This window comes from Fundulus heteroclitus, unplaced genomic scaffold, assembly GCF_011125445.2.
Source record: "Fundulus heteroclitus isolate FHET01 unplaced genomic scaffold, MU-UCD_Fhet_4.1 scaffold_120, whole genome shotgun sequence".
NCBI lineage: Eukaryota > Metazoa > Chordata > Actinopteri > Cyprinodontiformes > Fundulidae > Fundulus > Fundulus heteroclitus.
In genome coordinates, this window is record NW_023396532.1 from 37,150 (window position 1) to 109,238 (window position 72,089).

General features: G+C 40.6%; 2 protein-coding genes and 1 long non-coding RNA gene across 3 annotated transcripts in view; 2 read left to right on the plus strand and 1 right to left on the minus strand.

Annotated features, from left to right (window-relative positions):
• Window positions 1-23,930: 23,930 nt before the first annotated feature.
• Window positions 23,931-26,039, plus strand: LOC118558283. Its single transcript, XR_004928281.1, has 3 exons — window positions 23,931-24,627; window positions 24,729-24,890; window positions 25,090-26,039. It is a non-coding gene; the product is annotated as an uncharacterized LOC118558283 (long non-coding RNA).
• A 1,521-nt stretch (window positions 26,040-27,560) lies between these two features.
• Window positions 27,561-35,916, minus strand: LOC118556184 (germinal-center associated nuclear protein-like). Its single transcript, XM_036128794.1, has 9 exons — window positions 35,912-35,916; window positions 31,922-32,121; window positions 31,502-31,599; window positions 30,960-31,350; window positions 30,608-30,883; window positions 30,095-30,230; window positions 29,014-29,199; window positions 27,979-28,132; window positions 27,561-27,888 (listed from the first exon to the last, which is right to left on the minus strand). The coding sequence occupies exons 1-9, from the start codon at window positions 35,914-35,916 to the stop codon at window positions 27,721-27,723; spliced, it is 1,614 nt and encodes a 537-aa protein (XP_035984687.1). The 3' UTR covers window positions 27,561-27,720.
• Window positions 35,917-50,388: 14,472 nt separating this feature from the next.
• Window positions 50,389-72,089, plus strand: part of LOC118558287 — a 23,116-nt gene continuing 1,415 nt past the window's right edge. The window contains exons 1-4 of the mRNA XM_036128796.1: window positions 50,389-50,587; window positions 53,150-53,230; window positions 61,992-62,185; window positions 62,259-62,430. Of these exons, the coding sequence (XP_035984689.1) occupies window positions 50,389-50,587; window positions 53,150-53,230; window positions 61,992-62,185; window positions 62,259-62,430 (646 nt within the window). The remainder of the gene's footprint in view (window positions 50,588-53,149; window positions 53,231-61,991; window positions 62,186-62,258; window positions 62,431-72,089) is intronic.

A 72,089-nucleotide genomic window follows, 5' to 3' on the forward strand; every position in this document is an offset into this window, starting at 1 on the left:
GGCCCAAGCAATGTCATCATTTGACCATTGGATATTTTAGGAGACCCGATGATGATCAATCACAGAAAGTTTGGTGCCTCTGTGTGTGTCTGTGTAGGAGATATAACAGGTTTATTTTTTGTGGCGAGTAGGTGAACTTTGACCGCTGCTAACGCCCCTTCAAAATGCTCAAAAACTCACCGTTTTGATAACTTTTAATGCCTTATGATCAGACTGACCGAGTTTCAAGCCGCTCGCTAAAAATCCCTAGGAGGAGTTCGATCAAATACCAATGCTGTAAACGTCAAAAATGGGGTCAAAATACGACCTTCAATCTAAAATGGCCAACTTCCTGTGATACTTGCACTATGACATTAATTGTAAATTCTGAGCGTCTTGTTGAGTTCTACAACTATACCAAATTTCATGTCTCTACGATGAAGTAAGTGAATAGCAAAGGTTCCTTTGAAAATTGCTAGGTGGCGCCGTTGAGGCATTAGGTCACGCCCACCAAAGTTTGTTATGGATTCCTGTTGGGGGCTAGATAAGGATGCATCCAAGTGAGTTTTAAGCAGCTCGGCCCAAAAATGTGGAATTCAGAGCCAAACGTATGGCAGCGGCGTTTGAGGTGACTTCGCCACGCCGCCATGCTCCCCTGCTCCATCAAATCCACTTGGGGCTGGAATCCACAACACAACAACATGTCTTCTGTCTCTGGACACAGTTTCATATTGATTAGTTCAGAGGGGTAACATAGCGACCGTTTACAGCAAAACATGACACTTCCTGTTGTCAGGGGGCGTGGCCTAAGCAATGTCATCATTTGACCATTGGATATTGTAGAAGACCCGATGATGATCGATCACAGAAAGTTTGGTGCCTCTGTGTGTTTCTGTGTAGGAGATAAAACAGTTTTATTTTTTGTGGCGAATAGGTGAACTTTGACCCCTGCTAACGCCCCTTCAAAATGCTCAAAAACTCACCGTTTTGATAACGTTTAATTGGCCATGCCTTATGATCACACTGACCGAGTTTCAAGCCGCTCGCTCGAAATCCCTAGGAGGAGTTAGATCAAATACCAATGCTGTAAACGTCAAAAATGGTGTCAAAATCAGACATTCAGTCTAAAATGGCCAACTTCCTGTGATACTTGTACTATGACATTAATTGTAAATTCTGAGCGTCTTGGTGAGCTCTACAACTGTACCAAATCTCATGTCTCTACGATGAAGTAAGTGAATAGCAAAGGGTCCTTTGAAAATTGCTAGGTGGCGCTGTTGAGGCATTTTTCTTTTGATTTTTGTGACGACCTTAAAATACAAAATTTTTAAACAGTCTTCATGCATCTGCCAAGTTTGGTGAGTTTTTGAATATGATAAAGCCCCCAAAAAGGCCCCTCTTTAGGGTGGAAGATTAATAATAATAATAATAATTAAAACCGCAAGCGGTGATGAGCGGCCCTCGCAGCAAAGCGCCGCTCCGGCCTTGGCCACCGCTGGGATTTGCGCACCGCCGGCCGCCCGCCACCGCAGATGCTGTCACGCATTTTGCCCGCCCGTCCACTGGGCGATTTACACAAACGTGTTCGGCAGCGCTCCCCCACGACTCACAAAAAATCTGGTGCAGATTCACCACAACGGACCGGTATAGCGCCCGCTTCACAGCAGACGCCGCACCAATCCGCCTGTCCATCTCCCGCTCCATCTTCCCCTCATTCGTGAACAAGACCCCAAGATACTTGAACTTCTCCACTAGAAGCTGGCCCTTGGGACTTTCCTTTTTTAAAAAGCTTATAGTTAGAGTGGCTCATGTTACCCTGAGCTACCTCTATAGTTATGCTGCTATAGGTTTAGGCTACTGCAGGACATCAGGGTCTATTGTTCTTCAATTTTGAATGACCCGCTACTACCATCTAATGTATCTTCTGTGCTTTTTTGTCTGTCTTGTTGTGTCTCTGCTCTGTCTTCTGTAACCCCCAGTCTGTCGAGGCAGATGACCGTTCATACTGAGCCCGCTTCTGCTGGAGGTTTTCCTTCCCGTTAATGGGGAGTTTTTTTTCCTGCTGTCGCTTCATGCTTGCTCAGTAGGTAGGATTGCTGCAAAGCCATGGACAATGCAGACGACTCTCCCTGTGGCTCTACGCTTCTTCAAGAGAGAATGCTACTTGTCAAGACTTTGATGCAATGAACTGGTTCCCTTATATAGGAATTTTTTGACCAATGTGTATAATCTGACCCAATCTGTACAATCTGATTGATTTTGACGTTGTAAAGTGCCTTGAGATGACATATTTCATGAATTGTCGCTATATAAATAACATTGAATTGCATCATCTCTTCAGACCAAATAAACTATCACATTTTTTGAGACAGTTATCTCATTTTAAAGATATAATCATCTAACGGTATTACTCTTAGCAAGTTAAAGCTCCATAATAATTTTAGACCAGGTTTTAGTTCCACTCTTTTATTATGCACATCTAGGCTACCTATAAATATAAAGTATGGCATGCCAAAAAACATTTTCAACAAAAGGCAATTTTAGTAATGGCCTTGCGATTTTATATCTAAGCATTAAAAATGATAATATTTCACCAATTTTCACAGCAAGATGGAAATAACGACTATCCAACATTTTAAGATTTTGTAAAAACTTTTTTCCTTTTTTACCTACCTTTTGAAATTAATACTTGTTTCTACTTCTCCAAAATTAAACTTCAAGAAAACTATTGTGCTGTCCTGGGGCCATATGCAGCTAGACAGCTAGGACAAAAGTTCCCCACAAAAGCTTCCTTTTCTTGCATTCTCTGAATAACCTTTGTTCCCAAATCTGGCTTTAAACATTCTTTTTGTAAAAAGACGAATATTTTTCCAAGGCAGAAGCGTGTAGAACAAATTCAACTTCAACATTAGCAGTTTCCCTAGCTTCATCGCTGAAAAGCAGCTTTTAACCGGAGCAAAATACGTCAAAGATCTTTTTTTAAGGTGAGAGCACTCACTATCTCACGTAATTCACATAGAGATCTAACAAAGTTGTGATGTCTCACTCTGATTAAATATGAACCCAAAACTTTTCTAACTGTTTTTGCCTTGGATTTCCTCTGACTAAGAATTATTATCTTATTTATGTAATGTATTCACGAGATGAATTCCTTGCTGTCTTAACAAAAGGCAGAACAACTATAATGTTACTTTCTATAATTATTACAGGCTCTGCTGAGATGTCAAATTCTGGAGAATGCTTAGACACCCTGACACACAAATATGGATTAACTTCATTTCATGTGCACTCGTGAACTTGTTTTAGTTGATTTAGTTTTCTTGATGTACTGTAGAGCGTGATGAGGTCTGTTGTGGTATTGTGTGCACTGGATTGAGGGGACAGTTGGTGTTGTCTGTCAAACCCAATCTTCTTAAGCTGCAAATTCAGTAAAGTTACAAGTTTTCTTGCAACCTCTCATATGGAACTAGTCTAAAAAATAAATAAACTGATAATTAGAAGATCAGTTTGTACATCCACACCAACTCTAGAACCAAAGCCGTATTCAGCTGGAACTTATGCTGACAAAATGTCCCAATTCAGCCAAATAAACTCCAAAAGCTTAGAGGAGATCATTCAGCAGCTAAGTTCCTCCTCATGCTGTCTTGATGCTCTACCCACAGTTTTCCTTAAGAAAGTTTTGCCTGTCATAGCGTCTGATTTGACTCAGATAATAAACACGTCCCTTCTGTCAGGTGTTTCCCCCCAGTCCCTAAAAACAGCAATTATCAAACCACTGTTAAAAAAGAACAATTTAGACAAACTTCTACTCCAGAACTACAGGCCTATCTCAAAGCTCCCCTTTATCAGTAAGATTATTGAAAAAGTTGTGTTTCAACAATTAAACACCTTCTTAACAACGACCAGCCGCTTTGACGTTTTCCAGTCTGGCTTCCGTGCTCACCACAGTACAGAGACCGCCCTTATCAAGGTGTTTAATGACATCCATATAAATACAGACTGCGGAAAAACCACCATGCTGGTTCTGTTGGACCTCAGTGCAGCATTTGATACTGTTGATCACTCCATTCTGTTAGAGCGCCTGGAGAACTGGGTCGGCCTCTCTGGTACAGCTCTCCACTGGTTTAAATCCTACTTAAAGGACAGGGACTTTTTTGTATCAGTAGGTAACTTTACATCGAAGATTACAAAAATCACATGTGGGGTTCCCCAAGGGTCCATCCTGGGTCCCCTGCTATTCAATATCTACATGCTCCTCTAGCTCAGATCATAAGAAACAACAACATCAGCTACCATAACTATGCAGACGACACACAGCTCTACATCACCATGTCACCAGGTGACTATGAACTAGTTCAAGCACTGAGTAAATGCCTAGAAGAAATCAATACGTAGATGTGCCAAAATTTTCTTCAGTTGAATAAAAACAAAACAGAAGTAATAATTTTTGGACCAATAGAGGAGAGATCAAAGGTTAGCACACAGCTTCAGTCGCTTCAGCTAGGAACCACTGATCAGGCCCGAAATCTGGGAGTAGTAATGGTCTCAGACCTGAACCTCCAAAAGCATCTAAAGACAGTTACAAGGTCAGATTTCTATCACCTGAAAAACATTTCCAGGATTAAAGGACTAATGTCTCAGCAGGATCTGGAAAAACTAATCCATGCGTTTATATTTAGTAGAATTGATTACTGCAACGGTGTTTTCACAGGCCTGCCTAAAAAGTGGATCAGAAAGCTGCAGCTGATCCAGAACGCTGCTGTCCGCGTCCTCACTAAGACTAAGAAAGTAGAGCACATCACCCCAGTTCTAAAGTCCTTCCATGGCTCCCTGTATATCAGAGAATAGACTTTAAAAACTTCTGTTCGTCTATAAATCCCTGAATGGCTTAGCACCTAAATACATCAGACTTGTTATCAGTGTATTAACCATCCAGACCATTAAGGTCTTCTGGTTCCAGCCTACTCTGCATACCTAGAACCAGAACTAAACAAGGAGAAGCAGCATTTAGTTCCTATGCTCCACTGATCTGGAACAAACTTGCAGAAAATTGTAAAGGTGCGTAAAGCCTGAGTTCCTTTAAATCAAGATTAAAAACACATTTGTTTAGGATTGCCTTCAACTGTTCTAGTTAACTGAATCACCACTTTTTTGTTCTTTTTTCTATCTACATTTTATTCCTACTTGCTTTTATTCTGTTTTATTTTGTTATATTTTAATCATGGAAAGCACTTTGCATTGTCTTTGTACTGAATTGTGCTATATAAATAAATTTGCCTTGCCTTGCCTTACTGAACAAGACAACTTGGTTTGTGGTTTATTTGTGGTCTCTTGCTGCCACCTGGTGGACAGGTTTGAGCAAATAATGCTGTCAAAAGATTAAAAATATATGGTTTGATGTGACTTCCCCACGCCACCACGCCGCCCTGCTCCATGGAATCCACTTGGGGCTGGAATCCACAGCACACCAATATGTCTTCTGTCTCTTGACACAGTTTCATGTTGATTAGCTCAGAGGGGTAACATAGCGACCGCTTACAACAAAACATGACACTTCCTGTTGTCAGGGGGCGTGGCCTAAGCAATGTCATCATTTGACCATTGGATATTGTAGGAGACCCGATGATGATCAATCACAGAAAGTTTGGTGCCTCTGTGTGTGTCTGTGTAGGAGATATAACACTTTTATGGCGAGTAGGTGAACTTTGACCCCTGCCAACGCCCCTTCACCATGCTCAAAAACTCACCGTTTTGATAACTTTTATTTGGCCATGCCTTATGATCAGACTGACCGAGTTTCAAGTCGCTCACTCAAAATCTCTAGGAGGAGTTCGATCAAATACCAATGCTGTAAACGTCAAAAATCGGGTCAAAATCAGACATTCAATCTAAAATGGCCGACTTCCTGTGATATTTGCACTATGACATTAATTGTAAATTCTGAGCGTCTTGGTGAGCTCTATAACTGTACCAAAATTCATGTCTCTATGATGAAGTAAGTGAATAGCAAAGGGTCCTTTGAAAATTGCTAGGTGGCGCCGTTGAGGCATTTTTCTTTTGATTTTTGTGACGACCTTAAAATACAAAATTTTTAAACAGTCTTCTTGCATCCGCCAAATTTGGTGAGTTTTTGAGTATGATAAAGCCCCCAAAAAGGCCCCTCTTTAGGGGGGCAGAATAAAAATAACTAGAAAAATTTCTGAAGAAATTTAGCAAGGCGCCTGCCACTTGGTGCGTACCGTACCGTCAGAAATAGCAACAGGAAGTAACACTGTGAATTTCAGGTTCCTACGGTCTTCACAGCCCTCGCAGCGGCCGTTGAAAGGTGCCATGTTAAGTCAATGGACCTCCTAGGAGCCTCTTGCTAGCAGCGTTGTCATGGAGACTCACTGACAGCTGCAGCCCTCTCTCTGTCTGTAAAGGTTGAAGAACTCTGGCTAAGCAGCTGTTGGTAGGACCTTCCTAAAGCTATTTCCGGTTAGCAACATGCTAACGGTTATCCGCTAGCATGGCTGTGTTCAGTATCACCGGGTGATGTTACTCTGTTAGTTTGGTTGAAATCCTGTACTGAGAAGTGCCTAAAAAGGGAGAAAATCCTAAAATTCACCAAATCTGTCAAGCAGAAGTTTGTACAGGCTTCCTAGAGCTAATTCCGGTTAGCAACATGCTAACCGTTAGCCGCTAACATGGTTGTGTATGGTATCACTGGGTGAGTGTACTCTGTCAGTTTGGTCCAAATCCTGTACTGGGATGTGCCTCAAATAGGGAGAAAAAACGTCATTTATAACGTTGCCATGGTAACTCAAAATGGCGGGTGGTACAAAAAATACTTCATGGGATCAGCACACATGTTTTGATATTCACACTGTGAGGATTATAATACAAAACTCCAAGTTTTCCATACCGGGAATCGATCCCACAACCTCTTGCATGCAAAGCCTGCACTTTCCATCTGTGCTACACTGTAGCGCCATATATGGGCATGCATTATTGGAAACATAAGTGGTTTGATCCAAAATGGCACAGAAAACTGACACATGGCTGAAAGTCACATGGAAATTTTAAAATGTTAAGAGGAAGTGACTGTGCGAATTTCAGATTTCTACATTAATCACAGCCACTGCAGTGAGCGATGAAAGTTGCCATTGTATCTCAATGGAGCGTCTAGCTCTGGCCCTCAGAGTTCCGTCGTCATGGAAACTCACTCACACACCTGCAGCGGCCGAAGTGCAGACACTTTGGTCACAATAAGTCCCATTGGATTATAATGGAGAACTTTGCCTCGAACAACACACGATTTCTCCGGAATTTGTCTACATAGTGTGAAAATTGAGCGAGTAAGGTCAAGTTGTTCGGAGTTTTGAAATCTTTAAAAAAGCTAGAGTGGGCCACTCTAGCGGTTGGAGAATTCCGTCATTGACTTTCATTGTAAACGATGATTTCGCTGATTTTTGGACATGAGCTTTGAGGAGTAACTGTGAAGAGACGATAAAAGATATCCACATCCCGTTTTCACTTCTGAGTAGGTCACAGATATATCTACAAACTGGAAGTTAAACGGTGTTCGTAGGTGAAAGCATGACGACACAGTACAGCGTTGAAAATGGTCATTTGGAGGCTTTTTTGAGGCTTTCTTTCTACCCGACTTCATTGATTATCATGGGTTTTTTGGGGGTTGGTTTTTCGCTAATTTTGTTGCCATGGTAACTCGAAATCCCAATAAAAGTAGTAGCACACATCTCGAGATCGAGCCACAGGTTTTAATGCCTATATTGTGGGGGTGCACGCTACTTTTTGGCTGAAAGTCAAAAAGTATTTCCGTTAGCAACATGCTAACGGTTAGCCGCTAGCATGGCTGTGTTCAGTATCACCGGGTGATGTTACTCTGTTAGTTTGGTTGAAATCCTATACTGAGAAGTGCCTAAAAAGGGAGAAAATGCTAAAATTCACCAAATCTGTCAAGCAGAAGTTTGTACAGGCTTCCTAGAGCTACTTCCGGTTAGCAACATGCTTACCGTTAGCCGCTAACATGGTTGTGTTTGGTATCACTGGGTGAGTGTACTCTGTTAGTTTGGTCCAAATCCTGTACTGGGATGAGCCTCAAATAGGGAGAAAATACATCATTTATAATGTTGCCATGGTAACTCAAAATGGCGGCTTGTACAAAAAAATACTTAATGGGATCAGCACACATGTTTTAATATACACTGTGGGGATTATAACACAAAAATCTTAGTCAACCACGCCGGGTTTCGAACCCACGACCTCTTGCATGCAAAGCCTGCACTTTCCCTCTGAGCTACACTGTATACTGCATTGGATGTTTGACACCTCATAGCTTGGAGATGCTTGATGCGACGTAACCCAAATTTCTTGTGTAGCTTTCTCTCTAAAGTAAGAACAGACTCTGTGAAGCAGAAGTTGGTGATACCTTCCTAGAGCTACTTCCGGTTAGCAACATGCTAACCGTTAGCCGCTAACAAGGTTGTGTTCAGTATCACCGGGTGATTGTACTCTGTCAGTTTGGTCCAAATCCTGTACTGGGAAGTGCCTCAAATAGGGGTGCCAATACTTAATGTCACCAAACGTGACCAAAGTTCATTGGTCAGATTGGCCTCCTTTAGCAACTCAGCCTCACCACATCTGGGCCCAGAACTCAACATTTGACCAAAATTGTGTGTAGTGCCATTTCCCACATGTGGGTGGTGCTGTATTGGCCAATTGGGTCGTGTCTGGTTATCATGCCAGGTCCTGTTGGAAGCAAAGGTCCAATAGGAAAGCATGTGATATCCAAAATGGTACAGAAAATTGACACATGACTGAAAGTCACATGAAAATTTTAAAATGTTAAGAGGAAGTGACTGTGCGAATTTCAGATTTCTACATTAATCACAGCCGCTGCAGTGAGCGATGAAAGTTGCCATTGTATCTCAATGGAGCTTTTTCCTCTGGCCCTCAGAGTTCCGTCGTCATGGAAACTCACTCACACACCTGCAGCGGCCGAAGTGCAGACACTTTGGTCACAATAAGTCCCATTGGATTATAATGGAGAACTTTGCCTCGAACAACGCACGATTTCTCCGGAACCGTAAATGGTAGAGACGTAATTTTTTCTGTGTTTATTTCGTAACGGATAGGGGAAGAAGACTTGCTATCGGTTTTTGCTGGAAAAAGTTTAATAAAGGCGTAAAAAATTATGATCTAAATGGGATTTTTATGGATTTTCAGAAATCCTCTTAAAACGGTTCCGAACAAATCGCTGTAACTAAAAAAGTATAAGAGATATCAAAATAATTCTTTCACTATGAGTATCAGCAGGCTTTTGATGACCATGTAGCTCATTTTCATATTTTTTAAAAAATCGGTGTAGACACAGCGACGATGTAAAAAAGTGGTTGATGTGGTAAAATGCAGCTCCAAAGCGTTTTTAGGATTTTGCACATTCGCTACTCCAGAACAAATTGTTCCTGCGGGAAAACCGTAACAGTTATCCACAAAATTCCTTTTTTGTGAGTGCCAGAAGGGTTGGGACATTCATGTGTGAAAGTCTCATGTCTGTACATAAAACGGTTTAGGAGTAGCGACGATGCGAAAACATGTGATGTTTTGGATTTTTAGACGTCATTTTTCAAAACCGCTCCATAGGAAATGAATGGGGGAGGTTTCGGGTTTGTGTCGGTCTGAGGTGATTTGCGAAAAATCTATAAAGGCCACACCAATGAGGGTTACATTTCCCGAATCCTGACAAAAATACCTACGTTTTGATGTATAATTTGTCTATGTAGAGTGAAAATTGAGCGAGTAAGGTCAAGTTGTTCGGAGTTTTGAAATCTTTAAAAAAGCTAGAGTGGCCCACTCTAGCGGTTGGAGAATTCCGTCATTGACTTTCATTGTAAACGATGATTTCACTGATTTTCGGACATGAGCTTTGAGGAGTATTTGTGAGGAGACGATAACAGATATCCACATCCCGTTTTCACTTCTGAGTAGTTCACAGAAATATCTACAAACTGGAAGTTAAATGGTGTTCGTAGGTGGAAGCATGACGATACAGTACAGCGTTGAAAATGGTCATTTGGAGGCTTTTTTGAGGCTTTCTTTCGAGCCGACTCCATTCATTCCTATGGGTTTTTTGGGGGTGGTTTTTCGCTAATTTTGTTGCCATGGTAACTCGAAATCCCAATAAATGTAGTAGCACACATCTCGTAATCGAGCCGCAGGTTTTGATACCTATATTGTGGGGGTCCACGCTACGGTTCGGGCCGCATTAATCGTGACGGAAGAAGAAGTAAAGAATAACTAGAAAAATTTCTGAAGAAATTTAGCAAGGCGCCTGCCACTTGGTGCGTACCGTACCGTCAGAAATAGCAACAGGAAGTAACACTGCGAATTTCAGGTTCCTACGGTCTTCACAGCCCTCGCAGTGGCTGTTGAAAGGTGCCATGTTAAGTCAATGGACCTCCTAGGAGCCTCTTGCTAGCAGCGTTGTCATGGAGACTCACTGACAGCTACAGCCCTCTCTGTCTGTAAAGGTTGAAGAACTCTGGCTAAGCAGCTGTTGGTAGGACCTTCCTAAAGCTATTTCCGGTTAGCAACATGCTAACGGTTAGCCGCTAGCATGGCTGTGTTCAGTATCACCGGGTGATGTTACTCTGTTAGTTTGGTTGAAATCCTGTACTGAGAAGTGCCTAAAAAGGGAGAAAATCCTAAAATTCACCAAATCTGTCAAGCAGAAGTTTGTACAGGCTTCCTAGAGCTAATTCCGGTTAGCAACATGCTAACCGTTAGCCGCTAACATGGTTGTGTATGGTATCACTGGGTGAGTGTACTCTGTCAGTTTGGTCCAAATCCTGTACTGGGATGTGCCTCAAATAGGGAGAAAAAACGTCATTTATAACGTTGCCATGGTAACTCAAAATGGCAGGTGGTACAAAAAATACTTCATGGGATCAGCACACATGTTTTGATATTCACACTGTGAGGATTATAATACAAAACTCCAAGTTTTCCATACCGGGAATCGATCCCACGACCTCTTGCATGGAAAGCCTGCACTTTCCATCTGTGCTACACTGTAGCGCCATATATGGGCATGCATTATTGGAAACATAAGTGGTTTGATCCAAAATGGCACCGAAAACTGACATATGGCTGAAAGTCACATGGAAATTTTAAAATGTTAAGAGGAAGTGACTGTGCGAATTTCAGATTTCTACATTAATCACAGCCACTGCAGTGAGCGATGAAAGTTGCCATTGTGTCTCAATGGAGCGTCTAGCTCTGGCCCTCAGAGTTCCGTCGTCATGGAAACTCACTCACACACCTGCAGCGGCCGAAGTGCAGACACTTTGGTCACAATAAGTCCCATTGGATTATAATGGAGAACTTTGCCTCGAACAACGCACGATTTCTCCGGAACCGTAAATGGTAGAGACGTAATTTTTTCTGTGTTTATTTCGTAAAGGATAAGGGAAGAAGACTTGCTATCGGTTTTTGCTGGAAAAAGTTTAATAAAGGCGTAAAAAATTATGATCTAAAGGACATTTTTATGAAATTTCAGAAATCCTCTGAAAATGATCCCGAACAAATCGCTCTGGCTAAAAAAGTATAAGAGATATCAAAATAATTCTTTCACTGTGAGTATCAGCAGGCTTTTGATGACCATGTAGCTCATTTTCATATTTTTACAAAAATCGGTGTAGGCACAGCGACGATGTAAAGAAGTGGATGATGTGGGAAAATGCAGCTCCAAAGCGATTTCAGGATTTTGCACATTCGCTACTCCCGAACAAATTGTTCCTGTGGAAAAACCGTAACAGTTATCCACAAAATTCATTTTTCTTGAGTGCCAGAAGGGTTGGGACATTCATGTGTGAAAGTCTCATGTCTGTACATAAAACGGTTTAGGAGTAGCGACGATGCGAAAACATGTGATGTTTTGGATTTTTAGACGTCATTTTTCAAAACCGTTCCATAGGAAATGAATGGGGGAGGTTTCGGGTTTGTGTCGCTCTGAGGTGATTTGCGAAAAATCTATAAATGCCACACCAATGAGGGTTACATTTCCCGAATCCTGACAAAAATACCTACGTTTTGATGTATAATTTGTCTACGTAGAGTGAAAATTGAGCGAGAAAGGTCAAGTTGTTCGGAGTTTTGAAATCTTTAAAAAAGCTAGAGTGGGCCACTCTAGCGGTTGGAGAATTCCGTCATTGACTTTCATTGTAAACGATGATTTCGCTGATTTTCGGACATGAGCTTTGAGGAGTAACTGTGAAGAGACGATAAAAGATATCCACATCCCGTTTTCACTTCTGAGTAGGTCACAGATATATCTACAAACTGGAAGTTAAACGGTGTTCATAGGTGAAAGCATGGCGACACAGTACAGCTTTGAAAATGGTCCTTTTGAGGGTTTTTTGAGGCTTTCTTTCTCCCCGACTCCATTCATTCCTATGGGGTTGTTTTGGGGTGGTTTTTCGCTTATTTTGTTGCCATGGTAACTCGAAATCCCAATAAAAGTAGTAGCACACATCTCGTAATCGAGCCACAGGTTTTGATGCCTATATTGTGGGGGTGCACACTATGTTTTGGGCCGCATTAATCGTGAAGGAAGAAAAATAAAGAATATTAATATTAATAAAGAGACGCCTTTAGAGGTGAATAGTAATAGGCCCTGCCCATGCATTTGCATTGGGAGGCAGTGCTGTGCTTCGCACAGCACTGCCTCCTCATTGCACATGCAAGGCAGGCGCCTAACTAGAAAAATTTCTGAAGAAATTTAGCAAGGCGCCTGCCACTTGGTGCGTACCGTACCGTCAGAAATAGCAACAGGAAGCAACACTGCGAATTTCAGCTTCCTAAGGTCTTCACAGCCCCCGCAGCGGCCGTTGAAAGGTGCCATGTTAAGTCAATGGACCTCCTAGGAGCCTCTTGCTAGCAGCGTTGTCATGGAGACTCACTGACAGCTGCAGCCCTTTCTCTGTCTATAAAGGCAGAAGAACCCTGGAAAAGCAGAAGTTGATAGGACCTTCCTATAGCTACTTCTGGTTAGCAACATGCTAACAGTTAGCCTCTAGCATGGTTGTGTTCAGTATCACTGGGTGATGTTACTCTGTTAGTTTGGTTGAAATCCTGTACTGAGAAGTTCCTGAAAACGGAGAAAATCCTAAAATTCACCAAATCTGTCAAGCAGGAGTTTGTACAGGCTTCCTAGAGCTACTTCCGGTTAGCAACATGCTAACAGTTAGCCGCTAACATGGTTGTGTTTAGTATCACTGGGTGAGTGTACTCTGTTAGTTTGGTCCAAATTCTGTACTGGGATGAGCCTCAAATAGGGAGAAAATACGTCGTTTGTAACGTTGCCATGGTAACTCAAAATGGAAGGTGGTACAAAAAAATACTTCATGGGATCAGCACACATGTTTTAATATACACACTGTGGGGATTATAATACAAAACTGTAAGTCTCCCACACCGGGAATCGATCCCACGACCTCTTGCATGCTAAGCCTGCACTCTCCCTTTGAACTATACTGTAGCGCCATATATGGGCACGCATTATTGGGAGCATAAGGGGTTTAATCCCCCATTGAAAAGCATTGGATGTTTGACACCTCATAGCTGGGATATGCTTTATGCGACGTAGCCCAAATTTGTTGTGGAGCTTTCTCTCTAAAGTACGAACAGAGTCTGTGAAGCAAAAGTTGGTGAGACGTTCCTAGAGCTACTTCCGGTTAGCAACATGCTAACTGTTAGCCGCTAACAACATTGTGTTCAGTATCACCAGGTGATTGTACTCTCAGTTTTGTCCAAATCCTGTACTGGGAAGTGCCTCAAATAGGGGTGCCAATACTTAATGTCACCAAACGTGACAAAAGTTCATGGGACAGATTGGCCTCCTTTAGAAACTCAGCCTCACCACATCTGGGCCCAGAACTCAACATTTGACCAAAATGGTGTGTAGTGCCATTTCCCACATGTGGGTGGTGCTGTATTGGCCAATTGGGTCATGTCTGGGCATCATGCCAGGTCCTGTTAGAAGCAAAGGCCCAATAGGAAAGCATGTGAAATCCAAAATGGCACAGAAAACTGACACATGACTGAAAGTCACATGAAAATTTTAAAATGTTAAGAGGAAGTGACTGTGCGAATTTCAGATTTCTACATTAATCACAGCCACTGCAGTGAGCGATGAAAGTTGCCATTGTATCTCAATGGAACGTCTCCCACTGGCCCTCAGAGTTCCGTCGTCATGGAAACTCACTGACACAGCTGCAGCGGGCCAGTCTAAAAGAAGTGCAGACACTTTTTGTCCAAGTCAGCCTATTGGATTATAATGGAGAACTTTGCCTCGAACAATGCACGATTTCTCCGGAACCGTAAATGGTAGATACGTAATTTTTTCTGTGTTTATTTCGTAACGGATAGGGGAAGAAGACTTGTTATCGGTTTTTGCTGGAAAAAGTTTAATAAAGGCGTAAAAAATTATGATCTAAAGGACATTTTTATGAAATTTCAGAAATCCTCTGAAAATGGTCCCGAACAAATCGCTCTGGCTAAAAAAGTATAAGAGATATCAAAATAATTCTTTCACTGTGAGTATCAGCAGGCTTTTGATGACCATGTAGCTCATTTTCATATTTTTACAAAAATCGGTGTAGGCACAGCGACGATGTAAAAAAGTGGATGATGTGGGAAAATGCAGCTCCAAAGCGATTTCAGGATTTTGCACATTCGCTACTCCCGAACAAATTGTTCCTGTGGAAAAACAGTAACAGATATCCACAAAATTCATTTTTCTTGAGTGCCAGAAGGGTTGGGACATTCATGTGTGAAAGTCTCATGCCTGTAAATAAAACGGTTTAGGAGTAGTGACGATGCGAAAACATGTGATGTTTTGGATTTCCAGACGTCATTTTTCAAAACCGCTCCATAGGAAATGAATGGGGGAGGTTTCGGGTTTGTGTCGCTCTGAGGTGATTTGCGAAAAATCTATAAATGCCACACCAATGAGGGTTACATTTCCCGAAGCCTGACAAAAATACCTACGTTTTGATGTATAATTTGTCTACGTAGAGTGAAAATTGAGCGAGTAAGGTCAAGTTGTTCGGAGTTTTGAAATCTTTAAAAAAGCTAGAGTGGGCCACTCTAGCGGTTGGAGAATTCCGTCATTGACTTTCATTGTAAACGATGATTTGGCAGATTTTTGGACATGAGCTTTGAGGAGTAACTGTGAGGAGACGATAAAAGATATCCACATCCCGTTTTCACTTCTGAGTAGTTCACAGATATATCTACAAACTGGAAGTTAAACGGTGTTCATAGGTGAAAGCATGGCGACACAGTACAGCGTTGAAAATGGTCATTTTGAGGCTTTTTTGAGGCTTTCTTTCTACCCGGCTCCATTCATTCCTATGGGTTTTTTGGGGGTGGTTTTTCGCTAATTTTGTTGCCATGGTAACTCGAAACCCCAATAAAAGTAGTAGCACACATCTCGTAATCGAGCCACAAGTTTTGATACCTATATCGTGGGGGTGCTCGCTACGGTTCGGGCCGCATTTATCGTGATGTAAGAAAAATAAAGAATAAGAAATAAGCCGTTTAGAGGTGAATAGTAATAGGTGCCTCCATGCATTTGCATTGGAGGCAGTGCTGTGCTTCGCACAGCACTGCCTCCTCATTGCAAATGCTATGGCAGGCGCCTAATAAATAGTCCGTTTAGAGGTGAATAGTAATAGGTGCCTCCATGCATTTGCATGGGAGGCAGTGCTGTGCTTCGCACAGCACTGCCTCCTCATTGCAAATGCTATGGCAGGCGCCTAATAATAATAAGAAGAAGAAGAAGAAACAACACAGAAACAATAGGCCTTCGCAGCGCTTCGCTGCTCGGGCCTAATTAACACTACAGATACAATAGGCCTTCGCAGCGCTTCGCTGCTCGGGCCTAATAATAATAATAAGAAACAACACAGAAACAATAGGCCTTCGCAGCGCTTCGCTGCTCGGGCCTAATAAATACAAATCATCACTTAATTCATTACTAAAATAATACAAAGGTATCCAAACCAATCTGTGTGTGTAAAAAGTAAATTTCCTCCTAAATCTAATAATAATCTCGACTCAAAAACCTTTTTTAGTTTCTGAAAATAAATCTTTAAATCTCTGAGGAGGAATTTTGTTCCACTCTTGTTTGCAGAATATTTTTAATTCAGCCACATTGAAGGATTTTCCAGCAGGAGTCGATGTCTGAGGTTATTTCACAGCATCTTAGACTCATTTCAGTCCAGACTTTGACTAGGCCACTCTTTTATTAAACATCAGAGTCAGACTTGCTGCTTTGCTTCAGTTTCTTTTGATCCATCAAAGACTTTCCCAGAAATCTTGGGGATCAATCAGACTTTTTGTGGGACGGGTCTTTGTGTTCTTTTGGACCAGCAGTGGTTCTGGCCTTAAACTTTCCTATGGAGGCCATTTTAGCTCAGTCATTAGTATTTATCTTTAATTAAAGTTGTTTATATGTGTTTAACGTCTTCAGTTTATATATATTGATGTTCTGGTTCTGGCCACGGGGCGTTTGGGGTATAAATACGTGGGCTTAGGGAAGACCAGGATGCTGGTGGTGGTTCTGTGGTTTTCTACCAGTCTGTCAGTCAGTCAGGCGTCTGTCCAGCAGTCCTGCAGGAGTCCTAGCAGGAGAGGCAGCAGGAGGCCTGGGACATGGACCTTGATGTTTGTCTGCCAACTGGGAATCAAACCGACACACAGAGCTGCATTTGGATTTGGACTTCTGAGTCAACCAGAACCCCCATAATGCATCAGGAGATGATCTGAGTTACATTTGCCTTCAGGATTGGAGGCCGATCAGCTGGAAAGTTTGCCTCGCCCTCATTGTGTCTCACAGACGTAACGATTTCTCAGGCAAAGCAGGGAGAGACCAGGAGAAATGAGAACTGGACCGAGGCTTTATTAGGAACCACAGACCACTAAATAACTTGCTGTCTCCATGTTCAGAGCAGCCATTGCTCTGCTGTAGTTTACTCCCAGGCTCCCCCTGGTGGTGATAATGAACATAACCACGTTGCATCACAGCATCATGTTTTAGTAGATATAACAGAGATCTGAACACTACAGTTTCCTCCCTGTAGACTGAACATTAACTCTGTTTTAACATGAGTTCTTGAAGCTGTTCTCCATTTCTTTAAGTCCAAACATTGAGCAGCTCTAATATTTATCTTCAGATGCTCCACGCCTTTTGAACTCTGAACAGTTCCTGCATCAGTCCTGACTTTGCTGCCTTTCCTCAACAGCAACACTTTCTGTGTCCGTTACATCACTGAGTGGATCAGATGAGCAATCCCAGTTTAATGCAGCATTTGATGCAACATCTTCTGGAATCCCACACTTCCTTTCTGCCTCCAACGTTTCATTCACACGTCTCTTAACACATGTTCCATTTACCATCAGCATGTAAGTTACAGGAGCCAAAACATCAGGAACTGCTGCATCAAGCATTTCTCTCCCTGCTGTAGTTTCTCAGCAGGACTGACTGACCCACAGAGAAGCTCCTGAGTTTCCTTTGGTCCTTTGAGCTCTTTGGATGCTGTGCTGGTTGGGAAACCTGAGAGAGCTCTGGTTTAAGCAGAGAAAACCTGGTCATGGTGCCGTCACCACAGACAGGTGGATCACAGAATAGGATCCTGATCCACTTCCAGCAGAGGGTTGATTGACTCTTTATAATCCCCACAGATCCTGACTGATCCACTTCAGGAATGTTCAGTGTGGGTGTCGCCCGTTCACTGTGATCAACAGGAGTTATAACTCCATCTGCTTCCATCTGGATTAACTGAGTTTCAGCAGCTTCCTGAAGGGCATAAGGGACAGAAGCGGGTTTATAAACTAGGTAATGGTCCCTGGTATCACTTGTAGTTCTGCTTTAAAACCAGTGACCTTGCCTAGAGCTCACATACCTCTGAGTATCTGTTCCATAACTCCTCTAAACTCTCAGTAGTTCCTCCGTTTACAGGAGACCAATCCAGCTTCAGCTGTTTTATCCAGTCCCTTCCCAGGAAGGCTGGACCATTTCCTTCTACTAGCAGCAGGTTCAGTGTGAGATTAGTGCCTCTGCAGCTCAGTCACAGTAAGTTTACCTTTCAGCCTCAGTGACTGTTGGCTCTAAGGTTTTAGTTCACATTTTTAGATTTTAAATTTACTCTTGTACGGTCTCTCAGATTTCACAGAGACAGCAGCTCCTGCTTCCATCTTCAGCTGCTTCCCATTAACCCTTACATTCACATAACAAGGTTTATCAGTTTCTGCTCCACATTCAGGACAAATGTTTGCTTTTCCAGTTTTTCCAGAGAACAGTTCAACACTAAAGTTAATGTTTGGTTCTGATTCAAAAAGTCTGGAACAGAGTTTTTCTTTGCAGAACTTCCCTTCTTTCATCTTGACACGTAGAGTTGTCAGCTTCTCTGGAGGATGGTGGATGTCCTGAACATGTTCATGTGTCCTTGTGTCCATCCCCTGTGATCCATCGTTGTCCTCTTTCTGGACTGGAACCGCTTCTGATGAGGCCTCTAGATGTCTGGTCCAGTCTGCTGGCTTGTCTTGTTGCCTCTCTGGTCGGGAACAACAAGCTTTTCCAACGTGTCCTTTCTTCTGACACCCTCTGCATTCTGCTTCCCTGAATCAACATTTATCTGCTGCGTCACTTTTCAGTAAATCTGTAACAAACCTTCCTGGTTGCTTCTCTCTTTGTAGTCTCTGATCTGGAAATGGAAGGTGCTCTGACAGATCTGTGACCATTGCTCTGCATTTTGCTTTGTTCCTTCATGGACCAATCCCTGATCATAGACTGACCTGGCAACCCAGATTGATAATGTGTAGCTCTCCATGTTCTGCACATTAATCTGGACCTGCTGGTTCTGATCCATCAGATCCATTCAGGGAAAGGAGGGACATTCAGCAGAAGGTCCTGAGCTGATTGGTCAAAGCGACACCTAGTGCCCTCCTACCAAAGGTTGGTTTTAGCCGTGATTAGCACTAAAACTCAATTAATGTGCCGACATGTTTGTCCTGAAGCTAAATAAAATGTTAATGTTCCTTAAACCACCTTTGATCAACATCTGTCCAGCTAAAACAAAAGCCAGCAACTCAAAGCGCTGACATCCCATAAAGTGTCTGAGCCCAAATAAATGTTCAGTAAAGTCTAAACTCAGTACGCAGCTGCAGCCAGAAATAGAAATGATCATCTAACAGCTTTATTGACATTAAAAGCATACTATGCAACATTTTTCAGTTAATTAATGTGTTCCATACCGTTTTGGATGATTAAATGAGTCATTTCAGGTCAAACTAAGGTTTTCTGGCCCCCTGGTGGTCTGTAGGGGAAATACCGCACTTGCAATGGGGTACCGCGAGCGAGCTATTTTTAGAAACGTAACGTCACGATGACGTCACATCACGTGGTACGCAGTGGGGCAAACTCCGGAAACCCGCCGCTGTTTTGCTGTAAAAGAGACGTGCGTTAGCCTAGGTTTTACTCGTTAAAACGACTGCTTTTTCCAAATCTAAGACCATGGTTTATAAACATTGTTGCTGTGGAACGTGCAACAGCGACTCGAGGTACGCTGATCGTCCGCATATGAAGGATGTTTTCTTCATTACTTTCCCGAAATTCAAGAGTGCCAAGGAGAAATGTGTGCGGACGGCCTACATATGTAGCAAGCATTTTGTCGGAGGAAAGGGCACAACCGAAGAACATCCTGACCCAATTCCAGCGACATCAAGTCAAGGTAAGAGTATTTTGGTGGCCGACATGTTAATAATGAAGCGCCTGCTACCATGATAGCATACAGGCTATCATGGTAGCAGGCGCTAACATGATACCCTGCTACCAGGATAGCCTACTCAAAAACATTTCAAATGAGACAAACATTAAACATATACCGATTCCTGGACGGTGACTGCAAACAAAAAAAAAAACGGCCGAAGCCGCCATGATCGGTGCGCAGGAAAAAAAAAAACAAAGCTTACCGTTCATCAACTCGCCCCGTTTTCCAGTCTTTTTAAGCCCTCGACACTCAAGCCATCGTTTGAGCTGAAGGTTGGTGTGTTCTTCACAGTGCGACCAGTAAACCGTGCGCCTGGGACACCGTCTTGGGAAAGTTTAATGGCTGCAAAGTCGGTCATATCGCTGGTTCTGTTGCGGTACTCCGTGCGTTCTGTAACTGTCTGCCCTACCTAAGCGGCAAAAGGAGCGTTGCTCTTGAGACGGTGACGTCACGTGCGCGGTACCCCATTGCAGGAGCCCTCGGCCCGAACCAACAGGCTCAGAAGTCTCAAGTTCATCGCGAGAGTCGGTCTTGCTTTACGGCGAGAACTGCTACATGCCCCCAGTGAAAGACATGCTCGTTGCTAGATTTGTGCAGTTATCATGGCGGAACCAGCGAGAAAACAGCGAAAGCCCATGTCGGAGCAGGCAAGAAAGAGGAAAAGAGCTCTGGACAGAGAGAAGGGTCGTACACGGATGAACATCGGGCAAGCATTTTCCAAATGGCGAGAACTAAAAGAAAAAGAAGGCTACAAGGCTGACGCAGACCTCGCGTTTCTGCTGATGCAATTGTAAGTAACATTGGAATGGTTTCCCTCACGCTACCGCCTCGCCAACATTCCAAAAAAAACCCCAAAAAAACTAACTCCATATCCCCCGCTCTGCCGGTCGCACAAAGCTTGTCTCTCTCCCCCACCCCCCCCCCCCCCCCCTCCATCGCGCACAGCTTTTCTCCCCCCCCCCCTCGTCCGGGAAGCAAATTCCTAGGTGAAACAGTGCATTGGAATGGTTTTTCTCTCTCTCTCTCTGTGCATGTTCATACTTTCACTGTTAGTAGACATGGTGATTCGTTGAGTTCGCCTGTCTGCTAAGCTCAAAACAACCGCGCCTGGCTTGACGGAGAAGCCAGAACAGCTGAGCATCTTTACGACAGTGCACTTTTACTTTCGCCCTCTGGGGGGAGCCTCGCTGGATATCAACCCCGGTTGCATAGTATACCTTTAAGCAGAAGCTAAATGACGTCATTGCCATGTTGGTTCAGCAACATCAGAGCTCTGTGTTTCCTCCAGAAAACATCCTGTTGTTGATGGAGACCCTCTTCACTACAAATCATTAATCAGAGCCTCTGAGAACCTGGAGGATAAAACATCCAACTGGACTGTTTGCACTTTCTAGAACAATCCACCAGGGGGCAGTCTAGAGACCTTGTAGCTGCCAGCATTCACCATCAGAGCTGAGTTTTCTCAGAGCTAAAAGTTTTCTGTCTGAACATTTTGGAAACTAATACAGAATTACACATGAATATATGGATAAAATTAACAACTGGACAGTCATTAAAAATTAGGAAAAATCACTGCAAACATTTTCCCTGTTTTTATAGTGATGCTTAAATCTGACAGAACATAATGACACATATGGAAGAACTGAATTTACCATCAAATATGAGGAACTTCATCCTAAAGCTGCCAAATAAAATGAGAAATGGAGAAATGTGTCCTGAGACCTGCAGGAGAAAAGAGGTCAGAGAGTTATTCACTGATCTTGTTGCTTTCATTGATAAACAAGTTAAAGTTGCATCTGATCCATTTATTATTATCCTGGACCAACAACAGACCAACTCTAAAAACACCAACAGCAGCTTTACAAAGCAGAAGAAGACAGGAAGCAGTTTTATTATAAATGTTACTGCAGTGAAGAATGAATGAATACCTGGAAATAAGAGAAAGTCCTACAAACCCACAGCTGCTTCTACTGACTCCTAAATAATATTAAAGTAATATTTTAAGTTAAATGAGAATCCACACAGAGAAATAGTGAACTTTATTAAGGTAAATTAATGTATTTTCGTTGTTTAAAACTGGGACACATGAGCAGAGACTGCAGAGGTCTTCAGGACGGTTCTGGACGTCACTGAGGACATCTCAGTGTCCACATTGACCAGGAAGCTGCAGGATGGTCCTCCAAACTTCCACAGCATCCTCTGAGTGCTACCTCCACAATGACTCCAAGCTGTAGCCATATCAGGATGATGATGATGAAGATCACTCAGTCCTTTCTATCATTGCTGTCCAGGTCAGGAGTCCAGAAACTAAGACAACTGTGCAGATTTCTGCATTTCTGGACCCGGGCAGCAGAAACACATTTTACACAGAAAGTTTGACCAGAAAACTGCTGTTGAAAGACAAAATAACAAGAATTCAGTTGTGAACAACGGGACATGAAGACATCATGAGAACAAACATCATCTCTTGTCTACAAGTAGCAGCACTTGATAAAAATGGTTTCATTGAACCTCCAGACGTTACGACACAATAAATAATTCCTGTTTCAAGGTGGAACGCTCCACAACTGGAGGATGGAGACAAGTGGCCGTACCTGCAGCTCCACAACATGGATGCTGATGGAGGTTTGCTGATTGGCAGAGAAGCTCCTAAAGTAAAGGAGCCGTGGAGCTGATGAAGAGTCAGGACGAAGGCCCAGATGCAGTCTGGACCAGAGCTGGACGGGTCATCAATGGTCCACTTCAGAGTGAGAGGAACCAGACAGGCTGCCCTGCTGCCACTGCTACCAGGATTTCTGCTGAACATCTGGAAACAACGTTGATTGAACAATACCATCATGACTTCAACGAAAAAACATCACCAGAGCAGATTGAAACGTCCAGAGAAGAAATCAAGTTTCTGAATATTATGAACAATCCAGAACAATGAACTGATGGACATTATTGGACTGACTTCCCCTTTAAAGCTGAAAACTGCATCTAACCAGTGAACCTCTGGACTGCAGAGCAACGTCTTCAAGGCTGGAAGAGAAAGTTTTAGAAGAAGAGCTTCAAGAAGGATTACATCTCATTAATGGAGGACCTGATCTGTGATGGATCTGCTGAAACTGTTCCTGATGATCCCTGAATGGACGGTGGAGGAAAAGTCTGGTATCTACCCCACCATGGTGTTTATCACCCAGAAAAGACAAACTGGTTGTTTCTGATTGAGCTGCAACATTTAAAGGGATTTCTCTGAACCAGCAGCTGTTAAAGGACCGGACCATCTCAGCTGTGGGACTTCTTCTAGCTTTAGACAAGAGTCCATTGCAGTTCTGGTAGATGTTTCACCAGGTCCATGTTCCAGAGAAACAGAGAAACTTCCTTCACTTCCTCTGGTGGCCTAATGGCGACACTTCACTGATTCCCAAAGAATATCTGATAAAGTCCATCTGTCTGGAGCCGTGTCCTCTCTGAGCTCTGCAGATTATGCAGGAAGAAAACCAGCAGGAGACAAATCCCAGCAGTTTCCAGCTGAAGTGGTCGATACGATCCAGCAGGATTTTTATCTGGATGATGGTTTAAAACCTCTGAGGAAGAGGAAGCAGTAACATTTATTCAGGATTTTAAAGCTCTCTGCAGTAAAGGAGGATTCAGGCTCTCCAGGCGGCTCAGTAACAGCCGTGCAGCGCTGCAAACATCTCAGACAACAGAGCAAAGGAAACGTTGGAGATGGATGGAGATGAGCTTCCAGTGCAGCGGCTCTTGGACTGCAGTGATTCCCTCAAAGTGATGCATTCAGATCCAGAAGCTCACTTCCAGAGCGCTCCATAGAAGAAGGGGAATCCTGTCAGCAGTGAGCTCACTGATCTCCTGGGATTTCTGCTCCCTTCATCATCGCTGCCAACCTGTCTTGTTGTCTTGTCCCTGTTGTTCTAGCACAGCTCCTCCACTTCTCTGATGCCAGCCAGGTGGGACAAGCTACAGTTTCCTGTTTAAATCACAAACTGAGCATCATGATGGCCTCACCTTCCTCCTGGGAAAGACCAGAGTTTCTCCAAGCAGACGACCATCCCTGGTCTGGAGCTCACTGCAGCTGTCCTCTCTGTTCTCATGGACTAACTGCTTCACGGAGAGTTACATCTGAACCCTGAGACCTCTGTTTTCTGGACTGACAGCACCTCCGTCCTGAAATACATCTGCAGTGAAGCAAAGAGGTTCATAGCTTTGCTGCTAGCAGAGCGTCCATCATCAGAGAAGCTGCACCAGCGAACCAGAGGAGATATGTGAGCTCTGAAGACCATCCAGCAGATGAGGCATCAGGAGGGATGAGAGCGGAGGACTTCTTGGAGCTCAGCAGATGGATTAATGGTCCTGAGTTCCTGTTTGAGTCTGAGAGATTTATATCTATCCATCAATTATCTATACCCACTCATCCTTGCAGGGCCGTAGGTCTCATTCTTCTACATTTCAGCAAACATTTCAGTTTTGTTTCTTCATCAACTCCAATCTCTCCCTGAGTCTCATGACTTCAGAGAAATTAAATGTTTCTGTTTAAATGACATTTTTTAAATGGAGCCTCATCTCAGGCCTCAGGGCTTTATTATCAGACGTAGCATCACCTCCTCTAACACTGAATCATGACACCTTCAGCATCTTTTCCTCCAATATCTGTCAAAGACACGTCACTCAGACAGAAAAACTCTCCCTGTCCATTTTTACTGCATTAGTTCACCTTCTAAGGTTGGTCTGATGGAGCTGCTTTGACTCAGAGTCACTGATCTGGAAACTTCTCCAGAGTTTTCCAGCATCACAGACTCTGGTGACAGAGATGGTGAGAAATAAACCGACCTAAAAACCTCCAGCTGAGCCTGAAGCTGAAAACACTGAACATGTTTCATCCTGCAGCTCAGTGAGGTCTCTGTGTTTGAACAGATCCAGCAGGAGGTCCAGAACCAGGAGAAACCAGAGTTCTGCTGGAGAACCAGAACCAAGATCAGGTGGCAGTTCACTTTAAGAAGGAACCAGAAGGAACCAAAGTTCTGCTGGAGACCAGAAACCCAGACAGGAAACGGTACCTTGTTGTCGACTGTGGAGGTAAATGTTAAACATGGTTATTTAAATGTTTATTGACAGACGAGCTTTAAAATCTTTGTTCACACTAAGAATCCAGATAAATGAGGATTGATGTAAACTTTTAGATTAATGTTTGCTGGATGTGAGTTTGAATGTGAAATAAGTTGTTTTCTGAGATTTCTCCTTTATTCTGTTTTATTATTTTCCTGTTTGTCAAAAGATCGACATGTTCGCTTCATTAGTTATGAAGTCCTGGAAGCAGGAGCCTTGAAGAAGCTGGACAAAGACTTTAGACGTTATCTGGCAGAGGAAAATTTAAAGGAGTTCCTCGGAGAAATTTTCTCTGATGAAGTCTGGAGAGAATATGAACAAAACTTCCCCAGTGAGGTTCGGAAAATGATGTTTGAATTTGCTCGTCTCAAACATTTAGATGAAGATGTTCAGATCAGCTGCCCAGATAAGCTGAGAGAAGAAGCTCAGAGAGAGAAAGACATTGAAACGTTCTTTGCTTCAGTGGAAGGAGCTTCCTGGGAGGACGGAGTCATCAAAATCTCCAGAGACAAACTGAGGTCTTTCTTTGATGACAGTCTGCAGGGAATCACTGAGAGTCTCAAAGAAATGTTAAATAAAAACTCCAACATTGGGTTTATTGTGTTAGTGGGGGGCCTTGCTGAGAGCCAGATGCTCCGTCAGTTCATCACTGATCAGTTTGGACATCAGTATAAAGTCCTGTGTCCTCTTAGACCCCAGGAAGCGGTCCTGAAAGGAGCCGTAGAGTTGGGGAGAAACCCAGAGTTGGTCCGGTTTGATTGAATTGTTTTTACTGAGAATCATTTTCTGTTTTTGTTACTGTGATTTATTTCCATGAACAGTTTTCAGGAAAGGAAATGTTGTTAAAATGTGTCAACATGTAGTTTTAATCCCTGATTTTTGGTTCTACAGAAGAAAACATTTATCTTTATGGAGGACATCGCTGATGGAAGAATGATGTACTGTGGTCTATAATTCAGAGCTGATTCTGTGGTAAATCAGTGGATTCTAGTAGAAATACCTGATGATGAGAATAAATAACTTTATTAACAGAGATGCTGGTCCAGTTATTAAAAATATAAACCCAGTTCCACTGAAGTTGAACGTTGTTTAAAATGTAAATAGAAATAAAATATGATTTGCAAATCCTGTTCAGCTCATGTTGAATATGCTACAAAAAGAAGATATTTGATGTTCAAACTGATAAATTATTGTTTTGTTTTTTTAGCTAATATTTTTCCTCTGAGCCCTGCAACACGTTCCTAAAAGCTGAACAGGTTCTGTTTACCACGGTGTTGCTTCACTTTTCCTTTTAACAGCCAATAAGCTTCTGGGAGCTGAGGACACTGATTGTTGAAGCTTTTAGGAGGAAATCTTTCCCATTCCTGCTTGATGGACAACTTCAGTGTCTCAACAGTCGGGGGTCTCTGTTGTTGTATTTTGTGCTTCATGATGAGCCACACATTGTCAACAGGAGACGGGTCTGGACTGCAGAACCGTCTAGAACCTGGACTCTTTCTCTACGAAGCCACGCTGTTGTAACAGGAGCAGACTGTGGATCAACGTTGTCTGGCTGAAATAAGCAGGACGTCCCTGAAAAAGACGTTGCTTGGATGGCAGCAGATGTTGCTCCAGAACCTGGATGTAGCGTTCAGCAGTAATGGAGCCTTCACAGATGTGCCAGAGCAGCAATTAAACAGTCGTGCATAAAGCTGCACGGTGGATGCATTGGTGCTGTTGGAAGACCGTGAAGATGGAGAATTAGAGGAAACGAGGTTTCAGGGATCAGATATTTCCTGGATGATGATGATGATGATGATGATGGCTAAGATGATGCATCCAGTCAGTCTGGATTTTATTCATCTTATTAACTTCTACAGATGTTCAGTTCTGCTGAATCCAGTCCAGATCTACCAGAATCTGTTCCTGTTTGATGAGCTGATGAAAGTTTTAAATGGTCATAATTTGGTAGATTTTAAGCGTATATACGTATAAAAAAAAACATATCTATGGAATAAAATAATTATAACACTTTTTCTTTCAAAAACTAATTGAGTTTCCATAAGATCATGAAAACATTTTTATTCTCATGAGTAAAATAATTTTTCAGCCCAACTATGTTGTTCTTCAAACCACAAAAGTAGAAAAGTTCTGTTCAGTTTTTATTTATTCTTATTCAGACTGATAATCTCATGGAGGCTTTTAGACTCATTGACCAGTTTGGTTCTTTATTTTGAGGTTGGAGGAACTTCTGCTGCACGAGTTCCTTCAGTTTTCTCTAATCAGGAGAAGAAGACACTGTTTTAAGGAGCTTAAGTCTCTGATGGAGTTTTCTAACTTACAGTTTCCACTGAAACCTCATTAGAGAAGAAGTTTTAAAGATATAATCAGGGAGACAGGAGACAAAGAAAGTAAAATCCTGACATTCCTTCAGTCATTGATGCTGTGTAGCTCAAGAACTGGACCCTCCAGAACCACACTGATGATCTCTGCTTCTGTTCCTGTGACAGCAGTTTAACCCCCTTAGATAAAACGAGTCACATGACCTCTTTATGGATCCAATAAACAGACAAACTGAAGTTTAACATGAAAATATCAATTTAATATCTGAGCCCAATGGAAAATAAAAGGACTTCAACACATTGATTTAACATCTGAGTCCAATAAAAGAAACAAACCCGACTGTAACGACTCTAAAAAGGAACAAACCCAAACAAAACATTTAAGCCCACATTCCTAAAAATGCTGATTTTATTTCAGCTGATGATAAAAACTAAAGCCATGATGGAGCCCAGAAGCAAGCGGTCCATCTAGAACCTCTTCAGTCGTCCACGATGCTCAGCAGCCCGCTCAGCTTCAGCCTGCAGGCCAGCTCCTCCTCTCTGCTCGCCAGGATCTGACGCTCCAGGTCCTGCAGCCTCCGAGCCAGCGGTACCGGAGGCGCTTTGGACCAGGAAGGCCCGTCCACACTCTGATCCAGCTCAGGCCTCTGGGAGGACAAGAAGACCAGAACTAACAGAATAAGCCCAGAAGAAGAATAAATGAAGGTAAGAAAGGACTGGTAAGGAGGAGAGGAGACCTGCGTGGCTGCAGCAGCGTCTTCGGTCCGGCCTGAAGGAGCAACCTTCATGGTGGTCGGTGAGGACAGCAGGGTGGAGGACGGCATGAAGAGCGGAGTGGACAGATGGTCCAACGGGTCGCTGTCCAGCCAGCGCCTCAGCTGCTCCAAGCTCCTGCACAGACGGAGCGTTAACGTGGTACCAGAACCTTGGAGAACCGTTCTGGAAACTTTATCACAGCTGCAGGACAGAAACTCAAACCTCTAAACGGGTTTTTATCTCAGATTCCTGCCTGTCCCCTTCACCTGATCCAGATGCAGCTCTGAGAAGTCAGAAGCATCTTGGTTCTGATTTAGGATACAAGTCCACTTCTTTGAGAACCCGATCAAATAAAAGCCCCAGGAGGAGGTTTATGAGACCCAACGGACCTCTGTACTGAACAGCTTCGACTTCCAGCTGCAGGAGAAACCAGAGCGTCTTCAGATCCATCAGACCCACAGGTCATCTGGTGGTTCTGATCCGGCTCAGACCCACAGGTCATCTGGTGGTTCTGATCCGGCTCAGACCCACAGGTCATCTTGTGGGGGTGCTGTGGGAGTCTGGGGCGTTTCTACAGGTTATATTTGTACGATGACTGTAAAACGAAGGTCTTTCTGTGAACTCCTGACTGAGATCTTTCATCTCTGGAGGATTTTCTCCTCATTTCCATTAAAACAGAAAAACATCAGAAGTGAAACCTGCAGAAAGATCTGAGGTCCGTTTGCAGAGGAACCGACACTCACTGCAAAAAGGAACTAAAAGTCAGTAAAATGTTATTGAAATGAGTTTATTTGTCCTTGATTTCAGCAGCTAAATAAGATTATCTGCCAATGGAAACTGCACCTTAAATAAGACGATGGAGATGAGTTGTTCCTCTTTTAAGAGCAAAAATCTTATTCCACTGGCAGATCATTTAAACTTGCTGCTCAAATCAAGGACAAATTCCCTCATTTCCAGAAAACTTTCCTTTTAGTTGCTTTTCTGCAGTGCAGTCAGCAGATTTTACTGATCTCTGCCTCTTGCTCTCAGCCTGTTCTTCCTCCAAGCTCTGCAGGACCTTGTGGGCCAGCAGCTCCTCTGCTGAGGGGCTGTGAGTGACGTCCAGACGGGGCCTCGGGGCCCCGGGGGCCTCCACCGAGCTCTGGAACAACCTCTGTCTGGGAGACGGAGCAGGAGGCGGCGCGCAGGGAGCCTGAGTCGCTCTGAGGGGAAACAGGGAGGAAAATAAAGAGTCTGGGTTCTTAAATCAAGTCAATATTTACACTTTAAATGCAGAAGAAGAGAATAATTAAAGTCTGGAGGAAAGTCATTTCTCTGTTTCATCATCAGCAGGAGGTCCAGACTTTATGAAGCACTCGAGAACCCAGAACATTTATTTTATTGTTCCTACCTGATCAGCTACAAAATAAACTTGTAATATTTTCATTAAAAATAAAATATTTCAGATTTCTGCAGGAAAGAGATGCAGAAATCATCCAAACCTGAAACAAGTTTATGATTATTCTTTTGGGCTCAATAGAAACTGACAGAAATAAATATATTTACCCATTCTGAGCAGTGAGAACCAGATTTGGGTCACACTTTCTGTAAAAATGCATATTTAACAAACTTTAATAAATGAATTAAAATCAGATTAAATTAAGGAGAAAGCAGAACTCCAGGGTATCAGAGGATAAATTCTTTGTGTTGCAGCAACATTTACTGTTTTAAGAATTTGTCGGTGATCATTTTGCCTTAATTAAAACTAAAAAGTTTCCGGGGCCGCACTCTGGACCCCTGATCCTCAGCAGCAGATATTCTTTTATCTCCCAGCAGCAGCTTTGTGAAGGTTGTGGAGAACCAGCAGCTCTGGAGGCTTTGTTCCAGAAAGCGTGTTGCTGTGGAGCAGCAGAGGTCAGGACGACTGACGGACGGATCCTAACGCTCCTCTCTGCTTTATCTCCTCTTCTAAAGTCAACAAGGTGGAAAACTAGCGTCTGTGAGGCTGTTTGGAGCAAAGAATGAGTCCTTCAGCCTCGCTTTGATCTCTTTTACAAACCCTGAAGCTGCTGGAAACATCTCTGGTATCAAAGAGGAGGATCTGAGCAGCTTCCTCACCCGTCCCTCTCCTGCTGCTGCTGCTTCTCTCTGTGGGTTTTTTCCACGGCCTGCGTCCACTCTTCAGGAGGTCTGAAACCCTCCAGAGAAGCTGTGGGGAAGTAAACCAGGATCTCGCCGTCCTCGGTCACTGCGTCTTTAAAAAGGAGGAAAACAGAGTTTATTTTAGGACACCTGAAGACCTGAAGGGACATTCACAAAATACATCCTGATTAAAGCTCCTGATTTCTTTCTGTTCAGCTCAGCAGCTGGAAGGAGAGATGCAGAGAGGAAAAACCGAGGCATGGATGGTCAGATGCACGGCCGGCTGGACATATGTGGGTAAACGGGGTCAAAGGTCAAAGATAAGAAGCATAAAAATATATTCCTATAAAAATGGTCGACTCTGAAAGACCTTCAGGAGGTCTGAGGGGAGACTGATCCTCTTTAACAGACCTCAGGAAGGTTTGGCTGTCTAGAAGAAAAGCTTCAGGAGGTGAGAGGAGGTTCTGGACCGCAGGTTTGGGTTTTTACCTCCACAGGCAGGAGGTCCGGGCGGCTGCCAGTCTTTCAGTTTGTGGTCCTTGAAGATCAGCACAACATCCTCCCAGGGAATCTGAACCCCCGGCTCTTCCAGGTCAGTGTTTCCGTCAGCTGGGCTGGATCGGGGGGGTCGGGGGTGTTGAGCCTGAAGTCGGACCCTTTCCAGAAGGTTCTCCAGCCGGGACATGAGGAGCGGCTGACTGTGACGTGAAGCTGGGATCTTAGCAGCGTAACCAAAGATGGAGGAGCAGAGATCCGGCCAGCAGTCTGAGAGCAAAGAGCAGCTAAATAAGCGCAGTCTTGATGTGACTCGCTGCATTTCTCCTCCTGGTTGGTCTCCTACCTGCAGCAGGTGTCTCCTCCCACTCTGGCAGCAGCAGACTGAGGATAACGCCACGCAGCCAGGAGAGATGCTGCGCAGAGTTCCAGCCCAGATGAGGGACCAACGCTCGGGTCTCCGGCTGACTGAACTCGGCGGGGGGCCACGACAGGCCGCAGAGGTCCTGGGAGGAGACTCTGTGGGCAACGTGAGCCAAGACGGCGTTATAGAGCCGGACGACAGGCGCCGCTTCCTGCCAGGGAAGCCGTGCGGCCGCCCGGTTCTGGAGGTTGGAGAAAACTCTGGGCCAGAACTCCTGGCTCAGACTGGCCTCCATGAGCTGCACCAGGGTTTGACAGGAGAGAGGGAGGGGGGGTGGAGAGCGGGCCAGCAGCCAGCGGACGGCCTGGATCAGCTGCAGATGGAGAGGAGAGGAAATGTTGTGAGGAAACATGTGAGGACTGATCAAACCGCCTCATGGTGGAAAACGTCTGTTTGCTGCAGCCAAAAACTGAAAGCCAACGATTCAGACACGTTCCAGCAGCTTTGGGTTTTATTCGTCTTACCTGCTTGGATCCCTGCAGGTCACTGGTTGAGTCTGGGATGAAGACCAGCATGTACTCTGAGATCAGCTCTTCCTCCATCAGAGTGTGCAGCATCAGGGCTGATAGACAAGAGAACATCAGAAAAAACTGAAACAACGTTCCACCGACTGAAAACGCCTTCATACGGTTCTGGTTCTGATCAACTTCCTCTAGTTTATGAGTGAGAAGAAAACTGAGACTATGTAAGAGACTCTTGGTAACAAAGATGGATGGATGCATGCATGAATGAGTGGATGCATGAAGGAGGGACAGATGGATGGAAGCATATAATCATCAGTCAATGTGTGGACAGACACTAGAATTCATGGCAGGAAGGATGGACGCATGGAGCCATGGCTGCACGTCTGGATGGAAACATGGAGGACGGCTGTCATCAGTCACCTTCCTCCAGCAGCACCGTGGTGCAAAGGCACCAAGACGACCAGAGGCAGCGGCTGTTCCAGCTGTTGATCTGCTGCAGCTGTTTGAGCTGAAGCAGAGCAGAGAGCAGAGGGATGTCCTGCTCCTCCTGCAGAGCTCCATGACGGAGAGGACAGGGAGCAGCATGATGATGGCCCTGGTGCTGCTGAGCTGGCAGCACTCTGTACAGACAGTAATAAATAAACATTTAAAAATAAAATTATATTAACAATATGAAAAGGAATAAGAGCAAAAGTCTCAACATGTGTTAAAAGCCAAGAAATAAAAATGTGTCTTAAGGTGTGTTTTAAAAGTGGACAATAAAGGGGAACTTCTAATATAGAACAGCAGAATGTTCCATAACTCAGGAGCAGCAACACTAAAAGCTCCGTCTCGTCTGAGCTTAAGTTTAGATCTCAGTTCCTCCAGGAGCAGCTGGTCAGCTGACCTGAGGCAACGAGCAGGAGAGGATGGGTGAAACAACTCAGAGAGGTAAGATGGGGAAAGACCACGTAAACTTTTAAAAACAAATAAAATAAAATAAAATGAACTTTAAAATTCACAGAGAGCCAGTGGAGGGAAGCCAGGATAGAGGTGATGTTCTCCTTCCTCCTAACTCCAGTTAAAAGACCAGCAGCAGCGTTCTGGACCAACTGGAGATGCTTAAGGGACGACTGGCTGAGTGTAGAGAGCATTACAGTAATAGAGTTGTAATAAAGGCATGAATTACTGCTTAGAAATGTTGTTTTAAGAAAATCAGCTTTATCTTTAAAAGCTGCCTAAGGTGATGAAAACTGGACTTATCCACTGATCCAACCTGTGATCTAGTTTAAGATCACTGTCTGTTTTAAAACCCAAGTTAGAAACAGTCTGCCTGTAGTGAGGCTCCAAGGGGCCCAAATCAAGAGGAGATGGTTCACAGGAGCTGCTGGGACAAAACACCATCACCTCTGTTTACTTGTCATTTAAAGTTAAAAAGTTTAAAACCATCCACACTTTAATTGACTTTCAGAAAGTAGTTTGAGCTTATCAATAAAAATTTTCAGTATGATAAGAAAGAGTTTTTCTAAAATCTTGGGAAATTGTGAAAATAGAGAAACAAGCTTATAAATAGTGAATCGGTGTCTATTTCTAGTTTAGTATAATGATGAATTTTCAGTTTTTATTGGAAAGAGACGTTACAGATGTGAGTCAGTGGTTTAGCAATTGCGTCAATAAATCTTTTGACTGTTTTCATATCAATGGCATGACAGTCAATGGATGTTTTATTTTTACATTTGTTAACAACTATGATCTCTCTCCCTTCCACTACTGTGAGCAACACTGAATTTGGATTTTTTTTATTTTATTATTGCAGTCCATCATTGCAGCTCTCCGTTATGCCAGGATGAGGGATTTTTTTTCTGCCAGTTTTGGGCACGAAATACATATTTAATGTATAAACCATACTGACATGTCTTGAATAATTACGTTGTTGCCAATAAAATATTTTGAAAAAAATTGTTGTATTTACTCACTTATAAATAAACAACAATGCATTCATACTCAAATAAAGCTGTTTTTGAGTCTTTTTCGTGCATTTTGCATAATTTACAGACTTTTTGAAGAAATTTAAAAAATGTATTTATTTATTTAAGAATTTTTATTCTAAACTTAAGCTTAAACCACTTTTAAACCAGAGAGTTGTCTTTATTCTTGTGAATAGAAATTAAGTTTAAAAAAAAAAAAGTTTTACTATTTGGCCTTAAGAGATCAGGTGTCCGGTCAAAAAGCCAAATATTTAAAAATGTGTATCAGTGAAGGATCATGTATCCAGAATAAAATATATGCATCAGTTTATTACATTAACATATTTTATGTAGATTTTATATTTATGCCAATAAGCAAATTTGGCTTAAATAAGACATCCTGTGATGTGTTTGCAGTGGTTTGAGTTTAAATCAATGAAACAAAACTAAACAAGAAACATATCAGTAGTTTTAAAATAGTGCAGATTAAATAGTTTCATGTAATGAAATTTTGTTTTTCTCTCTGTTTGGAAGAGAAAGTGGTACAACATTGATGGTATTCTGTTTTATTGTTTTCCTTCAAGATGAAGGCCTCCTTCACTTTGATTAACATCCGTCCAGAAAGATGATTCCCAAGAGCTAAAAACAGGATCAGCTGTTTTATGATTTTTGGTTCCAGTTTTAACCACTAGAGGGGAGTGTTGGAAAAGGAATGGGCTGTTCAGACAGATTGTCAAGATGACTGACAGATATGTACAGTACATGTAACCCCTGCTGCATTTACTGATGTATGTTGATGAAAATCATTATTATTTTTTTGAGGACTTGTTTTATTATCAGTCACCGTTACATCAACCCTGCAGCTTTTCTACAGTAAAAGGCTTAAAAAATCAGGAAATAGACCACATTTGTTAAGTTAATTGTTTATTAATCAGAGCTGAGCAGAAAGTCTCTGTAAAATGCCTCTAATTGATTATTAATAATTACCAGAACTTCTCTGTGGTGATGGACAGAGCCTGTGCTTTCTACAGACATGTATCATGTAAAAAGTAGTTAATTCTCATTATCTAAAGTTCTAAAGTCCTTACACTGGCTCCCTGTATCTCAGAGAATAGACTTTAAAATACTTCTGTTAGTCTATAAATCTCTGAATGGCTTAGCACCTAAATACATCACAGACTTGTTATCAGGGTATCAACCCTCCAGACCACTCAAGTCTTCTGGCTCCAGCCTACTCTGCATACCTAGAACCAGAACCAGACATGGAGAAGCAGCATTTAATGCTCCCCTTTTCTGGAACAACATTCCAGGAAACTGTAAAAGTGTTGAAAGTCTGAGTTCCTTTAAATTGAGATTAAAAACACATTTGTTTAGGATTGCTTTTGACTGTTCAAGTTAAACTGTTTTACTGAAACATCTTAAGTGCAACTTTGTAGTCCAACTGTTTTTAATGTTTGCTTTTAGTTTCTGTTCTCCCATGTTCTATTTTGTTTCTACATTTTATTCCTACTTGCTTTTATTCTGTTTTATTTTCCTATATCATTTTCATGTAAAGCACTTTGCATTGTCTCTCAAAATGTGCTATATAAATACATTTGCATTGCCTTATCAAAGGAGTTTTATTATTTCCTATTAATTCTATTAAGAGAATCTTATTTTAAACATGCTTTTCTTTTCGATCTAAAAAACCAAAAAATAATCGATCTAAAAATCTAAAAAATAATCTTGGGTAAAGACTGGTTTCAGTGTTAATCTGTAGAGTTGATTTAAGGTCAGAGTTTTGGCTCACAGTTATAGTTTGGCAAAGTTAAAGGAAACATCAGTGTGTGGGTGTGCTGGACCTGCTGAACCAGTTTCTGCTGTTTTCATTTTATTCTTCATGTTTCCAGAGAACTCACTGTGTGAATCAAACCAGAAACTAACCTGAGGAGAAAATGTGGTTTATAGAACGGTAATAAAGGAGAGTCATCAAACTGATCTTGTTTTCCCAAACCTCTCTTCACTCTCCTCAGTATTTAGCTCCTTGGTCTCTATTGATCAGTGCTGGTTTCTTCCATTGTGCTCATCCCAGTTCAAGATCCGGTTCTTTTTATGTCATTATTATAAGTTTGTTTTAATTATAATGTTATAAACAAATATATAGTAATAGAACTTTGTTTTTTTTCCCTCTACTTCACATCTTCCTACAAACCTCACTTAAAAACATGTTCATCCTCTTTTCTGTTAAATGCTTGGATCTATTATTAATTTCAGATTTAAATAAATTCACTCTGTATTTGTTGGATGATAAACTAACTCAATGCATCATTATTAATTATTTTTACATTATGTAGACTCTCCTTATTTTGCCTGTGTTCCACAGACCCCACTGTGGACTACAGGGGAATCAGTAAACCCAGCAGTGATTTCAGGACTCGCCACTCTTAAATAAATGTAAATAATTGCAAATATCTGCATTCTTTACCCCATGTAGGAATAAACTTATATCTGGATATCAGGAGCTGGAAGCGTGATGCACTAAAAGTATAAATTAATTTTTATCCAGTTCAGATCAGTCTGTCTATAGAGCAACAACATCTGTGTTCACATAGATTTTCACCAGTTGATCTCTCCATGATTTAATCTGTCCTACCTGTCCAGGCTTGGTTGGATCACATTCCTCCAGCTGCTCTGATCAAACCCAGAACAATGAAAACTGGTTTTACTTTGAGACGTTAGATTAATAGCAGAGGGAAATGTTAGTTAGCTTTCAGTTTGTCCAGAGAAACAGTTTCAGTGAGTTGTGAGGAAAACTTTTTGAGAGGATTTGATGATTGTAAATATAGGAAGATGGAACTGTTTGCTGTGTTTGTGTTCCTCCTCTATGGTAAGATCTTCTTCCTCTCTACAAGCTTAATTTTATTCAGGTGACCTTCATTTTTCCTTTGCTAAGGTAATGACCAGGTACATTTACACATTCAGTAATAATTTAAAATATAGAAGCTTGCCTTCAAATGGAAAAGTCTGTCATTTTTCTCAATTTACTGTGAATAAAGTAATTCTCAAAAACAGCCTAAATAAAATATGGCAAATAAAGATTATCTTGATAGTAACTGTGTGGTATATTATGCAGAGACGTATGTGGTGTCCTTGTAGCTTTATGTCCTTACAGAATTCTGACAGTAAATGGTGCCAAAGTAAAATTCAGCCCTCAGCATACAGGGACAAATACTGGAATGGCTAATTGTCATTAGATTTTGTCCAGACTGATTCCTAATGAGCTGAACGTTCTCTTTTACAGTGGAAACATTTCTGGATCACTGTATCATGCTAATTTATTAGTTTCTCTTTTTGCTGTTTGTCTCCTTCACCTGAGTAGCAGGTCTGGGTCTCGTTTTTGGTCTTTAGAAAACATCAAATACGTCATTATCAGTTTGTTATAAATTTAACTAGTTCCTTAATTGTAGACTCTGCATATTCTGGTTGTGCTTCAAGAGATCAGACTTCAGGGTTCAACAGAAAACCAAGCAGTGAGTTCAGCGGATGACAAAAAAATTTATTTTCAAATATCTGCATCCTTTATTCTATATAAGAATAACTTTACATCTGGATGTCAGCAGCTGAAGGCATGATGAAGACAGAAATTAAATTTAAATCAGTTCAAATCAGTCTGTATATAAAGTTCCAGTTAACCATCATGTGTAACACCACTGGGAGATGTGGATGTTATGTGGGGGTTTAATCACAATAATTTTGTGCAAAACAAACCCTCTGTAACTGTAACATGGCTGCCTGCCAACCCTCCTGTACGGAATGCCAAAGTACCCAAAATTAAGTAACTATCCATCCGTCCATCCATTTTCTAACATGCTTGTCCCTTGTGGGGAAGTGAGGTGTGCTGGTACCTATCTCCAGCTGTCAATGGGCGAGAGGCGGGGGTCATCCTGGACAGGTCTATCGCAGGATTAAGTATCTAAATAAATAATTATAAAATAATAATCTTCTTGAATAAATTGGATACATTTACAAAGTAATAATGAAATTGTGAAATAACGGAATGCTTATAAAATTATCATCTCATTGTTCAAAAATTGGTGTAATTAAATAATAATGCCTCAATAATAATTTATTTTGTGAAAAAAGAATGTGGAATAAATGTTAATATTATGATGAATTTTTTTTAAAGAATGAGAAATATTTAATAATGAGGAGGTAATACTTTTGTATGCACCGTCAGCGTTGTAGTTCAGACCAATATATACCACCATATTTGTTATTGCTACCATTTGAGTTTGAATGACCTATTATTAAAATTATAATAGCAAATTATAGTTAATAATAATAATCATATATAAACAGTTTTCTGGCATAATATTATATAAGCACTTGAAAAATCACGAGCAAGAAAATGTCAAGCGACAGAAACGGAGAGAGAAGACAAAACTTCTCTCATTGCCCCAACAGAAAGTGCAATTAAGACCTTGAATGAACCCAGTAAATTTATCCCATTAAAAAGTGTTATTTAAGATAAGATACAGGCCAGTTCTTACAAAGCCTTGTGAAACATTTGGAGAAACGCCTGTCCTTCCAAGATGAGGACCTCAGCATCCTTGATCAGAGTAAATGGCCATCAAAGCCCAGCATCCACCATGGTAAAGAACAAATTACACAACTGTGCAAGCAATTTAACTTGAGCACAGACCAAGCATTGAGTGGAATGTGGGAGCTACTGGAGGAGCCCAGTAGTGAGCCCAAGGATCTAAAACCACTCATGAACTGCATGAAAACATTCCCTGTAAGTACAGCAGAGTGTGAGAGGAACTTTAGCCTCATGAACAATGTAAGCTCTGACAAGAGGGCTGTCCTGCTGATCTCAAACATATCAAACCTGATGATGATTAATATCAAACCTGATGATGATTAATATCAAACCTGATGATGATTAATATCAAACCTGATGACGATTAATATCAATGGCCCGCCTACTTCCAAGTTTGATCCGAGAAAGTATACAAGGATCTGGTTGAAGAGCCATCGGCCTCTTCTGTGCAGTCTAGACAGTGCAAGTCTGTCTGGAATATACTGTAGTATGATCTAAGGTTACTGGGCTGAAAGAGTATACTGTTGATGTGTTGTAAATGCATATGTATTTTTTTCAAATGTTATTTTTTTGTTACGAGTTGTATTACATATTGTTATAATTTGAATGATGATGATGAATGATTTTACTTTCATGTGGGCTGCCTGTGTGATCAGTAATACATACAAACTGCTCCTGATAATAGTGACACACTCCGTCCCACAGTAACTGTTGCTAATCAGCTTACAAAAGAGTCCATCCATGGACTCATGAATAAGGAATAGTTCACTCAAATGTATATTTGCCTCTTACTAGTTTGCGGGCCAGTATTGGTTTAGTTATTTCATAATACTTCTCTGAGATCAAGTAGCAGAAATTATGTTACAATAAACAAACATGACTACAAAAACTAAATAGAGCAGTCTTTCACGTGATTGTTTCTAAAACAGGGCATTTTTCTGGGCTGCGTTAAAAAAGGGCAAAAACTGTGAGAATACCCAAAATACTAGGGACCACTACACTACTGCCTAGAGACGTTTCTTCTCCAGCAGGCACCCACCAGAGATATTTCATATATTTCATGCTATGATGGGCACCATGGTTCTTTTAAGTTTTATCATGACTAGAATCAGTACATTAAAATTTGTAGAAAAGATTTGTTCACCAAATTATTAGTTTATATATCAACATTTTTGTTTCCTTTAAAATAGGCAATAAGCATGGCTTTGGTGAAAATAAGTGTGCTATTGATATAACTTCAACTGCCTGTTTTGTTTTGTTACTGATTTATGCAGTATAGAAGTGAGTGACTCAGCAACTGTGCTGGATGTGGTGGCACTGTTTCTGCCAGTCACTGCTAGATGTATCAGGACGTGAATAAGCACGCATCCCCAGCAAGTGAAAGAAACAAATAAATGTTTTGTAATGTTTAATGGTTTTTAAATCAGTTTTACTGCATTCAAATAAAAACAATACATGTTTAAATTGGCAAAAATAAAAAGTAAAATTAGAAACAAACAGTTATGAAAACTGTGAATTTTTATATTAATGAAATATTAATTTAAATGCCACCAAGGCTTTATTGATGTTTAGTGGAAAATCAAATATTAACGTATTTTTCAGATTATAAATCGCTCTAGAAAATAAGTCGCATCAGTCAAAAAATGTGTCATAAACAGGAAAAAACACATATAAAACACACTTGACTATAGGTTGCACCGGACTATAAGTCATATTTATTTAGAAATTCCTTTCACACAATCCAAGACAAAAACTGACATTTAATCTGGTACGGTAATTTATTCAATTACACAGCTGCATCTGCAATCAACTGAATAACATGGGACATACTCGGGAGGTTGAATGGGGTAAATAAACATAAGAAGTCAGCATCTCCAACCCGGAAAATTCTCGTCAGCGCGTTTCAGCGTAATGGCCCATTATGCTAAAAGTTGTCAAAATTACGCTGAAATTAGACCGTGAGGGTAAAGGTGCTACATGCTAAGCTAACCGTACAACATGGATGTTTGAAAGCAACATAAAGATCATGTGCCTCAGTGAAGTTGTGAAGTTCCTGGACAACAGAGCTGTAAGCTAGCGTTATTTATTAGCTTCACGGACACAGTGGCGTCTCCAGAAATGTTTCATGGGGGGGGCCAGATGGGGCCCCTCAAACTCTGGCACTGAGTTTGAGGGTGGCACTGAAACTAAAGCCATAATTTCAGGATTTTATTCTACTGTTGTAGTAAAGCTGCCTGTAGAAAACTATCAGAAAGACTCCACTGTGTGAATGCATACTGAAACAATGAAACAACAAACAAACATGTTCAGTTTTGTTGTCTATAAGTTAATGTTTAAATTCACTCTTAAGTGGAACAGGAGCAACGGATAGTTTTCACACGCCCAGAGCGACCTCTTCCAGCTATAGACCATAATGTTTACTAGATTAGAATGGTCAATATAAATTAGCATTTAAAACTGATATATAAGTTGCATCTGAATATAAGTTGCAGGATCAGTCAAGCGATGAAAAAAAGTGCCACTTATAGTCTGAAAAATACAATAAGTTAAGAACAAGTCATGCCAACATACAGATTCAAAGTTCTGTGTGGTCTCCTTTAAGAATATAAAACAACAAATATAGAAGATCAAGAAACCAAATAAAATATATTGTTACACACATCTATAATAAATAGTCTGTCTAGTTATCCCTGTTATTCCTCTTTTTTTCCTGTCTCCTCTTCCCTCAGTTTTTTTTTCGTGTAGCTTGACTCGTGAGATACAGATAGCAGATATCATCCTCTGTGCTGTCCGTTCCACTTACACACTCCATATCTTAACAAAATGTATTTATTTCATCATGCTGAATTAAATTATGTCTTTTGTTTATTTCTCCTTTCAGCCTCTGAAGAGTCTTTGACTGTGACAGTGGAGGTTTATAAAGGGGAAGAATCTGTAGTGCTGCCCTGCCAGTACAGCAAAGTAATAGAAGATTTTGTTACAGTGAAATGGAGCCGCTTTGATCTCAATCCGAATATTGTCCATAAAAGGCAAGAAGCAGATGACCTACGTGAACAAAATCCGCTTTTCAAAAGACGGACATCAATGAGACCTGATGCTCTAGACATCGGTGACTTCAGCCTCACTCTGAAAGAACCACAACTGTCTGACAGTGGGATCTACATCTGCAGCCTTGGTGATAAAGAAGAAATAATTCTGTCGGACATCCAGCTGCATGTCAGAGGTCAGCTACCTCGATGTTAACACACACATAGTATATTTAGATTATGTCTATTGTTCCCTTGAAGCTGCACGCATGCACAACAGCGTCTGCATCTGGATTCAGCGTATACAACAAATCCATGCTGCACAGTAAATAAAATCCAAGCTGAACTACAAAATAACAAACCAAGTTATTTTGTAATTCTGGTGAAATTGTTCACAGCCCCACTCTGTGTACGCCAGGTACTGATTGGAGAGTTCATTGATGGGTGGGGCAGACGCCTTTATAGTTGTGCAGGTTAAGTTGTGCGTCTTAGTTACTCCTGCTTCATGTCGGCTGTTAGTGTGGTTCTGTTTTTGGGATATATCATCTGAGGCTGTAAGTGCCGTTTTTTAACCAATTTGTACTTTGTCGCTCCATGAATTTGGTTGTTTTTTTAATACTACACCTGCTGTTTCAGCGCTGCTGCTCCGCTGGTGTTATCAGCTGCTGTTAAAGTCCTTTGCAGCGCACGGCTTCTTCTTTAGCATGATCCCTACTCTGAATAAAACATGCTAAATGGCTCATAAAAAATACATGATTTTCATGTAATCATAATACATAGAGAACATATTCAGTAAATGTTAGTCACTAGTGAATTCTCCTGTTAACTGTTAGTGTGTTATAACAAAGTCAACAGTCAACAGTCAACAACTCAGCCATGAAGTGATAAAATCACAGAACGATGTCAGCAGATGCTGAAGTGAGGAAACATAACGCAGGTGTTTAAACTGAGGTTTTGTCATCATGATAGGATGGTGATAAAAACAACAGAGAAAAGCCTTTGTGTCTGATACTAAGTGAACTGTAGGACTACATGATAATATAAATTGAAGCATTATGAAAAAATAAAACAAATTTAGGAAATGGAGATAAAAGGCTAGAACAATATGTGCAGATACATTTTTGCAGTTTATAAAGAAAGTGAAACATCAGTTTAACAGTTTAATTGTTCACCAGCCAAAATGTGAATACGTTAGTAGTTTTAACTTAGACATTTAAAAGATTTTTTTGTTGTGGATTCTCTCAGGATTTCTCCCTCTTGATGGTTTCCAGCTCAGATTTTTGAGTTTTTTGCTGAAGATCTGAGCATTAAAGCTTCTGCTGGACATGAGTCTGATCACACAGGAGGAAGCTACTTCTAGTTTATTCATCCTGAAAAGATGTTAGAGGATCTTTAAAGATCTGCTGAACATGGCAGAAAATCTGTGTTCATCTGTTATTATGCTTCATTTAGTTATTTAAAATACCTGAATAGATTTGTGAATAACAGACCTTCTTTCAAACTGCCTGCAGATTATAGGAACACTGAACAGTATCTAAAGCCCAAACAATCATTCTCTCTTGAAATAGTTAAGAAGCTTTCATGCCAGGAAGTAAATGTTCACCATGGTTTATAGTCACTTAGAGCCTTGTCTCCTTTAATATGACATCTTGGTACAATAACAAACCAATCAGGTGATCAATCAGTAAGATTATTGCTCAGAACAGCTAGAAATGATACGACCAATCCCTGCTGAAGCCATCAGGTCAATAAAGACTCCTCTCCTCCTCTTTACTCTTTGGTTCAGTTGCTGCCATCTGGCAGAAGACATAAAGCACCGTTAGCATGAAAAACTGATCTATTTTATGCCAGCTGTAACATTTTTAAACAAGAAATACAGAAATAGTTTTTCACTTTTCTTAGACATGAATGGCTTTGTGTATCTATGTGCAGAGATTTTCAATAAATTAGTGTCAGGTTCAAACACATAAAACATTCATTAACAACACAAGAAAGAGAGACAACAATGAGGTTGATTTTCAAATAATCTTGCAAGGAGATCGAACGGAGATGCTTAATACAGATCTCCAAATCCGATCTGAAGCAAATCCGTCGCCTCCTCTCTATTTATTAGGAAAAGGAATCCCTGGTTCCATTGTGAATCTAAGGGGTAGGGATAAGCAAAAGAACTGTGACCTTCGAGATAAAACCAAGCAGTTCACACAGTGCAGCACTCCAGATGGCTGAATAGAGTTCATACAAACACTGATCATAGTCACAACATATTTCTCTGCTTTCTGCAGGCCTTCTGCAAATATAATAGAGAAATCTAAAACCTTAAAACTTCTTAGTAGTAAAGAGTAAATATATTTGATAAATGCAATGAAAATAGTAAATAACGTAAAATATGTATACATAGTAAGAATAATTCTATCAATTAGAAAATTATTGAAAAGTTTATTAAATTCAATTGCTCATTTCACTAAGTGAAACATTACATAGATTAAGACTGATATTTTAAGCCTTTACTTATTTTAATTATAAAGATTTTCTACTTACAGTTAATGAAAACATGACATTTAAAATTTGAATATTTTGACAGATCAGTAAAAAAACAGACTTGTTGGCTTAATGAAAACTATTAACCTGGTTAAATAGTATATTCAAAATGTCCCAAAACTAATTTGTGTTCAGCCAACACTAAATAAATAACTAGAATTGAATTGAGTTCTTAAAAATTTAACTATTTGGACAAACATGGTGCTCTGTGTAAATTCCAACTTGATATTTATTTTATTTTTTACCATTTAACAGTCACTTTGAGGAACTTCATAAAGAAGGCAGAAAAACAGCAAAATATTTTTTCACATATATCTTAGCAAACAGTGGCGTCTCTGGCATGATAAGTTAAGTGGGGCACAAAAACCCAGCACGTATTAGCAGCAACAAAATGTTTTTTGTGACGCATACAACCTGATTTTGACCAATGTTAAATTAAACAGGTAAATTAGCATAAACCAACATACTAGGAAATACATTTTTATAAAGAAAATATAAATAAAGGCTTAGTCAAAATGTTCATTTATTAAACAGAAAAGATTCACATCAATCCTTGAATGAGGTACCAAGGACAACCAATGCTTATTTAGTTTAAATTTCTTTAACTAGTTTTATTTTTTTTAATAATTCCTAAAATTTTTTCTAACTGTTATTTTCCAATGTTTTAATCATGCAAAGCACTTTGCATTATCTTTGTGCTGAAATTTGCTATACAAATAAATCTGCCTTGCCTATAGATGGTCACACTATCCGGCAGAACGTAAACGTAACGTGTCCAATTCAAGAATTTTGATTGGACGATCCGAGCTTGGGGCCAGATGATTTGTTCCCACAGCTGTCTACTAAGAGAGGTTGGGCATGCGACTGTAACAACAGATGTTCATTATTTAAACAAATGTTGGTGGGCTGGCCCCAACATAAAGACTCCTCAAGAGGATTTAGCTACTGAGCTTGTCAGTTTTATGGCAGACTTAGATAGACATGAACTGTTTGTAACAATTTTTTTTACAATATTGCTCTATTAAGAACGATCCTGTCCCACTGATTATTGCGAACATAGAGCTCAGTGACATCTGGTGGGGCCTGGCCCCACTGGCGCCAAATGCAGAGACACCACAGTTAATAACATTAAAGCTACAAATGATCTCAATGATCAGATATAACTGTAATATAACTTTTTAAAAGAAAACTGTCAGATACGTTAACATAAATATGAAGACTATAAAGTGTACCGTCTGGCTAAAATAAAACATGCACCAAAAACCTTTGATGTTTGTTTTCAATGTGTTATCTGAGCGATTATGTACTTTGCGGGAGTGATTATTGTTGTTCATAATGTGAAAAAAAAAGTAAAAAGACAAAGCATTTCTGAAGATGACATGTGTTTTTACATATGTGTAATCTTGCTTGTCAGACTACATTTTTATTAGTTTTAAGACTACGGATTGAGTACCAGTTATAAAAGTATTTAACAAACTGAGGGACAAGTGAACTCAACGGGGAGTTGGAGAAAAAAAACTGTGGCATGATGGGAAGAAGAAGACCGGAGAGCGGGAAAAAGAGGAAGGAGGACGCTGATGGAGACCCCAGTTTAGGAGAGCCGAGAACGAAGTTGGAGAAAGAACCGAGAAATAACCGAACTGTTCCAGGTTTTATTTCACGAGTTAACTCCACCATCGCAGTCATGACCTCTGAGGAGTTGAGGCGCGATGGAGGTAAAGAAACCGAGACGATAACTGCGGCTGATCTGAGGGAAACTGCTGCTGATGGTAGGAGGCGAGGTGACCATAGACATAATATAAGTTTATGAAGGTGACCGAGTGAACCTGGTGACATTAGATCCAGCGTTGATGAGGAGCTTCTCCGGGGTTAAGGTGGAGAAGTAACGATGGAGAGAAAACCGAGGTTTCCTTCGCTGGTGGAGCTTAAACCTGTTGGTGAGGCTCCGTTCATGCAGCGTCTGAACTGGGAGAAGAGGATTCTCGGTTGTTGTACCGTAGCTTCTACAGGCCTGCTACGAAAATTAAAGCGATACCGAACTGTGAGGTTGGACCCACGTGTTAGTGTTTAGTACTGTGTAATTTTTCCGTAAAAGAAATTTTTGGAAAAAGTTGTGAACTAGTTGCTTTATAAAAAAGAACAAAAAAAAGAATTGTTGAGAAAGGAAAAGAGTTCAAACTTTTTTTATAATTAGTTTATGTGAGATTTAAGTTTAAGCGGTAAGAGCCTATGTAGTTTATTTTATTATTTTTGCCCTTTAACAGGGTGGGTAGGCTGAGTTGGGGCTGAGCATTTATTTTTATTCATATATATATATATATATATATATATATATATATATATATATATATATATATATATATATATATATATATATATTTGAGTTTTCATTAAACAAAACTGTTTTCAGTAGCAGGTTGTCTGGAATTATTTAAGTTATTTCCCTTATATGTGTGGTGAATGGTGATCAGAGGAATTAGTCTTGACTTAAATTAAGGTATCTACCAGAATTTAACAAACCCAAAAAAGACATCCCACCAGTTTGTTTACGTTCTGGTCCCAGTTATTACGGGACAGGGCAGTGGGGTGCTACAAAAATATTTCAGACAGAAATGAAACATCTTTCATGTCTAAGATCTAACTGGTCTTTATGTTTTTCCATAGAAATATTTCCAACGTGGGCCGTAGTTCTGCTGGTTCTGCTGGTTCTTCTTGCTGTTTCTGGAGGCCTTTTATTTCATTTCAGACAATATTTATTATCAGGTAAGTTCCTTTTACAGCAGTATTAATGCTGATGTCTAACATGCTGAGGTTTTGAGTTTTCCTAGACAGATTGTGAACATTTCAGGCAGTGATGCTTCAGAGTTGCCATGGTTACACAGTCATTTACAATTATGGCCTGGATTTCACAACATGCTGAGCTTTCAGTGTTTCTGTGGTCAGGAACTGAGCCCCAATATACTGCTGTGGTGAATAAGAATACAAATAATGTTTACAATAGAAAGTAATTTAATCTTCCATCAACCATCCATTCATCCATCTGGTGATGAGAAGAGAACAGATTTAAAAGAAATGAAAGAAGTATTCACGCCACTTTAACTTCACGTTTTGTTACAATATAACTATATTTTCCTTTTAGTCCCTCAGTGGTGTCGTAGTGAGCTAAGTTGGAGGCTTTGGTACAATGGGCCCAGGTTTGAATCCTGGTGCCTCAGGAAGAGCCTCCAGCGTAAAAACTCCACCAAGTCTGTGTTTAAGTTGTAATGACTTGTTGTGATGAGCCGTGAATGAAGCAGCAGCTGAACAGAACTCACTGTAACTATATTTAAATTTTATGCAACAGAGCAACACAAAGTAACACATATTTATCAAGTGGAAGAATATAGAAATGTTTTACCAATTAAAATCAACAACCTATTAATATTTTATCATTAATTTGAATTGATCTTTCAGTGATATCACACCAACTAGTCTTTTAGGGATATCTTTCTACCAGATTTGCTCATTTAAAGACTGAAAACTTTCCACCTCAGTCTCAAGTCTCTTTCAGCCTCTAACAGGTTTCCTTCCAGGATTTTCCTGTTTTCAGCTCCATCCATCTTCCATCATCTCTGACCAGCTACCCTGTTCCTGCTGAAGAAAAGTTTCATGAACCCTTCTCTCTGCTTCATACCATCTTTTAGGACTTATGAGGCAATATTTCTGCTGTTGAAGCCTGAAAGTGACAAAATCCAGAATTGAAATTATAAACATAAAATTAATTTATTCATCAATTCATTTCTAAATAACATTTTAAATAGAAAAATCTGATATAATTTGAATCAGTTAAATTATATAATCATACAGAAATATTTTAATAAATTTTTATTTCCTTTAGTACAATACTTTAACTTCTTTCTGGGCGAAATAAAGTCTAACATCTGATTGGTTAACCTGCACAGCAGCTCAGCTACAGACCAATCACCTTCTCTACAGTGTTAGCCTCAGAGGGATTTAATTTGTAAGGCTGAGAAATAAATAAATTCAAGATGTGCTGCAGAACCTGACCATCAGATAAACAATGATTGAATAGTTATTTTAAAGTAAAATTTGAATATCAGACTTTAATAGTTAAAGTTCTCCGTCGCTGCGACGGATTTCAGTCATTTGGAAAACGAGCGCAAAAAGTTCAATCATTTTAACTTTTGGAAGAACATCTCAAACTGACCTGCATGAATGACAGTAGTGCTGGTCAAAGGTTTTCTTTGGATTTATGAACCAGCAGGTCAAAGTTCAGCGGATTGAACATCTGACAACAACTTCCCTTGGTAAGCGTGTCTATCTTCTCCTGCAATTAATTAATGAAGTATTTCTACCTGTGGCCATGTCACCTGTCAGCGTTTATTCAATTAATGAGCCTGTCAGTGTTTATTCCCTCCTTCCAGTACCTTAGCTGATAAACACGACGACCAATCAGGGATCTCCTCATGATTCACTTTTATGTTGTTTTTTTTAAAACTGAAAGTGTAACGCGCTAGCTCAGCTAATTTAGTATGACACGTTTTTTTAAAAAAAAGAAGAAGATGGAATGTGAAACAATGTCCCGCGTTAGACTGGGTCAGTTTCGGAAAAAAGGAAAATAAATATATAAATAAAATATTCTGAAACAGAAGGCAGAGCTGCAGTCAGAGTGGCTATCAGTCAATAAGCAGCAGCGTCCTCCTCATGATCAGCTGTGCACCGGGACACTCGCTAAATAAAATCACAAACATTTTGATGCTTACAGATTATAAGTAAACTACGTCAAAAAAAATAAAAATAAATAAACTGCAGCTAGGCTTCTCCAAATTGTCCTTAGGTGTGAGTGTGTGCATGAATGGTTGTTTGTCCTGTTTGTCTCTGTGTTGCCCTGCGACAGACTGGCGACCTGTCCAGGGTGTACCCCGCCTCTCGCCCAGTGAACACTGGAGATAGGCACCAGCAACCCCCGCGACCCCATGAGGGATAAAGCGGTTCGGAAAATGGATGGATGGATGGAAACTGCAGCTACAACATGGACTGGAGAACAGGTTATAACTGGGTGAGGCCAGAGAAAGGCGATTCTCAGAGAGTTTTTTTTATGAAGTTATTTTTCATGGAGCGTGATGTGAAGCAACATTATAGAAACAAGTCACAGCAGAAACAGCTGAGAAAGCCTCCTGTTGATCTATGGACTCATTTTACTCTAACCTAAAAACACCTGCCAGACAGACAAGGTGCAGCAGCCAAGATTTCCTTCAACAATATTTAACTTTATGCAAAACTTTAATAACATTTTTCTAGTTAAAAAATTTTTGTATTTAAAAGTAACTTAGCTTTTTTTCTGATAAACTTTGAGCAATTTTATTAAACTTTTTAAAAATGCAACATCCCATCCATCCATGGATTTTCTTTACCCGCTTTTCCGTACAGGAGCTGCGTCAAGCCGTATCTGATGGAGAAACGCGGCTCAACGTGACACAGGATCGTGTGGGGGGGGGGGGGGGGGGGGGGTTGACCATCTCCAGCAGTCAGTGGGCGAGAGGCGAGGACCACGCTGCTGTCTTTTGTACCAGTTTCAGTCTTTGAAGGGTTTTCTGGGGGACAGGGAAGGAAGGGAGTTGAAATAATAAAGTCGAGGTGAGTGGACTGTGGACCATTTTGGCTGAAGTGTGAAGGAAGAACTTGATGCTGCAAATATGAAAGTTAACCAGGTGATGTTCTGGATGTGGAAAGTGAAGGAGATGATGGGAGGCTGTCCAGGATGACACCAAGGCTCTGAAGCTGAAAGGTGGCAGAGATACAGGAATGGTCAATGGATATTTTAAAAGTACCATATTTGATTAAAGTGGACTTTGCACAATAAGCAAGTGAGGAAACTGATGTAGCATGACGTCCATGGTCCTAGGAATATATGGGCTGACTAGAATTTTTTCAGTCAAACTGATTATTTTTGCTTTAACTCCTGCGCTAATGCAAAGATAATGTTGAATTCGTCCATCCAGGTGTTGTAGGTTAATGAAGAGTGAGTTTAATTAAAGGACAAACACTGAGAGTTATCCTGAGTTTCTGACTGTCCTGCTGAACATTTCTGCGTCTCCTCTAACCTCTAAACACAAATCCATCCCATCATTACAGGCTGATGACATGAAGTCACTGAAAACATTTCTCTGCTTTTGACTCATCAGTTTTTCTCTCCTGTCAAATAGGACGCAGCAGTGATGTGGTTCATCATCTGTTGGTTAAGAAGCAGAAAGAATGTAGTGTTACCTCTCTACAAATAAATGATGAAAACTATTTTTCATCATTTATTTGTCGTTTAAAAGAGGTTTTGATCCCATTCCTGCTCTGTCAGCATCCGTTCTACAAACTCCTGGTCATAAAATCCTGACTTCCTCCTTGTGACTGAGGTGGTTCTCTCTGTGACTGAGGTGGTTCTCTCCTGGAGTTTTACTACTCATCATTACTCCAGACTTTTTGAATTGAGAAAGCTTCCTGGAGAGGAAGCGAAACGTCTTCAACTACGGAAAACAAGTCCAGTTGCTTTGTTTTTTACCTTTTTTTTTGGAATGACCATGACCTGGATGACTGAGAATCTTCACCAGCAGTTTTACTGAGGCTCCATTACTGTGAACATCAACATGATCATTTCTCCTGCTGTCTGTGCAGCTGATCTTTGTGTTTTTTTCAGTCTACAAGGTGGAGGTGGATTCAGGAGTGGAGTCTGTTCTGCTGCCCTTTAAGACTACAGTCAGTCTGTCTGAAGAAGTCACAGTAACGTGGAGAAACAACAGTGGCAGGATGGTCGACAGTAATCGCTACAAAGACGATCAACACAAGCAGTTTATAAACAGAACAGAGATGAAGAAAAAATATAAATCTGGAGACTTCAGTCTGACTCTGAGGAACCCCACAGACAGAGACTCAGGAACCTACAGCTGCACCGTCTACAGGTCAGGAAAAATCCTGGCTAAGAAACAAGTGCTGCTCAAGGTCAAAGGTCAGTGCTGTAACTATAGATCACGTTTCATTCATGATAATATGAATAAAACTAGAGGAGATGGTGTTTGTTCTGAATCATTAATATGAAGGTTAGATCAAGGATAAATGTTACAGAAATATAATCTTTATTCTAAAGAAACTGATGTAATAACGAATAGAAACATGATTCATTATTGATGCTATGAAACAAAAGATATTTCCTGGGTTTTATATAAAATCATTAAATACTCAGGAGTACCAGTATCCATCCTTTCCTCCATACCCAGTTCTCCATCCAGGATGGCCTGGAGGGGCTGGTGTCTATAACCATAGACATAAATAAAGAGTAGACCCCGCATCGACCGCTCTCGCCTATAGGCGCGGACGAGATTTAGGGGCGCCATCTTGGGGCGGTCGAGAACTCAGCTCAGTGTAATGTGTTAACCAGGTGCAGAATCAATTTAAGTCAACTATACTTGCTGATTATTGAACTAATTTTCACGTTCTTTTTTTTATGAAAACTTTAAAGCTATAGCTATTATAACAAATGGTTCATTGCAGTTAAATGTTCTTAGTGTGGTTAAAAGTAATTTAATATTCTGACAGAATTTATGTATGCTGCAAAACACAGCCACTCATACACTTTAATAATTTTTTGTTATTACTATATACAAAAACATACACATATATATATATATATATATATATACATATCTATCTATCTATCTATATATATATATATATATATATATATATATATATATATATATATATATATATATATATATATATATATATATATATATATACATACATATATACATACATATATATACGTTCCAAAAAGAACCCGTGGTAGGCGAAATCCGTGAAGTAGTAACCTTTATTTTCTTTACAATTTTTATACAATGAAATACTCCATAGTACATTGAAACCAAAGAACAAAACCTTTTTACAGGCCCAAGTATTTGTTTAACAAATAAAAGTACTGTATAAACGTTTTTTGTTTTTTCTACAAATAACTACTGTGCTGTAAAATACTAATTTGATCATCAATACGAACTGAATGCTTCAAATTGTGGAGATCAGCACCGCTCCACCGCGACCCGAGTCATTGTATGAGAACGGGAGAAAATGAAAAATGATTATGAAAAAAATACAAAGTACAGTAGGACAAATAGCGAATCACATGTATTTCACTGCTCTTCTCACTGAGCCGCTGCATCCCGACTCCGCTCTGTAGCCTTTTTTTCTTCTAAAGCCGGTGCAGGTGTGTGTTTTAGGGAGAAAAACATAGTTATCGGTAGTTGTTGTTCTTCTGGGCAAAAAGAATCTTATAAACTGACATGCTGGTGAAGATTCTCATTTTTGGAATAAACCGACATGCCACCATCGATTATGTTTGAGAACTGTAATGAACGGCTCATCAATGCAAATCCGTGAAACAGCGAGACCGTGAAAGAGGAACCGCGATCTAGCGAGGGTTCACTGTATATATGAAGAGTTCATTTGCAAAAACAGATAACTCCGTTTTTAGCCAAATAAACTAAAATGGAAGTGTGTGTGTGTGTGTGTGTGTGTGTGTAGGGTGTAGGGGGGGTCCTTTTAATGAAGGTGTATTTTTGAGATGCCATTATTTTGTTATGTCGCTCTTACCTGATCAAATTCATCAGGTAGGTTAGTTTGACTGGTATCACCTTAACTAAATAATAAAAAGTATGTTTTTTTTAATTTATAAAAACGGAGTTATCTGTTTTTGCAAATGAACTCTCTCTCTCTCTCTCTCTCTCTCTCTCTCTCCCTCTCTCTCTCTCTCTCTCTCTCTCTCTCTCTATATATATATATATATATATATATATATATATATATATATATATATATATATATATATATATATATATATATATATATATATATATATATATATACATACAAGCTGTTTATTCACTAATGTCTAACAAAGCTCTGATGCCTTCACGGAGCAGATGCGGTTTTGGAGAGACTAAGTCACAAAGACTTGGACGTGTAGACCTGTATCTCTCTGCCTAATAAAAATCACATTCTAATCAAAAATATAAACGATATCTGTTCATCTTACTTGTGAAAAGTTATTCCTCGAGCCCTGACGTAAATAGTCCCTCGATTTAAACAAAAATGAGCCGCACAGTGCTGAGGCATCATTAGTGTGTTCAGCTTGAATCAGCAGGTTAGGGTAGCAAGTCGACCGCCCCAAGATGGCTGCCGTAATTCCTGCGCAGCGACAGTCAATGCGGGGTCTACTCTTATATTATGTCTATGTCTATAACCATTGGGTGAGAGGTGGGCTACAGCCTGGACAGGTCACCAGTCCATCACAGGGCAGGAGGACCAGGATAATCTGTGGAAAATTAGAGATTAAATTACTGAACCTGAACGTTTCAGTTTAGATTTTCAATTTTAGAATTAAAATTAGAAATGTGAACAAATGTATTAAATGTGTATTTCTCTTTGTGGTTTTATTTCAATGTTAAATTGTGGAAAAAAAGCATCTAATGTCTCTTTTCTCAGACTCTAACCTTCTTCTCTTTCCAACCACATGAAGCTGACTCTCCGATCATGGCTATAGACTTTGGTTCAGGATACAGCGGCTACGCCTTCAATCTAAAACCCAGAGAGGAAGGAGGTGAGACCCAGTTAAAGAGATGGGGTAAAGAACTTGGACTGGACTCCCCAAAGACTCCAACCTGCCTCCTGTTTGATGAACATGAACGATTCCTGAAGTTTGGTTATGAAGCTAAAACAGCGTACAGCAACATGAGACAAGAAGAAGCTGAGAAACATTATTTCTTTGAAGACTTCAAGATGTTTATCCTGAACATAGTAAGTAACATTAAAGATCTGCAGCCAGAGCTTCTTCTGCCTTGGATCCTGCTGTGTCCTCTATGTCCAGACCTGTCTTCTCATTTAGAAACTGTGTCACTTTCTGAATTATCTGAGGGTTTAAATCTGAACTCTGACCCTTCACAGATTTCCTACAGTCAGAAAAACAGGTTTTAACTCTCTGGGTCCCAATAAAACAAATTAAATTAACATCTATTTCATTTCAGGATCTATTCTAACCGTTTCTGAACTTGTAGTTTTTGTACAATGGCTTTATTAAATTTATCTTAATAGTTTTTATTAAATTATTCATCCCCCTCAACAGATTTAGAATAAATTATTTTTAGAATTTATACAAAGTCTGTCTTCTCAGTTCAAGTTTTTATTAGTAAGAACTTTTTAAATGTTCTCCTTTTTATTTTTACCATTTTCACGCTCATAATGAGGGATTGCTGCAAAGTTAAAAACTCAGTGCAATCAGCTGGATTTCCTTAGACAGAAAACTTTGAATCAGTTGTTATAATAAACTGAGTGAGTCTCACATGTTGACCCGTGTCCAAGTATTAAAGGAACCGCTGATGGTCCAGATCATGTCAGACTGGAACCGTGTCAGAGCGCTACGACGCCTACATGGTTCACATGGAGTGGAGATAACATCACCAGGAGAAATGTTTCCTGGAGGGATTATTATTATTATTCCTGGAGCTCCAGGCTGTGGACAAAGCTGCAGAAACATGGAAGAAACTCGTGAAGAAACTCATGAAGAAACTCATGAAGAAACTCATGATCTCATAAATGTTGTAATAATGTTTTGTGCAGCTCCTCATTAGTCCACTGGATCCACCTCATTAAAAACAGATTACCTGCTGTCAGCAGACTACAAATCTCACTCTGAGGAGAGATTAATTTACTAAAACTGTAATTATAACCCTAATTTTGACTTAAAATACAAAAGCTGTAATTTTTACAAATTGCAATTTAACTTTTTAAAACCTCCCAGTTATTTCTCCAGTGTTCACAAGCAAGCCTCAGAGATATTAAACTTATTTATAAACACAACTTCTCTCCATAGATAAACTACATGTGGAACATTAGAATAGATCCATTAACAGATGAAAAAGATCATTACAAATTAACAATAAATTAAAGAAGTTAGGTTTTGGGGGATTAATATAATCTGTTGTGCTCTGATGAGGCTGTGTGAACGTCAGCAGTGAAAACCAAAGGAGCTCAGAGGCAGTCAGCTTTGTTGCTTTGATTAAAAACAGTCAGATCAGAAAACAGTTTATCTTTCTACATAATATCCGCCTCTCGCCCACTGAAATGGTGGAGATAGGCACCAGCATCCCTTGTGAACCCATGAGGGATAAGGGAGTAAGAGGACGGATTTCTACATAATTGATATTCTTCAATCACACCATCCAGCAAACAGCCTTCCCCCTCCTCCCCCCAGGCATGGACACACAACGGCCCGCAGGCCTTATGCGGCCCCTCAAGATTTTTAATCTGGGCCACCGAACTTGTCTAGTTAAAAATGTTATCAGATTTCATTCATTTAGCATTTTTCCTACAATGCCCACATATTGGGTAAGGCAAGGCAAATTTATTTATATAGCACAATTCAGTACAGAGACAATGAAAAGTGCTTTACATGATTAAAATATAAGAAAATAAAACAGAATAAAAGCAAGTAGGAATAAAATGTAGGAACAAAATAGAATATAAACTAAAAGCAAATATTAAAACCATTTGGACTACAAAGTTGAACTAATGATGTAATCAGTTTAACTAGAACAGCCGAAGGCAATCCTAAAAAAAATGTTTTTATTCTTCATTTAAAAGAATTCAGGCTTTTACAGTTTCCTGGAATTTTGTTCCAGAAAAGGGGAACATAGGAACTAAATGCTGCTTCTCCATGTTTGGTTCTGGTTCTGGTTCTGCAGAGCAGGCTGGAGCCAGAAGACCTGAGTGGTCTGGAGGGTTGATACACTGATAACAAGTCTGTGATGTATTTAGGTGCTAAGCCATTTAGGGATTTATAGACTAACAGAAGTATTTTAAAGTCTATTCTCTGAGATACAGGGAGCCAGTGTAAGGACTTTAGAACTGGGGTGATGTGCTCTACTTTCTTAGTATTAGTGAGGACGCGGGTAGCAGCGTTCTAGATCAGCTGCCTGACCCACTTTTTAGGTAGACCTGTGAAAATACTGTTGCAGTAATCAATTCTACTAAAGATAAACGCATGGATTAGTTTTTCCAGATCCTGCTGAGACATCAGTCCTTTAACCCTAGAAATGTCCCTCAGGTGATAGAAAGCCAACCTTGTAATTGTCTTTAGGTGCTTTTGGAGGTTGAGGTCTGAGTCCATCACTACACCCAGATTTTGGGCCTGATCAGTGTTTTCTTTTTTTTTTGGGGGGGGGGGGGGGGTTTTTTGCAGCTCTAGTGGCTTGCTTTTTCCGAAAGTAGGCTGACAGGAAAGGGGGTAGAGACATTTGGCAAAGGACCGCGGGTCGGATTCGAACCCGGGTTGACCGCGTTGAGGACTAAGGCCTCTGTATATGGGTCGCGCTACCTGCTGCGCCACATGCGCACCCCCTGATCAGTGGTTTCTAGCTGAAGCAGCTGAAGCTGTGTGCTAACTTTTGATTTCTCCTCTATTGGTCCAAATATTATTACTTCTATTTTGTTTTTCTTCAATTGAAGAAAGTTTTGGTACATCCATGCATTGATTTCCAGTAGGTGGCAGACTCCAACCACTTTGGCCTTTATTAACACTTCTTCACACGCTTTGCCCTTTGAACTCTTCTGTTAAAATGAGTGGAGTAAGAAAAGAAAAGTGGAAAGTGAGTGCTGAGAGTTTAATGACCTGCTCATGTAGGTATAGAAGGAAATGAAGAAGTAGATATATTAGCTAAACAGGCCCTGAAATCAGATATTAACTTAAATGTTCCTTTAAGCAAAAGTGAGAAATGTATTATTCCATATTAAATCTGTAAGGTTTGGCAGGAACAATGGGATAATCATGACTTGGTAGAGATTTATATAAAATTCAAAAGACTGTGGGGGGTAAAAGTTGTATGAATGGAAGGCAGAAAGAAGAGGTAGTCGTATCTTGACTTAGAATTGTTCATACTGGACATAATAGATCTCTTTTCAGAATAGGGAAACATGAAACAGGGACTTATAATTATTGTAATCAGATGGAAACAGTGGAACATGTCTTATTAGAATGTAATAAGTATTCAGAGGAACGTCAGCACTTAAAGTCGGTACTAAATAGAGAAAAAATAGGATTTTCTATGAGAAATCTTTTAGGAAATAAATCAAATTCTTTTGGAAATCAATTAATTTAATTTTTGAAAAACACTGGGTTATTTAATCGTATTTAAAGTATGTATACACACACACACACACACACACACACATATATATATATATATATATATATATATATATATATATATATATATATATATATATATATATATGTATATATATATATATATATATATATATGTATATGTATATATATATGTATAAGTACTGTATGTATGGATGTAAATTTGCACATTCGATCATACCATTGAGGTTTGTATTATTAATTTCCCTCTGAGATCAGTGAAGACCAAACTCCAGTCTGGTGGGTGGCGGTAAATGAACCTTAAGTTGGTTGCCATCCACCAATAAAAAGCAAAAAAAAGAAGAAGAAGAGAGATATTTTTCCTAAAGTCTGATCCTCGCTGAATGTTTGATATGCATAGAAACGGTCACAGTTTTCAGAGACTACAGTTTCAGCTCTTTGCTACCAGCAGCTATGCTAGCAGACAGTCAGTAAGAAGGGAGGCTGCTGCTCAGAGGCTGGAGGCTGATTTACAAAGTCAGCAAAACTTTTTTCATCGACAAACTACGATCCAAGACTGAAGCACCAAGGAAAGTTTTTAGCTGCCATTCAAACTAGCAAAGGCTAGCAAGGCTTTCTCTGAAGGAGAGTTTTTAAAGAATGGTTGAGACAGCAGGTGTCTTGTGTCCTGAGAGCAAAGACAAGTTTGATCAAATCAGTTTATCACGAAGGACAGAGACTCTCATCGTGGAACTGATTGATGAAGATATAGCAGCAAGTTAAACAAAAAGGCCTTTAAGTTATATTCACTGGCCCTGGATGAAAGTAACGATATAAAGACACTGATCAGCTCCTGGTTTTTATCAGAGGATTAATGACAGTTTTTAGATAACAGAGTTTCTGACCATGGAGTCCCTGAAAGGACAAACAGGGAGAGGATTTATATCACCGGTTGTCTGCTGGAGAGAATGAAGCTGCTTCATCCATCAGGAATCTCTGTGTACCTGTGAGCAAATATTCCAGTTTAATCATGTCGTTAATCCAGTTATAAAACGAATTAACTTCATACAGCAAAGGAACTTCAGCATCATCAGTTTATTACGTTTCTGGAGGAAACTGAAGCCGATCATCAGGACCTGATTTACCGCTCTGGTGTCGGCTGGTTAGGTCTGGACAAAATGTTCCTAAGAGTGTTGGAGCTGAGAGACGAGATCTGGACATTTTTGGAGTTAATGAGGAAATCTGATGAATTTCCTGAGCTGAGGGACAAGAACTGACTTTGTGACTTTGATTTGCTGAGGACATATTTTCACACATGAATGAGCTGAACTTAAAGCTACAGGGAAATCAATCAATTTTTATTTATAGAGCACTTTTCAACAGTTCATATGGTGAACAAAGGGCTTTACAAGCTAAAATACAAACAAAAAGATGCTGAGACAAAATACATAAAATATAAAAATGTATAATACCAGGATAAAAAGAGATTAAAACTAAAAAGTACATAACAGCAGAATTAAAAACAATTTTAAGAGCTATATAGAAAAATAAAATTACAAGATAAACAAAAGTTATCCACAGTTGAACAGCTTGGAGGTTAAAGATCAGTTTGTTCACAACATGTAAACACATGAAATCCTTTAAATCCAAATTTACTTTATTCTCTGAACAAATTTCAAATAAATCTTTCTCTCATTTTCCCACATTAGCCTTGTAAACAGAGGCTGCCCAAAACATGAAAAAATACATCAAATTACTGAGCGACCTACAGAGCATTCTGCCATCAGTTCTCTGGTTTTAAAGAAAATGTCACCTCAGCTGGTGTCCTGTCCATCATCACAAGATCCTGAAGCAGCAGGAACTCAGAGATCTTCAGTCTGACTCCATTTAAAGTTCAACTCTCTGAAACTGAAGGACTTTTATGCTTCACTTAATGAAGCCACGTTTCCAAACCTGTGGAGGACGACACAGAAGATGCTGTTTGGCTCAGCCTACATGTGAGAGCAGACGTTCAGCATCATGAACTTCAACAAAGTCCATCACAGATCAAGTTAACAGACCAACATCTGAGCTCTATCCTGAGATTTACCACAACAAAACTAACTCCAGACTTTGATGCACTGGTAAAAAGGGAGACCAGCAGCACTGTTCCTGCTGAAAGTGAACGTGATTTCACTATGATGTGGAAAAAAAACACATTTGGAAAATAATTTGTACAATAAGCCTTGGATATTTATGCTTTACTATCTGTTAAAGGCAAAACCTTTATGCAATGGCTTTACATGTCATTTTTAGTAGTTTACACAAATACTTCATACATCTGCTCCTGGCCCCGCCCCTCTGTCAGATTTAAGAACCCACTGTGGCCCACGTGTCAAAAAGTTTGCCCACCCCTACCCTAGCTGAGGAGGAGGAGGAGGAAGAGGAGGAGGAGGAGGAGGAGGTCAGCCTCCCTGTATCGGGTAGAACAGGCAGTGAAGTCAGCTTGGTAGAGATTTATATTATTACCACAACAAAACCTTTTATACTGAGGAGGAACATTTGGCCTGAAAAACAACAAGCTGAGGTTATTTTTAATGAAATCTGCAGCAATGAGAACTACAGGAAATGGTTTATACAGTGATGTCATTAACATTAAATGTGTGAATTATAATGGAAATCATTAATATCTAACAATATTACAAAATCAACAGTTAAACCTAAAACTGTTTATTATCAAATTCTTATATGAAAATCCAGTTTCTACAGCAACTTATAAATCATGTAATATTTAATAAAATGTAAAACATTCAACAACAAACATCTGTATCCAACTCAGAGACACTGAGGCGCCAAGCTTGATAAATTAATTTTAATCTTCACATCCGTATAATAAATATCTGATGAATTCATCACTAAAACTGAATCTTATCTATTTATTGAGAGACAGGCGACGGTCTGGTATCGTGACTAAATGAGGATTTTAAACAGTTTTGATCATCTGAGCTTCTGGACGAGGACTGATCCTGTTTAGCTGCTGCAGTTTTTACACTTTTGTTAACTTTCCTAAAATGTTTCCATTTGTCTACAGACACAAAAATATTAAAAACAACTTATTGTTGTTGATGTTTCATCTCTGCTGACTGACCTCATGTTCATGAACATGAGAACTAAAACAAAGTAATTTTAATAACTCAGGGAGGATTTCTATCCATCAGTCTGATTTATATTCAGTTCAGTTTAGAGAACAACTCCAAGAGCAAAGCTCAGGCATCAGTAACAACTTTGTGGAGGAATATAATTTCCTCATTGAAGCATCCTGGTGACGCTGAGCAGCTATTAAGGTCTGGCTGCTGATAAACTCTCCAGATCAGGTCAGAAATGATCAATCCTCCACGTTTCCTTCACATCTCTGCCATCTAACTGACTACAGCTCCTTTTCTGTTGCTCACCTGTCGATACTAATTTACCAGGTAGTTTCACTTTTACTGGGGCCTTACTTTCACAGGTCAAAGGTCATGGTCTGGGGAGGTCTTTCCAGGTTTCCCAGGATTGTTAAAGGGATAAAGCAGATTAATATTGTCCTTTGGTCACTGCTGGGAAATAAGGCAACAAATGTTTTCCAGAAGCAGAATAACTCTAACCTGACAACAGCCAGCTGTATGTCTCGCTCCGCCTAGCTCCACTCACATACATCTGGGACACCGTGATAGGAATTGCCTTTACTGAAGGCTGGGCCTTATCAAAAATTCTTGCATATGATTGGATAAGCCACTTGTCTGTCATCTTTATCGACGTGCTATTTCAACCACTCACACCGAAGCTAACCCGTGACGCTGATGAGACCGACGCAGAAAAAAATAAAACTTTTTATTTTTATTTTTTTTTTATGTGTTTGCGGCTCTAGTGGCACGCATTTTATTGACAGTGAGCTGACAGGAAGAGGGGGGAAGACAGGCGGCAAAGCGCCGCGGGTCGGAGTCGATCCCGGGCCGACTGCGTTGAGGACTAAAGGCCTCCTTATATGGTTCGCGCTAACCACTAACCGCTCCGGGGCGCGTCCGCGCTGTGCGTCCGCGGACGCGCCCCGGAAAACAAAACTTGCCAAATCCGGTCGTTTCCACCAACAAAAGCCTTCAGAGCCGTTCTCAGATGTTCTTTTAATGATACAATATCAGATAGATTGGACAACACGGAAGAAATAGCAGCATCAATGCTAACGCTTGCTTCCTCGATGCGAGCCGCCATTGTTGTTGGAATCTCACGGTCACTTCTCCACTACGTCACATCCATGAAACACCCGCCCTGCGTCCTGATTGGCCAGACCATAAATTTGGTTGGGGAAATCACTTTGAATGAGCGATGTCCCAGATGTATGTGAGTGGAGCTAGGCGGAGCGATACATGCAGCTGGCTGTTGTCAGGTTAGAATAACTCAGAGATTTATGTCAACATCATGTTCTGGTCAGAGGACTGAGGTCAACATCTCAGCTGCTGCTGGAAGTCCCAGCCTCTACATGACAACCAAGAGGAGGTCTGAATGTTTGCTCACTGCTTCTAGATTTTATTATTTTTCATCTTTCCTGTCTGGTTATTTCAGGCATGAAGAAGCTGGTTGCCTCCATTTGCTCCACAGAAGGAAACCTCTAGATTTAATCTTAGTTTTATAATTGATTTAATTAAATCAGGACTTTCTCTGGTATCTAAACAGACACATTAATGAACTAGGAACCAGTGTTTAAATGACCTTTATCCTTTTGCATTATTCTTGGTCCCTGCATCTAAATTATGGAATGATCTTCTCTCCATATCAGAGGAGCTGAGACCTGGAAAATTTACAATCTCTGCTGAAGACCCACTTCTTTGCTGTTGTTTATTTTATCCTGTTTACAACATTGTGGGAAAGCAGATACTTCCTTTATAAATGTGATAAATAGATAAATGTGACTTAAAATAGAACCATAAAGCCATCTACAACACATTAGTTTTGTGTTTTAAATCAAAGATAAAAACAGAGAATCCGCTCTGATCAGTTTTTCAAACCAGTAAAATCTGTTTGTTTGTTTTTAAATCTGTTCTTCAGGCAGAAAAACCTGAAGGAACAAAATAACAGTTTCTGTTTGTACCGGCTTTAAGACTGCAGTAGTTTACCATCAGTAATCTGACAAACTGACCTGTTAATGGATACAAACTAACAAACTGAATCTATTCACAGGACTGCTGGTATAGTGGTATTTATGCAGCCAACAACAACTATATGAGGCTCCTGGAGCTTTTCACAGAAGTTCTGAGGTTCCTGAAGGACGATGCTCTGAAAACCATCAAACACCATCCAGCAGGAGGAGAAATCTCAGCCTCTGACTTCACCTGGGTGCTGACTGTTCCTCACAGCTTGAAGGATATTACTAAACGGATCATGACAGAAGCTGCTGTTCTGGTAACATCATGATTTTAAGAGTCCAGCAGCTCTGAAATGTTCAGAAGAATCAGACATTTTATTTCTCCTTCAGGCAGGTCTTGTAGGAGAAGACACTAAAGACAAACTGGTGTTTGCTCTGGAATCAGCAGCAGCTTTGGCCTGGTGTTTGAAGCCTCCACCTGATGGCTTCATCACACAGAACCACAGCAGAACCTCCCAGGATCAACCTCCAGAACCAGCAGACGCTGGTACCAGCTGTAACGGTACTGTCTGGATCTATAAAGTCTGTCATACAAACATTCACCATAAAACAAGCTTTGGTCTGAATTATTAATGATCTGTTTGATCTTGTTGATGCTGATAACTTCTGTTAATATTTAAGTTTTTGTTACATTTTTGTTCTAAATGTTTCAGAGCATCAATCAATTTATGATCGATAAACTGAATAAATACAGATAATAAGTCAACATATCATTTAAATAATATAAAGATATCCAAACCAATATGTGTGTAAAAAGTTAATTTCCTCCTAAATCTAATAATAATCTCGACTCAAAAACCTTTTTTATTTTCTGGGAATAAATCTTTTAAATCTCTGAGGAGGAATTTTGTTCCACTTTTGTTTGCAGAATATTTTCTGTGATAGTTGTAGGTCCAGCTGCTTCAGCTATGGCTTCATTTCTCTGTCATTGGGTGAATTCCCTCTGCATCAGTAACATGTCCAGCTATGAGACACTAGGCTGGAAGAACGCACATTTTCCTGCTTTAACCCTCAGGTTGAGCTTCTTTAACCTCTAACGCCTCTTCCAGGTTTCTCATGTGGCTTTTGGCGTCACGTCCTGTGATCAGTTTATCATCCAGATAACAGAGAACACCATCTAAACCCTGAAGAACCTGGTCCATCAACTCCTGAAACATGGCAGCAGCTCTTGTAACTCCATCAGGAAGTCAGTTTACTGAACAACCTTCTGTGTGTTAATATCCATGTAGTGTTCAGCTCTACCTGCTGATCTGCCTGTCATAGATCCAACTTTGTGAAGTTCTCACCTCCAGCTGGTTGTAAATAAATCTGTGGTTCGGGAATAGGATCCTGATCCACTTCAAGCAGAGGGTTGATTGACTCTTTATAATCCCCACAGATCCTGACTGATCCACTTCAGCAATGTTCAGTGTGGGTGTCGCCCGTTCACTGTGACCAACAGGAGTTATAACTCCATCTGCTTCCATCTGGATTAACTGAGTTTCAGCAGCTTCCTGAAGGGCATAAGGGACAGAACCGGGTTTATAAACTAGGTAATGGTCCCTGGTATCACTTGTAGCTCTGCTTTAAAACCAGTGACCTTACCTAGAGCTCACATACCTCTGAGTATCTGTTCCATAACTCCTCTAAACTCTCAGTAGTTCCTCCGTTTACAGGAGACCAATCCAGCTTCAGCTGTTTTTATCCAGTCCCTTCCAGGAAGGCTGGACCATTTCCTTCTACTAGCAGCAGGTTCAGTGTGAGATTAGTGCCTCTGCAGCACAGTCACAGTAAGTTCACCTTTCAGCCTCAGTGACTGTTGGCTCTAAGGTTTTAGTTCACAGGTTCAGCTTTTTAAATTTACTCTTGTACGGTCTCTCAGATTCCACAGAGACAGCAGCTCCTGCTTCCATTTTCAGCTGCTTCCCATTAACCCTTACATTCACAGAACAAGGTTTATCAGTTTCTGCTCCACATTCAGGACAAATGTTTGCTTTTCCAGTTTTTCCAGTGAACAGTTCAACACTAAAGTTAATGTTTGGTTCTGATTCACAAATTCTGGAACAGAGTTTTTCTTTGCAGAACTTCCCTTCTTTCATCTTGACACGTAGAGCTGTCAGCTTCTCTGGAGGACGGTGGATGTCCTGAACATGTTCATGTGTCCTTGTGTCCATCCCCTGTGATCCATCGTTGTCCTCTTTCTGGACTGGAACCACTTCTGATGAGGCTCTAGATGTCTGGTCCAGTCTGCTGGCTTGTCTTGTTGCCTCTCTGGTCGGGAACAACAAGCTTTTCCAACGTGTCCTTTCTTCTGACACCCTTTGCATTCTGCTTCCCTGAATCAACATTTATCTGCTGTGTCACTTTTCAGTAAATCTGTAACAAACCTTCCTGGTTGCTTCTCTCTTTGTAGTCTCTGATCTGGAAATGGAAGGTGCTCTGACAGATCTGTGACCATTGCTCTGCATTTTGCTTTGTCCCTTCATGGACCAATCCCTGATCATAGCTGACCTGGCAACCCAGATTGATAAAGTGTAGCTCTCCATGTTCTGCACATTAATCTGGACCTGCTGGTTCTGATCCATCAGATCCATTCAGGGAAAGAAGGAACATTCAGCAGAAGGTCCTGAGCTGATTGGTCAAAGCGACACCTAGTGCCCGCCTACCAAAGCTTGGTTTTAGCCATGATTAGCGCTAAAACTCAATTAATGTGCCGACATGTTTGTCCTGAAGCTAAATAAAATGTTAATGTTCCTTAAACCACCTTTGATCAACAGCTGTCCAGCTAAAACAAAAGCCAGAAACTCAAAGCCTGACATCCCACAAAGTGTCTGAGCCCAAATAAATGTTCAGTAAAGTCCAAACTCAGTATGCAGCTGCAGCCAGAAATAGAAATGATCATAAACAGCTTTATTGACATTAAGCAGAAGCTAAATGACATCACTGCCATGTTGGTTCAGCAACATCAGAGCTCTGTGTTTCCTCCAGAAAACATCCTGTTGTTGATGGAGACCCTCTTCACTACAAATCATTAATCAGAGCCTCTGAGAACCTGGAGGATAAAACATCAACTGGACTGTTTGCACTTTCTAGAACAATCCACCAGGGGGCAGCCTAGAGACCTTGTAGCTGCCAGCATTCACCATCAGAGCTGAGATTTCTCAGAGCTAAAAGTTTTCTGTCTGAACATTTTGGAAACTAATACAGAATTACACATGTTGGCGCTGTCATCATAAGGGAAGGGAACAGTCGGAGAATAACAGCACACGACTACATCAAGTTGTTTCCACGAGCGACACGTCACACGCCACCACTTTATTTACTTCACACAACAACATTGCGCATGGTCCACAATTTATAGTCACACCCATTAATGACGTCACTGAAGAGCACTCATTAGAATACACATGACAACACCCCCACTTGCTCTTGCACTATACAATCGTCATTCAAACATTTTTTTTTCTCCTTTTTTTTTTTTTTTTTAACATTTAAAACAAGTTATTTTACATTCCAAACATATAATGCATAAATCTTCCCAGTTTTAGCTTTGTGGCTGGTTTGGTAAAAACGTCCGCAACCATATCTGCTGTTGAGCAGTACACAATGTTTATTTTTCCATCATAAAGTGCAGATCTGACAAAATGATACTTGATATCAACATGTTTACATCTCTGACGAAATACTGGGTTCTTTGACAAAGCTATTGCCCCTTGATTGTCCTCAAATATTGTAACTGGCATATACATGCAGTCTTTGTCCATTCCACCCAACAACTGTACAAGATACAAACTTTCCTGTGTTGTCGCTGCCAATGCCATATATTCCGCTTTGCACGTAGACAGAGCCACAGTTTGTTGTTTCTTTGACTTCCATGAGATAACAGGTCCATTTTTATTAAGGCTAAAACAATAACCTGTAACGCTTCTCCTGTCACTCTGATCAGTCGCCCAGTCTGCATCGCTGTATGCAATGAGCTGAAGTTTCTCCTCGCTCCTCTTAAAGCATAAACTCTTGTCTATTGTCCCTTTCAAGTATCTCAACACGTGTTTTGCTGTTACCAAGTTACACTCCCTTGGTTGTGACAAATATTGTGAGAGTTTACTTACAACCCAACTAATATCAGGTCTTGTGCACATCATGAGATATATTAAGCTTCCTATAAGCTCACGATACAATCTTGGGTCTACAAGTTCGCTTTCACTTTCAAAGTTTAACTTCTGTTCACATGGAGTGCATCTAGTACCACATTCAGACATACCAAATTTCTCCAGTATTTTACTTATGTGCCTTTTTTTGATTAACTTTTATTTCTCCATCTGTCTGTGTAAAATCTATGCCCAAAAAATGTTTAAGCATCCCCATATCTCTCATCTTAAACTTTGCTTTCAGCATGTCTTTAACACTGTCCATTAGAGAATCCTCACTTGTTGCTATAATAAGATCATCAACCCAAATGACTAGAATCACTCTATTATTTGCTGTATGTTTTGTATACACAAAGTGATCTGCTTCATTTTGTACAAAACCATTTCCAGACAAATAATCAGATAGCATCTTGTTCCAATTGCGTCCTGATTGTTTTAAACCATACAACGACTTGTTAAGTTTAAAAAACAGTTTTTCACCAAATTCTGAGTCAACCATAAAACCTTCAGGCTGTTCTATATACACCTCACAGTCAATAGGAGCGTGTAGATAGGCTGTTTTAACATCCATCTGATGTAATTTCAGATTATACTGAGCTGCCATTTGTATTAAGCTGCGTATAGATGTCATGCTAGCTGTTGGTGCAAATGTCTCTCCATAATCTATACCAGCTTCCTGGCTGTAGCCTTTTGCCACATACCTGGCTTTAAAAGTCTCAGCTCCATCTGCATTCTCCTTGATGGTATAAACCCATCTACCCCCCACTGCATTTTTACCTTCTGGCAGCGTTGTCAGAGTAAATGTGTTATTTTCTTTTAAGGATTCAACCTCTTCCTTCATAGCTTCAACCCACTTCTCAGACTCAGGTGAAGTCAGGGCCTCTTTAAAATTTTGTGATATATTACACACTAAACGATAGCAATAATCAACATTGTTAAAATTTGCTGTGGCAAAATCATCACTATCTGCCTTACATTCGTAGTCCTTTAAATACAGAGGCACTTTTTTCTCTCTTTTGGAGCGTCGTAGACAATGTTCTTCATCTTGCCTGATATTTGTGTTCCCCACACTTGAAGGTTCAGCACGCATCTCTTTTGTTCCTTCTGACACCTGCTGTTCTACTTTTAACTCTGACTTAACAGGAACAGTTTTTCTGTAATACTCATCCTCCATCATCCTTCGTCACACCTTGGGTCTAACTTTTTCTTATTTTGTTTGTAACAGTAGCACACTGATCCAAACTCCTTCATTTTAGAAAGATCAGGTTTCTTTCCTGTCAACATGTAATACGGCGTTTGCCCCAGACGATTATTAAAACACCTGTTGCGTATAACTGCAGAAGTCATTACAGCATAAGTCCATAATTCTTTAGGCAAATTACTGTGAATCAGCAAACACCTGGCCATCTCAAACAGGGTTCTCCAGCTTCTTTCCGCCGTCCCATTTTGATGGGGAGAATACGGCGCAGATGTCTCATGTCGAATAGCATTTTTACTCAATAAAGACTGATAATCTCTTGACATGAACTCAGTGCCGTTATCTGATCTAATGCACTTTACTTTTCCATAGGGGGCTACATCTGCAATAAATCTTTCAGTAGCCCTGACTGTGTCACTTTTAGCTTTTAGAAAATAGACAAATATTGCACTTGAAAAATCGTCAGTAAATGCAAGTGAATACCTAAATCCTTCTTTTGCAACAGGCTCAATAGGGCCAGCTAAATCTGTGTGCACTAGCTCAAGGGCCGTTTTAGCTTTTGCATCAGCTTGTCTATTTCTACTCTGGGTAAATTTCCCTTTAATACATGTTTCACAGTCTAGTTTAGTTTTATCAACCTTCCCTTTAATTTTCATACCTTTCACAACATTTTCTAGTTTTAATACATCTTGAAAATTACAGTGACCTAAAATCCTGTGCCACTCTTGAATGTCATAGCAACCCAAAACTTTATCATCCTCTTTATCAGCAAAGTCATTTTCATCGAGAAAATCAAGGAAATACAGTCTATTGTACACGCTGATGTCAAACCTGGTTCCATCCTTGCAGATGAGTTGATCGTGTCCTTGTTGAAAGTTGACCGAGGCTCCCTTTGCCGTCGCTGCTTTAACAGAGAAGATGCTCTGGGGGTAGGTGGGGATGAACAGCGCCCTCGTTATCGCCACCTTCACGTTCCGACCCTCGGTGTCTCGCAGCCACACCTCTGCATCGCCTCTCTTCTGTGCCACGCCACTTGTCCTCGTCCCATCAGCAAGCTCCACGAAGTGTTCCTCCGGTCGGAAGGCATCATCAAACTTTTTAAACTTATTCAGGTCATTAATTATGTGAGACGTTGCACCAGTGTCCACCATCAGTCCTCTTTGTTTCAAGCCGCTGATCTGGCTGTCGCTCATCTTGAAAACAAATGAGTGATCATCCCCTTCGATAGCCTGTTTCACACTTTCTTTCTTCTTTCTTCGACAATTACTCTCTTTATGACTGGAGTTTTTACAGAAACTGCACCATTGTCTCTGTCCTTTATAGTTCGTCGGACATTGTCGCACTTTGTGTCCCGTCTGGCCACAGCTGTAACATGTAAACTCTGGGTTTGCTTTTTGTCTCTGCATCCCTTTGCTTGAGAATCCACTGGCTGTCATCACATTATCTTCATCCATGTTAACTTTTAACTTTTCGGTGCTTTCATAATTTCACAACTTAACTTTGAAGTCACCAAAAGTTAATTTGTCATCATCACTTTGAGTTATGTGAACAACAAATGACTTAAATGGTTCAGGCAAACCTTTCAAAGTCATAGCTATCAACAGCCCATCACTCAGCGTCTCTCCAGCATTTCTTAGCGCTGTAATGGCAGTTTCAGCCCGAATAATGTAGTCTGTAACAGTCTCGCTGGCAGCTTTCTGGAGGGATGTCAGTTCTGTGTAGAGGCTAATTACCCGCGGCTTTCCTTTGCCCGCATAATGGTCTCGCAGGATCTGCAACGCCCTCCTGCCGTCATCTGCCGCCTCTCTCATAACCAGAGATAACCTCTTGTCATCTAGACACTGGATCAGCTCGGCGTAGGCTTCCTCGTTTTTATCCGAGTCGTCATCTTCATCGGCGTCTGCATTCGGCTCCACCTTACGCAGTATTGTTTCTTTCAAGCCATGCAGCCGGAGATGTCCCAGAAACTTTGCCTCCCACAGCTCATAATTTCTTTCATCTCCATCAAAGCACAATCTTTGCCATTGACTTCCCATCTCCCTCCTGGGCCCATAACCTGTTGGCGCTGTCATCATAAGGGAAGGGAACAGTCGGAGAATAACAGCACACGACTACATCAAGTTGTTTCCACGAGCGACACGTCACACGCCACCACTTTATTTACTTCACACAACAACATTGCGCATGGTCCACAATTTATAGTCACACCCATTAATGACGTCACTGAAGAGCACTCATTAGAATACACATGACAACAACACATGAATATATGGATAAAATTAACAACTGGACAGTCATTAAAATTAGGAAAAATCACTACAAACATTTTCCCTGTTTTTAAAGTGATGCTTAAATCTGACAGAACATAATGACACAGATGAAAGAACTGGATTTACCATCAAATATGAGGAACTTCATCCTAAAGCTGCCAAATAAAATGAGAAATGGAGAAATGTTGCCTGAGACCTGCAGGAGAAAAGAGGTCAGAGAGTTATTCACTGATCTTGTTGCTTTCATTGAAAACAAGTTAAAGTTGCATCTGATCCATTTATTATTGTCCTGGACCAACAACAGACCAACTCTAAAAACACTAACAGCAGCTTTACAAAGCAGAAGAAAACAGGAAGAAGTTTTATTACAAATGTTACTGCAGTGAAGAATGAATGAATACCTGGAAATAAGAGAAAGTTCTACAAAACCCACAGCTGCTTCTACTGACTCCTAAGTAATATTAAAGTAATATTTTAAGTTAAATGAGAATCAACACAGATATAAAGTGAACTTTAAGGTAAATGAATGTATTTTGGTTGTTTAAAACTGGGACACATGAGCAGAGACTGCAGAGGTCTTTAGGACGGTTCTGGACGTCACTGAGGACATCTCAGTGTCCACATTGACCAGGAAGCTGCAGGATGGTCCTCCAAACGTCCACAGCATCCTCTGAGTACTACCTCCACAATGACTCCAAGCTGTAGCCATATCAGGATGATGATGATGATGATGAAGATCACTCAGTCCTTTCTATCATTGCTGTCCAGGTCAGGAGTCCAGAAACTAAGACAACTGAGCAGATTTCTGCATTTCTGGACCCGGGCAGCAGAAACACATTGACCAGAAAGTTTGACCAGAAAACTGCTGTTGAAAGACAAAATAACAAGAATTCAGTTGTGAACAACGGGACATAAAGACATTATGAGAACAAACATCATCTCTGGTCTACAAGTAGCAGCACTTGATAAAAATGGTTTCATTGAACCTCCAGACGTTACGACACAATAAATAATTCCTGTTTCAAGGTGGAATGCTCCACAACTGGAGGATGGAGACAAGTGGCCGTACCTGCAGCTCCACAACATGGATGCTGATGGAGGTTTGCTGATTGGCAGAGAAGCTCCTAAAGTAAAGGAGCCGTGGAGCTGATGAAGAGTCAGGACAAAGGCCCAGATGCAGTCTGGACCAGAGCTGGACGGATCATCAATGGTCCACTTCAGAGTGAGAGGAACCAGACAGGCTGCCCTGCTGCCACTGCTACCAGGATTTCTGCTGAACATCTGGAAACAACGTTGACTGAACAATACCATCATGACTTCAATGAAAAAACATCACAAGAGCAGATTGAAACGTTCAGAGAAGAAATCAAGTTTCTGAATATTATGAACAATCCAGAACAATAAACTGATGGACATTATTGGACTGACTTCCCCTTTAAAGCTGAAAACTGCATCTAACCAGTGAACCTCTGGACTGCAGAGCAACGTCTTCAAGGCTGGAAGAGAAAGTTTGAGAAGAAGAGCTTCAAGAAGGATTACATCTCATTAATGGAGGACCTGATCTGTGATGGATCTGCTGAAACTGTTCCTGATGATCCCTGAATGGACGGTGGAGGAAAAGTCTGGTATCTACCCCACCATGGTGTTTATCACCCAGAAAAGATAAACTGGTTGTTTCTGATTGAGCTGCAACATTTAAAGGGATTTCTCTGAACCAGCAGCTGTTAAAGGACCGGACCATCTCAGCTGTGGGACTTCTTCTAGCTTTAGACAAGAGTCCATTGCAGTTCTGGTAGATGTTTCACCAGGTCCATGTTCCAGAGAAACAGAGAAACTTCCTTCACTTCCTCTGGTGGCCTAATGGCGACACTTCACTGATTCCCAAAGAATATCTGATAAAGTCCATCTGTCTGGAGCCGTGTCCTCTCTGAGCTCTGCAGATTATGCAGGAAGAAAACCAGCAGGAGACAAATCCCAGCAGTTTGCAGCTGAAGTGGTCGATACGATCCAGCAGGATTTTTCTCTGGATGATGGTTTAAAACCTCTGAGGAAGAGGAAGCAGTAACATTTATTCAGGATTTTAAAGCTCTCTGCAGTAAAGGAGGATTCAGGCTCTCCAGGCGGCTCAGTAACAGCCGTGCAGCGCTGCAAACATCTCAGACAACAGAGCAAAGGAAAAGTTGGAGATGGATGGAGATGAGCTTCCAGTGCAGCGGCTCTTGGACTGCAGTGATTCCCTCAAAGTGATGCATTCAGATCCAGAAGCTCACTTCCAGAGCGCTCCATAGAAGAAGGGGAATCCTGTCAGCAGTGAGCTACAGTTTCCTGTTTAAATCACAGACTGAGCATCATGATGGCCTCACATTCCTCCTGGGAAAGACCAGAGTTGCTCCAAGCAGACGACCATCCCTGGTCTGGAGCTCACTGCAGCTGTCCTCTCTGTTCTCATGGACTAACTGCTTCATGGAGAGTTACATCTGAACCCTGAGACCTCTGTTTTCTGGACTGACAGCACCTCCGTCCTGAAATACATCTGCAGTGAAGCAAAGAGGTTCATAGCTTTGCT

Coding starts and splice junctions, on each gene's coding strand:
- LOC118556184 (XM_036128794.1), bottom strand. Junction 30,231..30,607: donor CGGACCTCCTGCCTGTGGAG/GTAAAAACCCAA, acceptor TCCTTTTTAAAG/ACGCAGTGACCGAGGACGGC. Junction 28,133..29,013: donor GAACAGGCTGAGAGCAAGAG/GCAGAGATCAGT, acceptor CCGTCTGTGCAG/GAGCTTGGAGCAGCTGAGGC.